At 47.1% G+C, this 55,000-nt stretch overlaps 3 protein-coding genes across 8 annotated transcripts in view; 1 reads left to right on the plus strand and 2 right to left on the minus strand.

Moving 5' to 3' along the window:
• st18 (ST18 C2H2C-type zinc finger transcription factor) overlaps positions 1 to 2,166 on the minus strand; it is a 23,669-nt gene extending 21,503 nt beyond the window's left edge. Inside the window, exons 1-2 of the mRNA XM_056596204.1 lie at positions 2,128 to 2,166; positions 882 to 1,050 (exon numbers count right to left, since the gene is read on the minus strand). Of these exons, the coding sequence (XP_056452179.1) occupies positions 882 to 1,050; positions 2,128 to 2,166 (208 nt within the window). The remainder of the gene's footprint in view (positions 1 to 881; positions 1,051 to 2,127) is intronic.
• A 7,916-nt stretch (positions 2,167 to 10,082) lies between these two features.
• On the minus strand, positions 10,083 to 27,722 carry rb1cc1 (RB1-inducible coiled-coil 1). 6 transcript variants are annotated; one of them, XM_056596485.1, is made up of 23 exons: positions 27,225 to 27,722; positions 26,033 to 26,165; positions 25,802 to 25,928; positions 25,442 to 25,612; positions 25,069 to 25,271; positions 23,380 to 23,797; positions 23,098 to 23,268; positions 22,758 to 22,942; positions 21,975 to 22,161; positions 20,456 to 20,537; positions 20,286 to 20,350; positions 20,097 to 20,200; positions 19,357 to 19,483; positions 16,795 to 18,743; positions 16,065 to 16,263; positions 14,702 to 14,810; positions 13,760 to 14,066; positions 13,203 to 13,281; positions 13,040 to 13,087; positions 12,620 to 12,678; positions 12,158 to 12,285; positions 11,545 to 11,615; positions 10,083 to 11,405 (listed from the first exon to the last, which is right to left on the minus strand). In XM_056596485.1, exons 2-23 carry the CDS (start codon positions 26,101 to 26,103, stop codon positions 11,328 to 11,330), a joined length of 4,938 nt encoding a protein of 1,645 aa, XP_056452460.1. In that variant the 5' UTR covers positions 26,104 to 26,165; positions 27,225 to 27,722; the 3' UTR covers positions 10,083 to 11,327. The 6 variants fall into 6 exon arrangements, with proteins under 6 accessions (XP_056452460.1, XP_056452466.1, XP_056452463.1 ...); XM_056596491.1 differs by having other exon boundaries at positions 13,203 to 13,254; positions 27,225 to 27,721; XM_056596488.1 differs by lacking the exon at positions 27,225 to 27,722 and adding an exon at positions 27,099 to 27,217.
• Positions 27,723 to 32,646: 4,924 nt separating this feature from the next.
• On the plus strand, positions 32,647 to 53,478 carry LOC130387197 (uncharacterized). Its single transcript, XM_056596205.1, has 3 exons — positions 32,647 to 33,454; positions 48,387 to 48,496; positions 53,308 to 53,478. Exons 1-3 carry the CDS (start codon positions 33,076 to 33,078, stop codon positions 53,476 to 53,478), a joined length of 660 nt encoding a protein of 219 aa, XP_056452180.1. The 5' UTR covers positions 32,647 to 33,075.
• Positions 53,479 to 55,000: the final 1,522 nt, after the last annotated feature.

Consider the following 55,000-nt stretch of genomic DNA (forward strand, 5'->3'; position numbering starts at 1 on the left):
CAAGCAAGAGCACCACACAATTGCACCAAAGGGTTTGTGAACTGGAAAACACCAAAAAACAGTATATCCATTTTGACTTTGATTTAGAAAAAGAAAATACTCTAATACTCTAATCTATCCAAGTCCTCAACACAAATCCCCAACTTCCCCCTGTGAACCCTACAGCCCATTGTCAGAAAGCAGCAGGTAGTGGAACAACAGCCACCACCACCACAGCCCCCACCCTCACCCCCAACACCACAACAACAACAACAACCAGAAAAAAAATAACGTTAAATTAAAAATACAACTTTTTTGCCGCATTGAAGTCGCTCAGGAGCCACACATTAGCATGTGAAAAGAATAAACAGGGGCATTCTCAGTTACACACTCCACCTGGCTGCGAACCAATGTCCCTGTCAGAAGTCCACCCACCAACACTGGCTTACACTGAAAGACCTCCCGGGGACCCGTGGTGACCATTCACTCTCTCGCCCGCCCGCTCCCATTCCCCCGTGCACCTGTGACTGTTTTTGTGTTTGCTATTTTTTGCTTTGTCTTTTTTCCTGGCAGAGCTGTATCATCGGAGACACACTTCATACCTCAAAAGGAATTCTCCTGCCCGACAATGTGGTCGGGTTTTGTTTTTGTTTTTTTTGCGGGCGCACGGATGTGTGGCGGACGGCGAGAGTCAAATGGAGGAGGAGAATTAACAAAAACAAAAGTCACAATAGTGATAATTAAAATTTGTACCAAAGAAAAAAAATACACAAAAACAAAAAAGACTAATAAACAAGAATGGGTGGGTGGGTGGGTGGGGATGCTGGGTGGTACCGGGAGCCAAAGGTTTGAAGCTTAGGAAAGTGGAAAGAAAACAAGGTAGTTTAGCCCGGGTTCCTTGCCTTGTTGTTGCGGGGGTCCACAGGTGCGGCGCTTGGAAAGGATCTCCTGCTCTGCGCTCTCCTCGGACAGCTCATCCGGCTTCGCCATGGCCCTGCCCCTCAGAGAGCCGCTTCCCCATTCTCCAAAGGACTTTGCCACAATCGCTTTGTGCGCTCCTTTCATTGTTTTCTGTAAAACACATTTACAGCATGACTTCCCAGGTTTATCCCTCTTGTGAGCCATCTGCCCCCCTTTTCTCCTGGCTCTCGGTAAACCTGGGCTCATCTTTCCCAAAGCCCAAAGTAAGGGAGAATTAGGGCATTGTCTGCATATGCATTCTCTTAAGCATTCCAGAAAATGTCCTGATTGCCCTGGCTCGTTTTTTGCAAGGGGGGGGGGGGGGGGGGGGGGGGGCTTGGACATTGGTTTTCTGTTTTTTTCCCCTCTCCTGACATTTGGCAGTAGAGGCTATGCTGTGTGAAACAGTCGAACAGTGCTACTTTGCAAAAGTGGCCTGTGTAAACAATAAACCGCCAATGAGAATTTAGCATTTAAAAAACGGCAAAAACAAACATGTTTCGGTGTATAATCCAACTTAAAGGAAATAAAAATAGCACATTATGCCCTAATTGAGCGCGGTGCCGTCCACAAATACTATTACAAGGCCGATGAGGATTAGCATACCTAGTTATCTATTTCTGAGTGCCAAGACTGCTAGCAGTGGGCAACTAAATTTCAAAAGCTGGCAAATCCAGTTGTCTCCTAAATACAGAAAGTACTTAAATCCCGCGCTAACAGAAGAAAACGCGGGATAAAGGCTGCTGTGCGTATCGCGGGGAAAGCTTGTGCACTTTTCAGAATCACTGGCTAGGTTAAACAAATATGCTAAGTAGAGATCAAAACAATCCTTTGATCTGCCGCCTAGTTTCCAGAGGAACGGCTTGGCTGTTGTTGTAAATAACTTGTATAAATCTATACCATTTGCCTTCAGGTAATATCAAAAGTGCCAGGGATTCACAGACAAATACCTAGTGGAGAGGAAATAGATCAGATAAAAGCGTATAAATATTTCAGCAGTGGTTGCACCGCTGTATCCTTGTCGTGCATTCGGCTTCTGGTTGATTTTGTTTCATTTTTACACAGTTCCCTTCGTACATTCGGATGTTAATGGTAATGAGTAATACTGGACAGCCGGCTAGCCCCCATTCTACCTGTTTCTAAGCATGGGGGGGGGGGGGGGGGGGGGGGGAAATAAAGCGGGCCTACCTCCAGCATCCCATTCAGGTCAAACACAGTGTAAAACATTGTGTCCAACTCGGTACAAAAGCAGCTTGAAGAGTCAGAAGTCAGAAGCCATGCAACTTGCTGACTAACTTTGGCCCCTGTTTTGATCGCTCGCACAAAGAAAATGCTGTCCGTTCAAAACAGACAGCATAACTCTTTTCATAGAGCACGGGAGGAGGGGCTGGGGATGGGGGGGGGGGGGGGGGGGGGGGGTGAACAAACAAGGCCATGTCCTGAGCTGCGGTCGGTTCGCCGTTAGCGGCACAGAGCACGGTGAGATGCAGGGATGGGATCCGGCTGACACCGGACTCACCAGCAGCAAGTTCAACAGAACTACTTTTGTGCAGAACTATCATGCTCCGACGACACCGAAGTTGTGTGGATAAATGTTGTACTAGCAGCCCTCGTTTGGGGATTTTTATTTTTATTTGGGTGTGTTTATTATTAATTTGTTTGTATTTTATGAATGTCACACATTGGGGATTTTTTCCAGACCTAAATAGTTTCTTCTTTGACGGAGGGAATGAGAAGCATAAGCACTTTCAGCATGCAGAATAATGTATGATTGGCCTATCTGGTACATTTTCCAAACATGTTCCCGGTTTATGAAATATACAATACAGTTTAAAATATACAACATATTTATGGTAAGATAATATGGCCTACATCATAGGCTACATTTCAAAGAATATGTATATAAAAACATTTTTATCGCCAGAAATCTAGGGGTTATCATGGATTCAGATGTACATTTCGACAGTCACATCAAATCAGTTACAAAATCTGCATATTATCACCTTAAATATGTAGCAAGACTCATGAGGGCTCATGTCCGTCGAAGACTTACAAAAACTTGTACATGCCTTTATCACTAGTAAGCTTGATTACTGCAATGGTCTCCTTACAGGTCTCCCAAAACAAACTCTAAGGAAGCTTCAGCTTGTTCAGAATGCTGCTTTTAGAGTTCTCACAAAGACCAAAAAATTTGTAGGTCAGAGAATTGATTTTAAAATCATGTTGCTAACCTATAAATCCCTACATGGTTTAGGCCCAAAATATTTAACTGATATGCTTCCACTATAGCCTTCTAGACCACTAAGATCTTCTGAGACCAATCTGTTAATTATCCCCAGAGTAAACACGAAATATGGGAAAGCAGGATTTAGTTACTATGCAACAAATAGCTGGAATAAACTCCCTGAGGATTTAAGACTTGCCCCAACTCTGAGCACCTTTAAAACAAGACTTTTATGCTTGCTTTAGCTTTCTGCTAAATCTTAAATACATTGCACTTTCTAAAAACCTTCTTTCACTTTGGCTTTATTTTCGATTTTATTACTAAAATGCCTTTTAAACTTTCTATTTTACTAATTTCTTTGCATGTTTTCTTTTACTTATCTATTATTTTATTTTATTGTATGACAATGTTTATATGTGAAGCACTTTGAGTCTGCCTTGTGTATGAAAAGTGCTATATAAATAAAGTTGCCTTGCCTTGCCTATATATATATATACACACACAAACACACACACACACACACACACGCACGCACGCACGCACACACACACACACACACACACACACACACACACACACACACACACACACACACACACACACACACACACACACACACACACACACACACACACACACACACACACACACACACACACACAAACACACTAATTAGCATGCACTTACAGCCAGTTCTTCAATGTCAAGTGCATGAAAATGATTACCTTAGCTCAAAACTCTTAGATTCCCCGATGAAAACAGTGGACGACATTTCACGCACCATTACGTTGACAATCTGAAATAGAACAGCATAGAGGGACAACAACAGTGAGAGTCAGACGGGTGTGGGGATGGAGAGGTCACGGGGTCGACTCAACCACATATTCCTTCTTTTTTTTCCATGAAATCTTCATGAATGAAAGAAAACAGACATCATCAACTAAAGTTAAAACGTACAGAAGTACACCGTGAGACAGTGTGTGTTGAGACTCCCTGTAGTTAATATTGTTGTAATTGTTTCCTTCGGAGAGGAGAACAGCATGTACCATATTCTTGACCCGTCTGCGGTGACGCTCGCCGCGTGCGGGGAAGCGAGGGCTGGATGGGGGGATCGTGTCGCTGTGCGCCGCACCAACTTGTTACATGGAAGCTGCCGCGGTGGATGGGTGAGAGCGGCACATATGTATATTACGGGAGAGGATTGTGAAATGACAGATATGGCGGGTGTGATACTGAGGGAATGACTAACTAATACGAGGAGTGCTCCAGGCTGTTATCTTTTGAAAAGCAGTTTTGCACATTACTTTATCTTGTCAATCAGATTCCTGGAAGGAACGAGGTGACTGATAACTTGCATTAATTATTTTCTTATTGCATGCATGTGCTAATTCATGTTAATTTATGTCCCATAAAAGCCTCCGCCAGGATTTCCTCGCTATAGCGCCACCTCTGGCTTCAAGATGTTCCATGTTTTTTTTTAAACTAGATAAAGTATTTTATTGCTAGAGCTTTTTTGATTATTTCTTATTTTTTATGCAATCAGAGGATGCTACGATGTTAAATAGCTGAATAGTTAACAGCTACATTTTTTTTCTTTTACAGTATTTTCGGTGCGCTTATAATCACGCAATTGCCCGATTGTAAGTGAACCAGTGGCTCTACATGGTGAAAAGAAGCTGTATCATCCATTGGATAGTGCACCAACCATCTTATCATGTGTATCATTAGAGATAAGAAATGTAAACGGACCAGAAAACCATAGATGTGTCGTTTGTGGGTCTGCCACTCAATCACAGCAAACAAGCCACGCACGGATCCTAACTCCCATAATCGCATTTCAAGAACATTCTTAAACATTTTGACAAATCCAAGTTCCCCCGAGACACAGACGAGGAGAGCGAGCGAGCGACAGAGACAGAAACACGTAGAGAGAGAGAGAGGGAGCGAGAGAGAGGGAGAGAGAAAAAACAACATTTCTCTGACAAGAACAGAAACAGCAAGAAGTTCTAACAAGGAAGAGGCTGCCAGGTGGCGAACTGGCTGCACCAACAGAACGCACAATCTGTCTGCTTCTCCTTCCAAACCACTGACAGCTGCCATCGCCAGCCTCGCACACTCTCTCCCTCCCCGGCTCCTCTCGGCTCCCGCGCCCATCCCTCTTTAGTGTTCCCTGCTAACCTCGGAGACAGGGTCACCTGGCCTCCGAAGATGCCCGTCTGTGGGGTCCTGCTGGTCCCCTGGAGACCTGCCTGCGTTGGGGCGGAGAGGGGTGTGGTGTTACTGGTGTGGGTGGGTGGTGGTGGTGGTGGTGGTGGTGGTGTGGCGGGGGGGGGGTTGGTGGGGGGGGGGGGGGGGGTGTCTGTGATAGCGATCTCACTTGAATGTGTAAACTCAAGGAGAGGCCTTTGCGTGTACCAATGCCTCTGACCCTGTAAGCACGGATTTTTTTAATATGCAAGATAAAAAATAAAGATTTTTCAAAATGTTGTTTGGGGGCTTCTGAGGGTTATAAGTGGGTGGTTTCCACCTCGACTTTTTTTTCTTAATAGACCGTTTTTTTTTAATATATATATATATATATATATATATATATATATATATATATATATATATATATATATATATATATATATAGGCCTACATACCAATTGCGATATCGTTTGTTTTTTATTTACAAAAAAACACATTGCTGCTTTGGCCATTTCATTTCAGTGTAAAGATTAACCTTATTCACTATGTGAGCAGCAACGCGGAGCCGAGGCAGATGCAAACAGGCCAAAATGGAGAACGCTGCACAAAGCCAAAGCGACGCACATCGCACTAAAAATAAAACCTGGCTGCAAGTTATTCTGATCCCTATTGGGTCCCATAGTTTGATTTCACATTTAGCATTTGCATTCCCCCCCCCGCGTAAACATTTCATTCTTCCCCTCCTGCGGTACAATGTGACTTGAGTGACTTTGGCAGCAGATTTTGGATCGGCGCACCCGAATCCACCAGTGTATGTTATCAGCAGGTAAACAAGCTTCCCAACAAAGCCATAATGGAACTGCAAGCGGCATAAAGAGGCTCATCTCAAAAGCCATACAACCCATCAAAGCTGGTGTCATTTCCCCAACACTGCTGTGCAGCTGCAGAAACGCATGGCGGTTAGTTACAGTTGAAATTGCCTGCTCTATTTTCAGCCACTTCAAAACTATTTGTATTGATTACTTTCTTGTCGCTTAGGCAGGCAGATTACCCCAATAAAACAACAGCTTTTAATGTTTACTGGGTTTTATGTTGACACTGTTTGTTTTTCCAGGGAAAAATCAAAAAAAGGGTGTCATGCACTGCAATCAATGGGATTTGCAGTATAGGGTATTTGAATAATTATTTCCCCTCCCCACCACCACCCTGAAAATGAAATAGTTATATTCTATATCGGGAAGGATTATGCATGGCGCAGAACTTAATGTGAGAATAATTCGCCCTTTAAATACATAGTGGAGCTATATCCTCCATGCACTTTCTCCTCACCAGATGCAATCTTGTTAACCGCACCGACGCTTGAATGGCTGTCACCAAAACTTTCCGCACGCATTTGCCTTTTGGGTGAAAGCTGAGCCGCATCGCTGCAGTGAACCTACGCACTGCTTCTTCTGGAGTGGTGGAGCCTCCGAGCCTCTCATTCATATGCTGCATTATCTCTAGGATGCTAATTATCCATACAACTACGCCATCAGATGGCAACTCATTTCCCAATATGATCCCAATAAATGTGTTTTTACATTTATTTTTTTCGGGAAAATTAACATATTTACATGAATGATGTGTTACTAATAGTGATTAGGTTCGACACGTGGGCAAGTAAATCAACCGTTTGGGGCTTGATGGTGTTGAGTATATGCGCACATATTTCGGAGAAATTTCATCACTCACATAATCTGTCTAAGGTTTATTTTTTCCACTGAGAGAGTGTGTCGTCGAGGCAAAGGGAGAGAGAGAGAGAGAGAGAGAGAGAGAGAGAGAGAGAGAGAGAGAGAGAGAGAGAGAGAGAGAGAGAGAGAGAGAGAGAGAGGGGGGGGGGACAATGAGACGATGAGATTATGAAAGCATGTCTCTTAAAGCATGTCTGTTTGATCATCATTCTGTTTAGGTGAAGTTCTCCACTCTGGTCTCCTCGGTGGCTGACAGCCGATATGTAACCTAATCTCTTTCCCTAACCCCTTTTCTTGGGAAATGAATAGAGAGGAAATGTGTTGATGGCATTAAGTCGCTTTAGTCCTGAGGTTTGCAGGCTCCATCCCTTAATGCCTCTTGGCTGTTCCTCAACACAGTCGCTTCCATCTTTGATTCTTTTTTTCGGTTGGTTTTGTTTTTTTCCAACCAGAAATATAAATGTTACAAGGCGTCCCTATTTATTTTTATTTATGCATCATTTCAAGTTTATGCATATATCAACTCCCCGGATAATGGTTGTTTATTTGTGTGCGCCCCGTCTTGGGTGGGGGGGGGGGGGGGGGGGGGGGGGGGGTATATTGGCAAATCAAAAGCAACTTGTGTATTATCGGGAAATACAGGAGATAGCCGTGACAAAAGGCCAAGATATCTGAGAGACGCGAGGAGACATGTATGACACTCTTTGTGGCGCCTCTCTTTTCTTATTTACCCTCATCTAAACATGCATTGATTGCCTCCGCTGTGTGTTGACATGCAGAGAAAGGCCACGATAATGATTTAGATTTTGTATTTCAATTGATGCTGTTTCCAAGCGGCAGGGATATTGTGGTGCCGGCGGAGTTCACGGAATGGGTTAGATTGCCAATTTCCCCCTCCGCTAAGATATAAGTCTAAAAGGTGGAGGTTTATTGAACTTGTTGTATGATGTTTATGATAAAATGAAATAGAGGCTTTGCATGTGGATGATTCCTCTTTGTAGATCAGGTTATTTGAGGGATTTACATTTTAAATTCTAGACATGGAGTCGTTAGGGAAATCACAACGCAATCTCTACCCTCTTAAGGGTTTGACAGTTATAAAATCAATTCAACACTTTCGGGGAACATAACTATCGAGTGTCAACCTAGGGCTACCCCCCCCCCCCCCCTTAAAGATCAAACAACACGTGTGCATATTTTCCAAAAGAAACAAAATGTAAAAGGCTTTGCTAATTGATCCACACAAATTCAAGTGCCAAAGCGGGGACCGGAAGTGGCGGAGAAGTTTGACAACAAGTCAAAGGCAGGCAGCCCTGGTTACAGCAGCCATGATGAAACCTCAATACAGTGGGAGAGAGGGCGAGAGAGGAGGGAGAGAGAGAGAGAGAGAGAGAGAGAGAGAGAGGGAGGGAGGGAGAGAGGGAGGGAGAGAGAGCGAGAGAGAGAGAGAGAGAGGGGGGGGGGGGGGGTGGTGGAGAGAGCGACAGAGAGAGAGGAGAGAGAGAGGAGAGAGAGAGAGAGAGAGAGAGAGAGAGAGAGAGAGAGGGAGGGAGAGAGAGAGAGAGGGGGGGGGGAGAGAGAGAGAGCGACAGAGATAGAGAGAGAGGAGTGAGAAAGAGAGAGACTGAGAGAGAGAGAGAGAGAGAGAGAGAGAGAGAGAGAGAGAGAGAGAGAGGGGGAGCGAGAGAGGAGAGAGAGAGAGGGGGAGTGGGAAAGAGCGACAGAGATAGAGAGAGAGAGAGAGAGAGAGAGAGAGAGAGAGAGAGGGAGGGAGAGAGAGAGAGAGGGGGGGGGGAGAGAGAGAGAGCGACAGAGATAGAGAGAGAGGAGTGAGAAAGAGAGAGACTGAGAGAGAGAGAGAGAGAGAGAGAGAGAGAGAGACAGAGAGAGGGCAAGAGGGATAGAGAAAGAGAGAGGGCAAGAGGGATAGAGAAAGAGAGAGAGAGAGAGAAAGAAAGAGAGCCACACACACACAGACTGACAGAGAGAGTGAGAGAGAGAGAGAGTGAGAGAGAGCAAGAGGGAGCCACACACACACACACACACACACACACACAGAGAGAGAGAGAGAGAGAGAGAGACAGAGAGAGGGAGAGAGAGAGCACACATGGTCCTCTTCCATCCCATTCAGCCGGAGGAGAATCCCAGCAGCCCCGCTCTCAGCAGGGGGCTGTAAACATTTACACTAAGAGTCTGTCCAGTGCACATGGCGGGTGCCTGCCAGCCACCTCGGTACTCACTGTTGTGTGTGTGTGTGTGTGTGTGTGTGCGTGCGTGTGTGTGTGTGTTGCATATTTTGTCATTCAGGCCTGTCCGGAAATTTGCTCGGGGGGGGGAAGAAAGAAAGAAAAAAAAAAAAAATCACACCACCAATTTATGAAGAAGCCGTCCAAATGTGACAACAGGCTTATGCTAAACGGAGAAAATAGAGCTAAACATTGTTAAAACACCCCTAGACCCACATGGTAGAGAGCACTCCACTGCGAGGGAGCTGCCATGCTCCCCACTGTGCGCTGGGAAAGTGGTGCGGGTTTGCTCGCGCTTCCTTCCCCCTTCCTCCACGGAGGGGCCCTCGCGCTCGGGGGGCCCCCCCCGACTTGATTGTGTTTGAAGTGTGTTTCCCCGCGACGCCGGCCAAGGTTTCACTACAATGGCTTTGTCTTTTATTAGAGCATATTCCACACGGGTTTTCGAATCATACCCGACCCCACCCCCCCCCCCCCCCCCCCCTCACGCCTACCGTCCTCTGAAGCAGGTTGAGGAGGGATTGATGTCAAAGACCCCTTTTAAGTGGGTGATTGTTTGTTTGGTCAAGATCCACCGTACTTTAAAAGTTATTTTACCTAATGCTATACAAACGTTTTTGTTCCAGAATGGACTCAAGATCCAGAATGTAAATTGTATCAAAATTGATTGATACAAAACTCAACACTCAACGTTTATGATCTGGACTTGAGTCCAGAATGAAGCATTGAGTATAGAGAATTGATTCGGTTTGATAATTTAGTTTGATGCAATACAAACTTTTGCTCAAACGGCCAAGATCCAGAATGGACTTAAGTACATTCTGGATCAAAAGGCTTGAGTATTGCTATTGATCCGATTTTTCATCAAAACGTTTTGAGTAATGTATTCTGTAAAAATAACTTTTATTAAATTATTGATGATAGGGACGGACTTAAGATGGACTCATGTCCACTCTGGAACAAGACGTTTACTGTGTATTGTTTTGTGACAATTTTTGTGAGTGGACGTACAGGAAGGCATACCTCAACACAATGTCGTTCACAAACACAGCACCTGCTTTTGTAAGTTTGGGATCAAACCTTTATTGTTTCAAAACTCTAATATCTTTTACAATACAGTCATTATTGTTACATTTGTGATCTGATGGATAATGTACAATGTCCTCCGATGATGATGAAACACAAGTCACATGGTTATTCCTTTCTACATATCAATATGTTTATGACGCGAGAAGTGTGTGCTGTTGTGTTTTATATATATATACACCTTATTTCTGACAGCTCAATGACTTCCCTTTTGAAAATCAACAGAAAAGCATGGGCAAGGGTGAGTGGGGGTAGGCGGGGTTTATTTGAAAGTGCATTTCAAGGATTGCGATGACGACGGGCCGTGGCCGGTCGCTCATAACATACGTCTCGGGACTACCGGGAGCGCCATACTGCATTGTGGGTAACAAACAGCCTTTACTACATATTTCAAACTACAACATTTATCTGGATAAGTAAATCAAATAAAAATATCAGTATGCATGCCATGAACATTCCTCCATTAACATTTATAATAAATGGATCTTTTTCATTTTTGAATTATGCAGATTATGATACAGTATTTACCACAATAAAGGACAATTCGCTGATAAATGGAAACTAATATCGACATCCAAATACTTTCTTTTTTTTTTGTTTGTTTCGTTCATCCTAACACACACACACACACACACACACACACACACACAGGCCTGTACACCAGTGAACAGGGCGACCGCCTCATAAAGCAAAAGTTTGGTCCACATGAACGCGAGTAAAAAAGAAAAGAAAAAGATTACGGAATAAAAGTGAGGGCAGATGGGATCCTTTTGAAAAGATAAAATAACCAAATAGTATGACACGCTTCATTCAATTTTCACCGCCTTTCAATTATGAAGTAGAGATTCGCTTCAAAACTCAGAGAACGTATGCAATATCCATACGTCACATACATCGCACGCAGACGGCCGATCAGACCTTCCGGTTCCACGGCACCGCCTTTACCCGGTAGAACTTGGTTCCCAGGGGGACTTTGAAGCGGTTCTGGGCCTGGAGTGAGAGAGGGAGGGACACACCTGGGTCACATCAACGAGCTGGTAGCTGAGTCAGCCGAGTGCCGACGTACGACACACAGAGGAAGCAGCGGATCACACGGCAGGGGGGCTCGAGGGCTACGTCCGTTCTCTACCTTTTTAGCTTGGCAATACTCCTTCTCCATCACCTTCCCGAGCACCCATGGCCTTCTGGACGTGCCCGACGCTGGAGGTAAGGAGAGAGACGAGGCATTGATGACGGCCGCGCACAACGACCTCGTATTATAACGAACACGACCGATTACAAGCTCACGAACGCAGGGGAGTGTTGAGCTTCAAGATGCACAACCAAATAAATGCATACAATAAATATGCATAGATAGAATAATTATGCAAACACACAATATATATAAGTAAATATATACATAGAATAATTGTGTAAATACCCAATATGTAACCCATAAATACATACATAGAATAATTGTGTAAACACACAATATGTCAACCAATAAATACACATATACATAGAATAATCGTGTAAATACATAATATATAACCCATAAATACATACATACATGGAATAATTGTATAAACACCCAATATGTAAACCAAAAAATACATATAGGATCATTTTGTATTTTTTTTTACGTTTTTCTAAGTGAAAAATGTCCCTTTTAGCAGCCACAAATCCCGGCCCGTTCCAGCCTGATTAAAGTGTCACACGACAGCAGTAGCGCGTGACGCAGCGAGCGAGCGAGCGAGGCAGACCTGGCTTTAGGTCCAGCGCGGAGAGGGACTCCGAGTGGAGGAAGTAGAGGGTGGGACCCACGGTGAACAGCACGTAGTTGTCGTGCCTCTCGTCCAGGATGATGAGCACCAGGTCGCCCACCTGGAAGCTTCAGGATGGGGGGGGGGGGGGGGGGGAGACAGGAAGTGAGCATGACCGGGGTCATCGTGTTCCCTCCGTACCGACGACCCCACGTAGACACAACGGGTTTCAGTGTGTGTGTGTGTGTGTGTGTGTGTGTGTGTGTGTGTGTGTGTGTGTGTGTGTGTGTGTGTGTGTGTGTGTGTGTGTGTGTGTGTGTGTGTGTGTGTGTGTGTTTCCTCCGAAAGCGACTTGGTGGTGTTTGAGATGCAGGTCAGTATGTGGGAATCAAACCCAGAACCATTGGTTCTGGGAGTCCGGCACCCTAGCCATCCGCCGCGGTGTTGAGTGGGTCCACTTACTCTCTGATGGCGATCTTCTCCGAGTGACGAGAGGAGACGGATGACATGCTCTGGGACATCTAGGTGCGAGGGAGAAAAAAAAAACAGGAATTTTAGATACATCAGGGCCCTAGGTTTGAACTGGTAATCACTCTTGGTGTGTATTATTTTGTTAAACTCAGGTTTATACAAAGCCATTTGAATAGATATGCTGGATTGACAAATCACAGGATTTTACCCGTGATAAAATCAACCCAGGAAACCCAAACAAAGTGGCTTCTAAATTACATTGATTTACTCTCATGATGCGTTTTTCCACTCCGGGCTGGTTTATGCCTTTGGCTTTCAATGTTTCTTTGATGCTACTGCCACCCAGTGGCGGTGGCGCCACACAGCACCCCGGTACAAAGCACCAATTAAAGACGCGGTAACGAGACCTACCAGTCGCTGGCTGAGGCGCTTGTTTTCTTCTTCCTTCATGTGCAACGTCTGCGGGAAACACAGGGAAACGTGGATTTAGACGTGGCCATGGGAACAGACAGCCGTTTGCGCCGTACAGAGCCAAAGTGTAAAGCAGGCCGTTTAGAAGTGGTCGTGAATTCACCCTTTCAAGAAGGATTATCCTCTGCTTCTCCTCAGTCATCAGAATGGTGTCACTAGGGAGAGAAAACAAATATTTCTCTCTGAGAAATATCAAGAATTCTTATCAGTGTATTGTCATTAAGGTTCGCATTCAATATCACAACAACAAGGGTTTAAGGGGCAGACTGAAACAGATTAATTGTACTCATTAAAACAGACTCTCTCTGTCTAACCCTAAACTGCCCTGTACTGTCCTTAATGGATCGGTTCCGGGCTGACAGAAGCCGGGCTAAGCATAAGCCGGGCTAAACATAAGCCGGGCTAAACAGAGGCCGGGCTAAACAGAGGCCGGGCTAAACAGAGGCCGGGCTAAACAGAGGCCGGGCTAAACAGAGGCCGGGCTAAACAGAGGCCGGGCTAACAGAGGCCGGGCTAAACAGAGGCCGGGCTAAACAGAGGCCGGGCTAACAGAGACCGGGCTAACAGAGGCCAGGCTAACAGAGGCCGGGCTAACAGAGGCCGGGCTAACAGAGGCCGGGCTGACGGCGTTCATTCCTCAGTGAGGGCGGAGTCTCTTACTGCATGGCCACCATGCTGGCCTCCACGGCCGATTCCACGCGGTCATGCTCCTCCTCCCCCACCGGCATCACCGAGGCCAGGCGGTCGGGGTCGCCCGGGAACTCGGGGGCCCCGTACCCGGCCGCCGTGGCCCCGCCCTCGCAGGGCTCCTGGGGGGCCGGGTGGTGGGCGGGCGGCGGGTGATGCTGCGAGGTCATGAAGGTGGAGGAGATGAGGGCGGAGCTACGCATGCGGTTCAGCTCCTCCTCCAGGTGCTTCTTCTCCTGCATGACGCTGGCGCGGTCCTCCGACAGCATCTCGATCAGGGCTGGGAGGGGGACGGGGGGGAGAGACCAAGGGGAGACAGGGGGAGAGGCAGAGGGAGACAGTGGGAGAGACAGAGGGAGACAGTGGGAGAGATTGAGGGAGACAGAGGCAGACAGTGGGAGAGACCGAGGGAGAGATCGAGGGAGACAGGGGGAGAGACCGAGGGAGACAGGGGGAGAGACAGAGGGAGACAGGGGGAGAGACAATGGGAGACAGTGGGAGAGACAGAGGGAGACCGTGGGAGAGAAAGAGGGAGACCGTGGGAGAGACAGAGGGAGACAGTTGGAGAGACAGAGGGGAGAGACATGGGGAGAGGGGGAAGAGACATAGGGGAGGGACAGAGGGAGAGGGGGGGAGAGGGGGGAGTAACAGGAGGGGGAGACCGGGGGGGAGAGAGGGGTAGACAGAGGGGAGAGACGGGTCAGCATGGGGTTCACCAGGGATGTTCAGCAGTGGAGCTAGAACGTACTATTGCATCCTTAATGCACAAACTTACTCCCCCTCCCTTTGGGGAGGGTGGAGGAGACCTCATACGAATCTACCCCCAACAGGGGCCACTCCACCCTCCCTCCCTCTTGGGGAGGGTGGAGTGGCCCTCACACAGGCTCCAGACGGGGTCGGCGGGGGCGGACCTACCTTTGTCCGTCTCCTGCTGCTGGCTGACCTTCCTCAGGCTCTCCGTGAGCTCCTTGATGACCTGCTCCTTCTTCATCTTCTCCCGGGTCAGCACCGTGTTGAAGTTAGTCTGTGGAGGGCGCAGCTGACCAATCAATTTCTGACTGTCTTTCTACGATAAGAATTGGTTGTTTTCCTTCCAAGCCGCTAAACATAGTATATTTACAGTTATACAGGCAGTGTGTCTCGCTCAATTACAACCGCTAGTGCTTAATTACCCTGCACGCAACTATCATGTTTACGCAAGGTTACCACCGCATTCCACCACAGCATTCCATGTTGTATGAACGCATCTATAATTACAACCAAAACACACACACGCACTAAAACACGCTTACACAAACAAGGCTAGAAATAACTTGACATTTTAGGGCGTGTGTCAACACGTGAAGCAATGTTTACTAAATGTCTGGAGCAGTGTTTCCGCTAGAAGAAATTGGTACCGGTCATGTGACCGGGAAGGTTTGATTTTACCGGTCAAATTGGAAAAAAAAATCGGTCGGATATTATCCGTGTTTATTGCACTTAAAAAAATGTATAGGCAGGCTATATAAATAAGAAGAAGTGTGTGATCATATTTTGATACGCCATGGTTGTTAAATACCGGTACTCCGCAAAGCTTGCCGCCGACTTTCCCTAGCTTGCCGTCGTTTAGTTCATAAACCTACGGTAGTCTATAGCGATCAATTTGAGCGAGTGCACGAAATGTAACAACTTATTTATTTTATCACACAGGCTACGCTACAATCAAAACCCTCACTGTTTTACATGAATTGGCTAAACAAATTACCACTGCAGCATATTTAAACACAATTCAAATTAACACATTCAAAAATATTTGTGCTAAATTTAAAAGGTTGAATCTTCTCATGACTGAATGTTTGTATACAGCGCGCATGCTGTATGCGCGCAGGGTTGATGCGCTCCACTTTTTTCTGTGGAGAACCAGCGCCTTGAATGTTCCGCATAAAACGAAACCGGGTCGTTTTCGCCCGTCTCGGCTCCGTGTGGACGGGGACTTATTTCCAATCGGTCATTCTGACCGGAGACATTTTGAATTTTCGGTCCTCCTCATTTTTTTTTACGGTCAAAGACCGGTAATTACCGGACAACGGGAACTCTGGTCTGGAGGGCTGTATAATAAATTATAACGAAGCTTAAAATAACAAATGCCGTTTAAATTCCATCATCAGATTGAAACGCAACTAATCCACCTTTATTCAACGCTTCAGTGCCGACGCGCCTTTCACTCGACAGGTGCGTCACTCCCCGTCCAGACCAGACAGCTCTTCAGACCCGTCACTCTCACTCTCTCTCTCTGTACCTGCTGCTCGGCGATGAGTGACGTCTTGAGGTTCTGCATCTCCTGGTCCTTCCTCCTCTCCAGCAGCTCCATCTGGCTCTGCAGGGAGGCGCGCTCCTGCTGCAGCCTCTCCTGCAGCGCCGAGTCCAGGGACAGCGGGGAGGCCGAGGCCGGGGCGCCACCGACACCCTCCGCCAGCAGGGCCTGGCCCTCCTCCCCCCTGGACGACACCGCGGAGCAGGAGGGGAGGGTTAGGTGGTACGCATCAGGAGGGGAGGGTTAGATGGTACGGAGGGGAGGGTTAGATGGTACAGAGGGGAGGGTTAGATGGTACAGAGGGGAGGGTTGGATGGTACAGAGGGGAGGGATAGATGGTACAGAGGGGAGGGTTGGATGGTACAGAGGGGAGGGTTGGATGGTACAGAGGGGAGGGTTGGATGGTACAGACGGCATGGCCCAGCCACAGGCGGTGAATGATAACAGGGAGCACATTGAACCATCAACAGCATCGTTTGTTTTTGGTTTTCATACGATCGGAAAATTTGATCCCCGTCTTAGTTCCTCCTCTCTTGGGGGATATTTGACTCGCGTACTAGCTCAGAAACTAACACAATGGTGATTTTAGGGAGCAGAACATAGACTCGGAGTAACTACTGCAGTAGTTAATCCGTTTTACTGAAAGAGAAACCAATAAAATAAATCGTTAATGTTCTGGAATAAATGTTACGAGATTCCCTTCCCGAACACGTACCTGCTCGACGACTTGCTCTCGTGAAGTTCAGTTTCAAGTTTCTGAATTCTGTCCAACAGCCTCGCCTCCAGCTCCTTCTTCTGCGCCTCCAGTTCCTGAACCTTGGAGGCCTCCTCCTCCTCCCTCTCACTGCCCCGCCGGGCCTCTGCCTGCCGCTGCCGCTCCGCCTCCTCCTGCAGTTTCTGGGACAGCAGGTCGTTCTCCGCCTGCGTGTCTGCGCTGGCGCTCCTGAGCTCCGCCTCCTGCTCCTGGGACCGCCGTAGCTGCTCCTCCTTCTCCTGCTGCAGGGCGGCGACCCTCTGGCCCAGCTCCTTCTCCCTCTCCTGCCGCTCGACGTCGGCCCCCTCCGCCTCGGCCGCCCGCCGCTGCAGGGCGGCGACATCGGCGCGCAGGCCGCCGCTCTCCACCTCGTGGCGCTCCACCAGCTCCGAGATGCAGTGGTCCTTCTCCCGCCGCATCAGGGCCCGGAGCTCCGAGAGGCCCACCTCGTGCTCCTCGCCGCGCCGCCGCAGCTCCTGCCCTAGCGCCGCCAGCTCGGTGCGCAGGCCGCCAGTCGCCGCCGCCGCCACCCGGAGCTCCGCCACCTCCGCCTGCTGCGCCCGCGCCTCCTCCAGCGACCGCGTCACCTCCTCCGCCTCAGACTCCTTGAGGGCCAGCTCCACCTCCAGCTTGCAGCGCAGGTCGGCGAGCTCGGAGGCGCGGTCCTCCAGCTCGCCGATCCGCCCGTCCTTCTCGGCCAGGGCGGCGGCCAGCATGGCGGCCGCCTCGCTCAGCTCGCCGCAGTGCGCCTCGCTCAGCTGCTCCTGCGCCTCCCGGTGCCGCCCGGAGAGCAGCCCCAGCTGGGCCCCGTGCTCCCGCCTCATCTCGTCCTCCCGCTCCTTCAGGTGCGAGCGCTCCGCCCCCTCCAGCTCCTCGCGGAGCTCCCGCTGGCCCCGCTCCGTCGCCGAGCGCAGGCTCTCCAGCTGCCCCTCCAGCGAGCCCCGGGCGGCGGCGAGGCCCTGGATCTCCTCCGCCTGCTCCCGGACCGTCTGCTCCAGGGCTCGCGCCCGCTCCGCGTGGTCCGCCTCCGCCCGCGCCCGCCGCTCCCCCTCGCCCTCCAGCCGGGCCAGCTCCGCCTGCTTGTGGTCCAGCAGAGCCTCCAGCTCCAGCATGGCCCTCTGCACCTCCTTCACGCCGGCCTCGTGGCCCTCGTTCTCCCGGGTCAGCGCCTGGACGCGCGCCTCCAGCTCCTGCCGCAGGAGGAGCAGCTCCCGCCGGTGGCGCTCGCCGGCCTCCTGCTCCTGGGCCGGCCGCATGCCGTCGACGGCGCCGCACACCTCGAGGCACATGGCCCGGAGGCCGAGGCCGAAGTCGCGCTGCTCCTTCAGCACCAGGCCGCGGAGGTGGCGCAGGTCGTCCTTGACGCTGCGCAGGTCGCCCTGGGACTCCTCCGCCGCGACGCGGTACCGCTCCGCCGCCCGCTCCAGCGCCGCCGCCCGGGTGTTCTCCATCTCCAGCGTGGTGCAGTCCAGGATGCGCTTGTTGTCGATGGCGTTGATGACCGACGAGTAGAGGGACTCCACCATCATCTCGGGGCTGGTGGGGTCGCTGAGGGCGGCGGGCGAGCACAGGGCGGCGCCCTCCATCACAAACTCGTTGACGGCCGACATGAAGTCCGACTCGGGGCTCTCGGCCAGGGAGTCCAGGTCCAGGGAGCCCTGCTGCAGGACCAGGTCCATGTTGGGGTGGCCGATGGTCTCGAAGTCGAAGGTCTGGGCGTCGATGCTGTCCGGGGACAGGTCCTCCGCCGGCGCCGGGGCCGCCGGAGGGGGGGGCTGGCCCGGGACGGAGGGGCTCTTGAGGTTGAGGGAGGGCGTCTTGGAAGAGGAGGTGGGGGTGGTGGAGCCGGGAGTGCCATCGGACTGCGGGGTCATCGCGGCCGATCGCTGGCCGCTCTGGCTGCAGGAGGCCTGGAAGGAGAAGGTCCCAACGAGTAGATTATTTTAACGTGTCAATATGTGAAACACAGCTTGAACACATTTCGGAATTTGTGTTTGGATTGAGCAAGATGTTGCAATTCAGAGCAATTGATCAATAGGTTGCGCTTCGGGATTTGAAGAAGATTACAAGGATTATGACCGAGACTCCATCTCAATTCAATTCATGCATTCAGATAACTAGAGGAAATATATTTGAGATAACTCCTCCACCCATAAGGTACACTATATCACTATTTAAACATAAAATATGAAACGCATCTTGAACACATTTTGGAATTTTTGTTTGAGTCAAGCACGATATTCTTTGAATGGAATTCACAGAATGGGAGCACGCAAACAGAGCAGCATATGGCCATACGTCGATTCCCCCAACGGCTACTTCCCCTTTATCTGTACATCGTTAATAATTGAACCGTCAGCCACTGAGAGAGTGACATAGATAAGGGGGAGGGGGGGTTCTGCGAGTCGAGAGGTGGTCCAGAGACATAGATAAGGGGGAGGGGGTTCTGCGAGCCGAGAGGAGATGCAGAGACATAGATAAGGGGGAGGGGGTTCTGCGAGCCGGGAGGTGGTTCCGTAGTACCCTCTGTTCGTTCAGCAGGTCGGTGATGGTGCGCGACATCTCGTCCATGCTCTGGGCAGCCTGGACCAGTTGGTGTAGCACGGCCACGTGACGGTTCAGAGGCTCGAAGTCACACAGTGTGGGAACCCTGAGGGAACATCCAGAGCTACGTTTATAGAAAGGTCACGTAAAATATTAAACTGGTGAAATCATCGAAATGATCAATTATCAATTACGATTTTTACATCATAAAGCTAGGGGTAGGCAACTTTAGTCAAGCCAGCCGGAGCAAGCTTGATTTTGAAAGTACAAACAAAAATAAAAAACCCTCTTCAGGCCTCCCTCCAATTAATACAATTATAAAATAGATTAGAGAATGTTGATTTTTTTCTTTATCATTATTTCCCCATCAACTGGTTGCAGAGATGGTCGAATTTCCGACAACCAGGATTTATTGTGTTTACTACAGCCCTCCTCACTGGGAGGTAGACCAACATGAGGGCTGATTACAGGCCAGTGACAGCCACAAAAACAAGATTGGTTGCTATTTTGGGTCAGAGCCTCTGATAAATAGATTGCTGTTGGGATTTGAGGAGAATTTCAAGAATTATCATCAAGAATCCTTCTCAATACATCCATAAAGTAATAAGTTGCCTAAGAGAAAAGACAGCCAAGACAACTCCCCCGGCCATATGGTGTAAACTATATCACAGTCACATCTACGTCTGTTATCATGGGCGTGATTCAAGACCGTTACTCACATGAGGAAGGGTTGCACCTCGGTGGGACAGCAGGACTTCAGGTAGTGCAGATCTTCCAGGGAGATGTCAGGAAGCTCGTAGTCAAACCTTCTGGGCTTTCGTGTCTGAGAACAACAGCGGTTACATTAAAATTGCAAAAAAGTTCCCGTGGACGTTATGGACTTTTTCTGTGTGGAAATGCAGACTTACACAAAACGATGTCGGAGGCCAGGAATCTAGTCCTCTGAACAGACGATTTCTGAGGAACGACCTCCCTGAAAGGCAAGAAATTAAGATTTAGAAAGGGAAATACAATTTTGGGCGCATTTTACACCAGACATACAATTTTAACCACCTGGGACTAGTGAACGCATACTTACTAAAGAGCTTCCCAAACGTTTCTCTTTTGAACTTCTCTGCCTCGTAAAGCTGCTTCCCGTCTTTGACAAGAGCACAAGCCCACTGAAAAGAGCGAGAGAACATAACGGTTTGAATTCTTGGCAATTCAACTCCTATTACAGTACGTTCTAGTCAAGATAAAAACCCAACATGATTTAATGAAAACATGTGGAGACAGCTTTCCCTCAGCTCATGTCTGAAGATTGAAGCTGCCAAAATGTGACAACTTTTTCCTTCTATGAATTCACAAAGTCAGTATTAATTGAATGAACAAGATTGTCGATTCACCCATCTGTGTGGTGAGGAACTGCAACACTATAAAATATGCCGAGTGAACAATCAGCTCCATTGGCTGAAAATCAATAAGATCTCATTTGAAAATAAACAACGTTACTGCCAATTCCGAAGTTGTAATTCAGTTGGCCAGAGGCAACTCTGGTGTACTTTTCCACCTAGATTAGGACGGTGTAACCCCCAGAGAGAGTGCTGTCCTGTCCTACCCCTGCCCCCCCACTGTTGACCCTGCCTGAAGGGTTTCTACACCGCATTGCAGCGGTTCGCTAGTATAGTTGTTCAGAGTTCACCTACACTCTGCATAGCCCCCCCCCCACCCCCCCCCCCCCCCCCACACCACACTTAGTGTACGCACTTATTATATGTTGTACATTCTGGCACTTCATGTACGCACTTATTGCATGTTGTACATTCTGGCACTTAATGTGCGCACTTATTGCATGTTGTACGTCACTTAATGTACGCACTTATTGCATGTTGTACGTCAATTAATGTACGCACTTATTGTATGTTGTACGTTCTGGCACTTAATGTACGGAGGTATTGTATGTACATTCTGGCACTAAATGTGCGCACTTATTGCATGTTGTACGTCACTTAATGTACGCACTTATTGCATTTTGTACGTCAATTAATGTATGCACTTATTGTATGTTGTACGTTCTGGCACTTAATGTACGCACTTATTGCATGTTGTACGTCACTTAATGTACGCACTTATTGTATGTTGTACGTTCTGGCACTTAATGTATGCACTTATTGCATGTTGTACGTCACTTAATGTACGCACTTATTGTATGTTGTACGTTCTGGCACTTAATGTATGCACTTATTGCATGTTGTACGTCACTTAATGTACGCACTTATTGTATGTTCTACGTTCTGGGACTTAATGTATGCACTTATTGTATGTTGTACGTCCTTGCACTGAAAAAAAATTCTTAACATTGTGTAGCATCTTATCCTAGCTAGTTTTGTTGCATACGGTGAATGTGTTACCCTAGCGATTGTTAGCGCTGGGCACTTGGTTCAATGAACATCCTTACTGAACCGACAGAGACAACACGACTGCCAACTCCGAGGTTGTAATTCAATTGGCCGACAGGGACATATTGTCGTTTCTCTTCTTCTGACAAATGTACTTATTGTAAGGCTCTTTGGACAAAAGCGTCTGCTAAATGCCCTAAAAAGGTAAATGTACAGTACCTCTCGGTAGTGGCGTATGAACATCTTCCTGCGCACCACCTCCACCACGGCCAGACAGTACATCTGGGGCACGGTGCTGAGGGCCTCCACCACCCTGACTCGCTCCAACAGCTCCACCAGCAGCCGGAACAAGGCCTGCAGCTTCTCGCCGTCCTGGTCGGCGTGGAGCATCACGTAGCAGCACCATCTGAGGTGGACGTCATAGCACACGCACACACACACACACAAAAGAGAAACAATGTTCATGACTTGTTATCACAGAGGCTGTGATCGAGTTACCGACGGATTAAGGGAAAGGGAACAGGAATACGTTTTTTTACATCCAATAATGTTATTAAGGATTATCAAGGTGTAACAATCATCAGAAAACGATGCTCCGTCTAATCCAACACTTCAAATTATGTTCCGTGAAATATCAAGGGATTTCAGTTTGTCGGTTTGTTTCAAGCTAATTTCATGGGTTGATCTATTTCCCCTTTTGGCTACGTTGCCAAGGGTACAGTCATTCGGTCCGAGGCAGTGACCAATCACCATGCAGGCGCATTAACGGCAGCTGAATGAAGCTTTAGTTGTCCCAAAAGTATTTCGGAGACAGAGTTTATCAGCTGACGATGAGATGCATATTAATATAATATTTGACATATTCCCTAAAATGTGATATTCATTAAGGATGCAGTAGAAACATTTCTCTTATATGACATTGTTATTTTACTATTTTTAATCCATGCCCATCACATTTAACCATGGAAATAAAATAAGAAAAACAAAGACTTGATGCTTTACTTGAGTCGGACTTGGAGATTGTTCGCTAGTTCTTGTTTGGCAGTGGTGCATTTTTGTTTGATGTCCAGCAGCTTCCTGTGGTTGGTCAACATGATCATCAGCTGGTTGGCGTGACTCAGACACAAGTCTGGCAGAACAGATGTATCCTTCAGGTTCTCTGCACGCTTCTGGTTGGCCAGGAATCCCTGTGAGATTCCAAAGCAAAAAGAACATGCACACGCATTACGTACCAACTGTGCAGAACTAGATAAACAGGAAGGAAAAAAAACAAGCTTCTTTTGAGTTTCCACCCTTTGATAAGGGGCATTTGAAAACACGCCCGCTTCCTTGTTCCGCTTACCTGAGCAAGTTCTTTCTGTTCGTTGACCAGCTTCTTGCAGCTCGCAATCATTTGGTCTAGCGCGTACAACCGGTCTTCAAGCCCTTTGATGGCTTTCATGTTTTGATTATCCAATTTGGCAATGGTGTCTTTGCAATCTGCCAAGAAGGGCTGGATGATCCGCGGGTCAAGCTGCAAGACATATCATATCAATAGGGACTCCCTGCTTTCTTTAAAGAAAAGCTGGGAATAAATCCGGCCGTTTCAACAGCGGCCGAGCGCATTCACCAAAGAGCCACGTACCCGGTTGATGGAATCCAAACACTTCCTCACGACGGACTCCACGTCGTTGGGCCTGTCTTGTACATTGATCCAGTCCAGTAGTGTTACATTAAAGTTGGGAGGAAGTGCCATCTCCGGGCTGTCGTCGTCCTCCTCTTCCTGCAGAGCCGCTCGGAGCCCGCCGCTGTCAGTCATTTCGTTGGTTCCCTGGTCGCTAGGAGACCCGGATGCGGTTGCCGCGGGGGCTGAGAAGGACGCGGGTAACTTGGTGGGTCTCTGAGGGCCGCGGAGGATGGAGTCGGTGGACTTCTCCCCCTCCGTCTCGTCGGAGTCCTTGTCCGGGGTGGAGGTGGACTTCTCGACGATCTCCCTGTAACTGTGTCTGGTCAGACATTCCAGCAAAGGTATCTTTGCCATGACGGAGACCGCAGTACCGAGCCTGCAAGCAAAACAAAGAACATTGTTGGCAATCGAATAAGTACTATCAGAAATAGACAAAATATGGTCGCCATATTGTCGCCCTTCCTCGTGCAATACGATTATTTTAAGAATTGCTTTTGCATTTTAATGCTTTATTCCTGAAGAGTCGGACAGGAAATATGGCCCCAAATGTCGATATATTAATAATAAAATAATAATTTCCCTGCTCCTCGAGGTGAAGCTCCACAAGGGTTGGGGAATAATTCGATTACGATTATTAATCGAGATAAAACTCACGTCGATAAGCATTAGACATAAATGAAAAATATATATATGATATGGATTTACCTAACAGCCAATCACACAGCAGAAATAAACCTCTACAAACATTTGAGATTGTTGCCTCCATGCCAAAGGAGTTTGATGTGATAGTCACTCACAGATCTTTTAGTTTTAAACACATTATTTTATGTAGAATAATATCTGGTTTTACAATGTTTTCATTTTGCACTTACGTAAGCACTACATGGTTCATATTTTATATATTAAAGTTCAGTTCATGTGCCAGGGCCTTTGTTCATCCACTTTTTTACTTTTTATGTATTGGTTGTGCCTCTACAAAATGTAAGATGTTTTCTGAAGCCCTGTTAAAGGAGTTTAATGTGAAAGAAGTCAGAGCTTTTATTTTTATTTACATTATTTTCAATAGGTTACAAGGCAAGCTACCTTATATTGTTCTTTTGGGGGGAGATAAAAGATGTTTGTGAAGTTAAATGTTTATATTTAAATGTGATTAAATATTATCTTATCACAAATATGGTAATAAACACAAGTGTATGGTTTAACTAATGAACACTCTGCTTTCTTCAGGCTTAAGCAGTATCAAATTATATATCGTGATTAATATCAAAAAATAAACTGATAATATTTTTTGCAATATCCCCAGCACTAAGCTCCACACATGAATGAAGGAAACTTGAAAGGAAGTTAACCAACCAAAGATGAGTAACTGAAAAACGGGTCCTATTATGGCTCTATTTTGCGAAATAATCGTAGTATGTATTCTATGTACAACAATATATGCAATCTGATCGGGAATGTCATTAATTTTAACAAGCAGAAACTAACATAACATCATTAAATCTCCACCAAATGAATGCTTTTGAAGCATAAAAAATAAAATAATAATAATCTGTCGGTTGCCCGCTGGGTGGTGTGGCTAGACATCCTTACACCCGTTCGTCTGGAACACATCCACATCATTCCACCGCAGTGCAGCTCCATACTTACTTTGTGAGTTTGTATTTGATTTCCTCAAAGTCCTGTTGATAATTGGTGTAGGCGCTTTCGTATTTCCAGAGCAGTTTTTGATAGGAGAGGGTGCAGTCGTCCAGGTTGGCCATGATGGCCGCCCAACCTTGGTGCTGGAGATGCTCGTCGTGAACCAGCCGCTCACAGAAAGAACAGAGCTTCTTGGCCACCTCAAACATTTCCTGCAGGGGGGCAGAGAAGACTCATGAGCTTCAGCATCATCTCTCGGCAAAAACTGCATGTTCAGATCTTAATTTGAATCATTCTTTAACTGAGGACGATTCAGTCGGTGTGTGTGAATGTGTATATGAACCGCTAAAGGCCTAAATGTAAACGTAAGGGGGATCGTTACCACTGCGAGTTGTGTTCGCGAGGCCACGGTGTGAAAGACGGCCGGCATCATGAGAGACTCCTCCACCTTGAGCTCCATCTCATTCTCGATGGAGAAGGTGGTCTTGGGGATCGTCGGGGCCCGGTCGCACAAGATCATCTCTTTGTTGAACAGGAATATGGGGTTTGTGTCCTAAGCATTAAAATAAAAATAAAATAAAACAGATTTATATTATTTTTTGTCTTGTTTCAGTGCGCCAACCAATATAGTAATTTTGAAGTATATATACTGTTTACAACAAAGAATAACCCAATACGTCGATTTGAATGTAGATAATGGTAGCAATTCTAATATAACTTTAAAAAAGGATGGACAACTCACTGTTCCAGCGCTGTAACTGCAGACGCGGCGCTCTGCAGCCATGCACTCCCCTCCATTGACAACCAGCACTTGATGCTGTGTTGCAATCTTATATTTGACCTGGATGGCATGTTTGAGGTCCAGCACACTAGCAACAGCAAAAAGACAAGAGTCTTATATACAACACTAGGTGGATTAAACATATTGAATTACAACTTTGGTTGTTATTTTAAGATTGTATACAAATCTTACGTTTGCACAGCAAGCTCTGTGTCAAATGTCAGTGTGCTGCCATTGTTAACCTGGAACACATACAGCTTCATGTTGAATCTTCCAGAGCTCTGCTAGCTTGCCTATCGTCACCATTTAGCCATTCAAAGGCAACCTAGAAACAGAAAGACAAGCAATTTGCATTTAAATTCTGAAAAAAACTACTTGCTAAGGAGTAGGACAAGTGTAAAAAAAAAATGACTCGTGGGGAGGCATTGGCACGTTGCAGGAATACTTTACAACTCAAGCGACAATCAAAAGAAAACTTTCAGTTCTATTTCTACAGAGACATGGCGTACCTTATCTGCGTTGCTTTTCAACATGTCATTTTCTACCATGTCATTAGTGAGAGCAGCTGAGTCACTGTGTTGACAAGTTGACCCGCTTTATGTCATGACCTAAAGTAAGCGACAACGTAGTAAGGTGGTTCACGATCGGCTGAGTGAGAAGCTTCTGTAACAACGATGTTATAATTCTTAACCACACCATAAATACAGTACATTCATACATTCTATAAGAAAGACCCATACACATGATCAATGACTGTCAGTGTCTTTGCAGCCAACGCAACGGTCGGGCCCGGAAAAAAAACACTACGTTTGAGAAGCACCCAGCCGAGATTCATTAGACAGATAAATGGATCAAATAAGTGTTGATGTCCATTGAAATACATACGTGTATCGATCAGCCGTACTAAGTAGTTCCCCTGTAGGGCTTCTCTCAGGCACAACCTTACTTGCGTTAACAGATGTCGGCTAAAATAAGGCTATTACCTGAGCCACTTCACACCTTAGGATGGTTACATCTCTTCCATCTATCGGTCCCTGGATTAAAACCTGTGAATACCCACTAACCACGTACAGCTAGCTGGTTACGTATGTGGTTATACACGGACCGTAAGGAAGCAGGGGGGGGGGGGGTAGCAGCTGTTAGCACGTAGCATAAGTCAATGACACCGCCTGGATGCGCTGGCGACCGACTATCAACTAGCAGCTAGCGTTAGCCCCCAGGAGCTACACCCAGCTACGGCTGTGTAATACAGATATACCGAGTTATCCTGATAAACCAGCCGGGGACAGGGACCAGGTCAGGTTAGACAGGCCCCGGGTTGGACGGTGACATGTGAAGCCACGGCCGCACACGACGTGTACGTCGCTGGTTTCGGTGCTCTTACCTTTGTTTACTCGCATCCCCGATGTGTACAGCACCTCTAGAGGTGGCTAGCTGTGACGCTAGCTAACCTGGTTTATATTGGCTGGCATTGGACTAGCTTGGCAGGCTAGGACAGAGCTAGCTGTATGTGGCTATCGTCCGTGGACAGCTGCGTTGAATAACAACGCGTTCATGTCGCCCGGTGACTAACGTACGTCGGTTAGGATGGAGAGCTTGTGTTTGGCGGTGCAGAAGCCGCGATGTGCGGTGTATATTTCGCGGTAGAAGCTAGGCTAACACCCTTTTCTGTAACTGTCTATTTTGTTGTTTTCGTCCCGTGATGGGCGACGCGGAGCCGAGCTGGTAGGATGGGTGCTGTCGGTCGAGCCGACCATGGCGTTGACTGAGTAATTTAATTAATTTGACCGACTGTATGCATGATGATTTTCACACCTTATTGGCTTTTCCAAATCGCATTTTATTTCGGAATACTCTGATTTATATGGACTTAAAATCGACATTTAGACCAAAAATAAAAAATAATAATATATCTTATTGACTGAGAGACATATCGGTCGAATACATATAAGGAAGAGCGGTGTGGGTAAATTGTGATTGCCTAGTTTCCTACGACTATTCAGCATAATCGTCTTTGAAAGCGTGCTGTTCCGAAGGGTCGGTTCCCGTTCTGGAGCGACTCCCCATCACGCGCTGGTGTCGTCACTTTATAAGCTTGGGGAATTCTGGGAAAATACATTACAGAAATGTCCAGTGTTTTGCTGCAACATGAGGAGGGGTGTGGTTACCGAGGCTGCAGTAGGTTACTGACTGCTGATTTGCCAAAGAGTTATTTGATTATTCTTTACTTTCGTGCGATTGTTTTTCCCACCTGAGCTGCATTTACAGCTTATGCTTCCACCGAGTATAATGCAAGAAATGACGGCATCTTACCTCGTCTTATTTTTGAGCAATCATACTATAATATCCTATATAAATTGTATTATCATATTTGAGTTTTTTTACTTGTTTATTAGTTAATGTATTTGCTCATTTATTTGTTGTATTTATTTACTATTTACATAATATAATATTTACAATCGTATACCATCATAGCCAATCTATTTATAGCATCAAGAGCTGGCAGCCTAGATAAATAAAGAATTGCATTTTATTATCTTTAATAAAGTTAAACACCCATGAATTTCCACTGTCATAGACTTTATTAAAACATCTTTCTATTGCAACTTCCTTTGTATTATAGCTGAAACATTTTTTGGTTAAGGTTTCTATGTGCCAGGGATATTGAGATGCCAAGACAAATACGACGAACCCCGCTACCATCAAGTGATTAAAAAAACTGCTTTTTGGAGGGGAGTGCATGGCTGCAGAGCGCCAGGTCTGCAGTTACAGCACTGGAACAGAGAGTTGTCCATCCTTTTTTAAAGTTATATTAGAATTGCTACCATTATCTACATTCAAATCGATGTATTGGGTTATTCTTTGTTGTAAACAGTATATGTACTTCAAAATTACTAGGGCAGGTGGGGCGTGCATCTGGAGCACAAGAAATAACGGCGAACCATCACGTTGTAAACAGATAGAAAAGTTAGTGGTCTAAGACAGACGCAGATAACAACGTTAAAGAGCATGTTTTAATAAACATCAGCGCCGTTATTGGCTGATTCATCCCTTGTGAGCTGTGGGCTAATGTCCCTTTGGCACTTTGCAGTGTGCCTGAAAGCAGCAGTTAAAGAATAGGATTTAAACATCCCAATAGCCAACACGGCAGTGGTGAAGTACCACTTCATTGACAGCACCCAGTAGCAGAAGTCCTCAACGTAATTCAGTTTAACTGTTGTTCCGTTCGGATAAAATGGACACATTACAAGTAAGTTAACAACAGCATTGATGAACAGCAATTTGAACAGGGGATGTAGAGAGATTTTCTTTGCCTGCTTTCATTTGTATGTGATGCTTGACATGCGTTAAATTATTTAGTTATGGCTACCAAATATACAGCAGTGCAGAGGCAAATCTGAACCTCCACAACAAAGCCATAGCATTATTTCTGTGTCATTAAAATGCATCCTTGTTATTATTCCTAACAACTTTTCCTTGTTTGCCACTATCAATGTAGGATCTTCCCATTTTCCCAGTAAGTCTTTGATAAGGATTTCCGATGACAATGCAGAATTTAGAAAGTCTTTTATGATTTAACATTTTTGATAGGGTACATTAAATATTGATACAGCCTTTTGGGCCCCAAAGAAGTTATTCGGCAGAGGATAAAGTTCGATGGAAGACTGAAATTGGGTCCTCTGTTAAAATAAATGATCAATAATTTACAGAGGCCCCTGGACTTGACTTGAGTGAACTTCTAACCTGGTTTTAATATTCATAGCTGCTCCGAATATCCAGGAGCAGAACCTTTATGGAGGCTCCTCTTCCTTCCCTTGACAGGGAGGGTCAGTTATATAAGTAATGCAAACGTTATGATGTAAAGGAGCTCCTATCTTTTACTTTTACTGACGATACTATGTTATTCTACCAGGCCTGTACTCTCCTTCTCTCAACGGTTAAAGTCACATTAATAACATTTGAAACTAAACAACATTCGTATTGGAAATCATATAAAATATACAAATTCTGTGTCCCAGAAGAAGTGAATATTACATGATAAAGGATTTTACATCCCTGTCAAATCGTGGATTTCAACGTGTGTCTTAAGCAGAAATAACATTTGATTCAAGATTGAATGCCTTTATTTTTCAGATAGACATAGACATTCTGGATGTACAGTGTAATGAGAGTGGCAAAGCTAACAGTATTGCAGAAAAACATTATTTGCAAAAGAAAATATAACAATATTTACAGTAAAAAAAAAAGCATCAGGGGTATAGGCCTCAATATTAATAAGGGATCTGTAAAGAAACAATGAGAAAGATAAGAATTTATATTTTTGTGTGTGTCTGTATGAGTGTGTCTGTGTGTGCGTGTATATGCATGTGTGTGTGTGTGTGTGTGTGTGTGTGTGTGTGTGTGTGTGTGTGTGTGTGTGTGTGTGTGTGTGTGTTTGTATGCGTGTGTGTGTGTGTGTATTTGTGTGAGTGTGTTTGTGTGTGTATATGCACGTGTGTGCGTGTGTGTGTGTGTGTGTGTGTGTGTGTGTGTGTGTGTGTGTGTCAATGTGTGTGTGTGTGCTTGCACGCTCTTAAGAAGGGGGGCTGTGAGGAACTCGGTGGAGTCCCTGGTGCGATCAGTCCTTAAGGCCTGGGGGAAAGAAACCCAGTGTTTCTGTGGCTGCGGAGGTACCTGCCAGACCGCGGGTCACCACAGAGTTTGTTGGGGTGGTGGGCGTCCTTCGTGATCACACAGGCCCTGGTTATGCACCTCATGGTGTAAAGACCTCCAGGGAGGGGGGTGTGCGTAGTGTAGGGTCAATACTGCTTTCAGCCAGACGCACTCCCCTCTGCAGCGTCCCCCAGCCCCGCGCGGGGATGTTGCCACACAAGTAAGCGATGCCTCCCGGCACGATGGTCCCTGCATCTCCAGAGGAGAAGGACTGAAGGATCTTCAAGGGGGCAGCCTGGGGTGGTAAAGGCGCTGCCTAGCCCAAGTGTCTATGTGTGTTGACCGTGTCAGATCCTCTGTGATGTGGACTTCATGACAGTGCCTGTTAAGACACAGTGGCGTGTGTGTGCCCTTTGTGGTTGTGCTCTCCTCAAGTCCACGACCAGCTTCTTGGTTTGGGTGACGTTTATAAGAAGGCTGTTGTCTTGGCACCAGAGGAACAAGTCACCCCCTTCATCAAATTTGTTGGAGATGAGGCCTTATGCTTTGTTAACAAAGCATTGATGAGGATGATGATGATGATGATGATGATGTTGAAATTATTATGTTGGATAAATAATGGCCTAAACGTCGGTGCCAACACTGCCATCTGTCAATGCAGAAAAATGGGCAAGAAAATGATCTGCATAATTCATATCACAGGATATGGCGTATCATGGTGGCTGCTGAATTAAGAAGTATACGGTACCCGTTTTAAAATCAGGTCATCAATACAGAATACGTTTAAGAAAGAACAGCAACCTTAATTCAATTGCAAACACAGATGAACACAAAGCCTACAAGGCTACAGGTGCATGCTCTCAATAGTTATCCACTTTATTGGTTTAGCTTAAGTCAATCTTTGAAAATGAATCGAAACACATACCGTAGCCTACACACGGAAGCGGATTGTTGATCTGGTTGTTTGTCAGGGACTGTAACTAGTCCTGGAGAGCGCAGTGTTGATGTTCCTAATTTGGTCAACAGATGGTAGCAGACGGCTGGAGATAAACCAGGCCCGTGGCTCCCTACATACCCCTCTAATAACTGCCTACTTCTCTCGAAAATGAACGTTATCTGTTGGAATATTTGTTAATAAAGAAAAGATCGTTTGATCTTTATCTCTATCTATCTATCTATCTATCTGTCTATCTGTCTATCTATCTATCTATCTATCTATCTATCTATCTATCTATCTATCTATCTATCTATCTATCTATCTATCTATCTATCTATCTATCTATCTATCTATCTATCTATCTATCTATCTATCTATCTATCTATCTATCTATCTATCTATCTATCTATCTATCTACCATCTGTCTATCTGTCTATCTATCTATCTATCTATCTATCTATCTATCTATCTATCTATCTATCTATCTATCTATCTATCTATCTATCTATCTATCTATCTATCTATCTATCTATCTATCTATCTATCTATCTATCTATCTATCTATCTATCTATCTATCTATCTATCTTTATATCGGATATTTACAGGCTATAGGATTTATATTATAAATAATATAATAATAATAATAATAATAATTATTATTATTATATATATATTCATAATAGCCTACCTGTTGTTTATGTAACACGCATAGACTGCAGTCAATCGAAGCAATGGGTGCAAACACACACGTGAAAGAAAAATATGTATTATTTATTTCCCTCTGTGTGTCAGTCATTCATTCGTCTTATGCAAGCACCACGTTCCCCCAAATCACTCTGCGTTTGTTTGTGTCCACAGCCTTGAAGTGCCAGACAAGGCGTTTGTAAAATAACGCATCATGATTGACACATAGCCCAGCACAGCAGACAAAGACACACATGCGCACCACGGAGGCTGCTATTTACATGCAGCCCAGCATATCATTATCTTTATAATTATTTTCATGTCATATCCATGTTTTTGGGGTTGTTTGGCTTACATAATCGCCAGTTAAGGTTATTATGATTGTGTGCACGTTGTGTTATCCACTTCCCTCGCCCAATCGAATTACGCCCTCCCCCCTTCAGAAGGACAATTACGCGCTCGGTGACGTTTCACCATGCGGAGGAGGAGGAGGAGGAGGAGGAGGAGGGCGCTGGGCAGGGACCACTTGGACCAACGAGGGCTGACTGCTGTTTCGTTTCAGTGCAGAAAGAAGGCTAGCAAGGCACTGGAGCAGGGCGCCGTTGCGTTGAATCCCAGTATCCCCATTGTCTTCTTCTCCACTGAGCTGCTCGGGTAAAACGGCGTGATCCTAAAGAGGAGTGTCTAGTGTCTAGCGGTATAGGCATTGCGGTTTTTCCTAAGCCACAGAAAGAAGGGGCCCTGAACAGGTCTAGCCAATAACGGAAAATGATCCAAAGTCAAGTTTTGATAATATGAACCAGAGCCGCGTTTTGTTGCAACTGGCGACCGAGTATTGACGCCTCTGAGCCGATCGCTCCTCAGAACCAGACTCGTTTTACGCGCACTTTCGTTCGGATCGCTGGGATTCCACAGTCCCGCACTGTGTTTGAAAAGAGCGTTTTAGGCGTTGTGAAAACAATGAATTTCCAGTCGGGCGTCCCAGTGTCCGTGTCCGGACTCTCGCAGCAGTCCCAGCCGGCCATGCCCACTCCGGGCACCGTACCATCGCCAGTCCCGGTCCAGGTACCCCAGTCCATTCCTTCCCAGTTCGGATCTGGATCCTCCGCCAGCTCCGGGGCTGGTCAGTTCGGTTCAGGAGGGACAGTATCCGGCCAGACTTCCCAGCCCGGCCAGGGTGGCTCTCAGTTTGTTTTGTCCAACTCGGCGGCCATCAGAGCAGAGATCCATCGATTTGAATCCGTGCACCCGAACATTTATGCGATCTACGACCTGATCGAACGAATCGATGACCTAGCCCTCCAGAACCAGATCCGGGAACACGTCATCTCCATTGAAGGTGAGTAGGAACACAACATTGGTGTAACAATAGTGCTTGTCTTTCATTCATTGCAGCTTGTAGTGGTGTGTTTGGGGTGTGTGTGTGTGTGTGTGTGTGTGTGTGTGTGTGTGTGTGTGTGTGTGTGTGTGTGTGTGTGTGTGTGTGTGTGTGTGTGTGTGTGTGTGTGTGTGTGTGTGAGAGGGGGGGGGGGGGGGTCTTAGCCGTCAGGGGGGCACAAGAGTGTCAACAATCACACTTTAGTGGGATGTTCACGGGGGGATTACCCTCTTACAATGCAGTGTTACTCATTATTGCACTCACTTGTGAGACGTTGTCTCGGTATACGCTTATTAGCTTCTCCATTGTTCTGTGGCTTAGTGAGCATCTGCCCAACTATAATACTTCCTGTTGACATCCCCAGAACCGCCAGTTGACTACAAAAGCATCCAAATGAGACACAGGCCTGCCCACCAAAATACCCAATGATAAATCAATCGGCAGGGAATTGAATGCGAGATTATATAATACCTCCATGTCCACCACCAACACCAATGTGATCCTATACGTGTGCAGGGCTATACGTTGAACCTGGGAGTGTTTGAGCACCACTTGTCTATACAAGCAAATGTTTATACAAATGTTTGCTTCAACAATGGCATGCAACACCTCCCCCTTGCAGCAGACTGCAGCTCAGAGGTCCATGGGAGGATGCCCTTCTATGCCTATAAGATAGTGACTCACATGCAGTCATCCTGTGCTAATTATCCATTTGTTCTATAATCAGAACACCACTTTGGATAGATACTCTCGAAAGCACACCTGTAGGGACTCGGAGGTAAGTACGACACCTCTCCAAATCCCGCAACCAGTTGTTCTGCTTTGAAATTGAGTTCAAGAGCCAGTTGTGTACGCATGCACGCCTGGTCTTGACTGTAGGGCCTGGTGGCAAATAAATAGATTAAATATGTTGGTCACAGCCTCCACATGAGAAAGAGGAATGAATCATAATCAACATTTCAGACATTAGGCCACGTTTGCTTTTGGAGCTCAACCCGGTGGAAGCCATGCATGATGGAAAGAGTATCTCTGTGTTGCATGGATCTTCATTTCTTAGACACGTGTCATCATGTTGTTTATAAACCTTATCGTTTCTGTGATAGTTTATTATGGATAACGTGATGTGGGATTTGGTTACCGGTCCAGTCGAATTGATTTGTGTCCTTACTGTGAAAACATTCATAAAATGTAAAACCAAGGGATTTACATATTCTGCTGTAGCCTACAATTAACCACCATGGCATGCATGCACACAAGCCACAGTGTGTTATGAGGTCTGACCCAAACTGCTCCTCGGTCAGAAACAACAGTGGAGTAAAGTCCGGCTACAACCCTGTGATCCTGTGAGAAAAAGAACCAATTTGTTTGGGATTCCCTGTTTTGTTTTTTGGAAGGAATGTAGATCATTCAGAGAGTAGTTTTTAGTCCACGCAGGCCTCTCTTCCTGCGACGCTTTTGATGACGTTAATGCTCTCTTCTGTTTAAGTGGCTTTCATATAGTGCGATGGTCTCTATATAAGTCTCTCTTCTGCAAGTCTTTCACACGCGTGTCTATTTTGAAATAGGGTAGCGACTATACGCATTGAAAAAAGTTCTGGAGTTATTTTAAATAGCTTATAAAGTAAGAACAAGAGCTCTGTCTAAACGGGTCAGCAGCTCTGTGTGTGTGTGTGTGTGTGTGTGTGTGTGTGTGTGTGTGTGTGTGTGTGTGTGTGTGTGTGTGTGTGTGTGTGTGTGTGTGTGCCCGCAATCATTCTGAGCCATCCTCTGTTTGAATGCTAAGCTAATTTAGTCTATATCTCTGCGATGAGCAACCATTGGTTGGAAGGTAAAGGGAATTTCCTACTTCCAAATAGGAAGGAATGTGTGCGGTGTGCTTAAAATCTGTGTCCCGCTTTTGGAGCAAAGAGATATTTCCATAATTCTATGATGAAGACTGCTGACAAGTAATAGATACGCAGGACAGATAACCACCCCTATTCTCACAACCCTTTTCTGTTTAAACATCTAGCTTCATTTGGTGGTCAAAGTGTCCGCTAAATCCACATCCCGGGCCAGCACAGGAAGCCTGGTGTGGCATACTCCATCGCAGCTTACTGAATATAAACACATTGGGTCTCGTGGTACATTCATTATATTGATATCATGGCCAGATACAACGTACAGTATGTTCTTGTCAGAGGGATGACACCTTGACCTGAGGGCAGTGTGTTATTTCCTTATTAAAGGAGACGTGTTCCACACATTCCCTTCAACCGACTCGTTCACATTTCCATCCGACCAGTGTGGGGAAAAGCTGTGAAAAAGTTGGTTGACTTGTATTCACTGAACTAAGCTGCAGGGCTGCAAATCTCTGCCTCTTCAGTCTTGAATCAGTGCTGATTCTGTTGCTACGGAAACCACAGGGTTAGCCGAGAATGCGGGAGAATAACATGGACAGAAATGTTAGCACTTAGTAAACGTAGCGCCCATCACCACCAAGATATATATCTCTTGTCGGCTGCTAGATTAATATGACCTTTTATACGATGTAAGGCTATTTTGCAAGATAATTTGTCCATATGAAACACCATAAGGGAAAGATTTAGCTGTGAGGATATTGTTTTGTTCGCAGTACTCCCTAAACACTCCTTGGCATTCAGGCTAGCACCCATTGGTTTCAGCAAACCGGTTAATATGCCATCATAAATAATAAACACAGTAAAAGAGGTTCTTGCCCTGCCGTTTCTTGGTTATTATCCGACAAGTTATCACAGTGCTACAAAGGTTGACAAATCCTTCTGTCAGGAGGCGGGAGTCAATGTGGAGATCGCTCAGGTTGGCTTCAAGTGAGTTTGCGTTTCATTTGTCCCTCGGCGTAAAGTCTATTAACAGACTATAACTAAGTCGTGGCCCTGTGGGATACTTTCTATTGGGTGCCCAAGTTCTCTCAGATTGGAGAGTCCTGAATGATCTTACCCTAATTTGCACTAATTATTAGAGTGATGGCGATAAAGCTGAGGATGATGAAGATGATGAAGAGGATGATGATAAAGATGAGGATGATGAGGATGATGCAGAGGATGATGATGATGATGATGATGATAAAGATGAGGATGATGAGGATGATGAAGAGGATGATGAGGATGATGATGATGATGATGATGATGGGGAAGGTGATTGTGAATGTTTATGGAATTAAGAAGTGATCTCGAAGATTTTCATTGAAATAAATATTTGCTAAATCTATCCTTTGCCTAATGAGTTAACTCAATGGTGTTTGAGTCCCACTGATGAAACACCATGCATCTGCAGTATAATTAACGTTACAAAAATGGGCTCGGCAAAAATAACGAAAAGGAGATCTTCGAAGTTTCCACTTTAACTACAATGTTTCCACTGAATTGGCTCCAATAAACGCATAATCCCAAATACATATTCCCTCGATCCATCCATCATGTTAGCGTGTCTTTTGATGATTATACAACATAAACCTCTTTTTAGACAACGCACATTTGAAATGCTGATTCCTGTTTTGTGTGTCGCATGGCCCTCCCAAAGCACTAGCGCACACGCACACGCACACGCACACACGCGCACGTATCAGCGGACCAATGTCACAGCGAGGGCAGTGGTCGGAGCACCTAAACCAACAGCTTTTTCCCAGGCGCGGCTTAGGGATCCCAAGCTAGCACTCTGTCTGCACACAAAGAACATTGTGTACAGAAATGCCAATATCAGCGACAGACAGATACACAATGCACACAGGCGAAGGCCTCTGCTCTTTCCCCTGCCATAGTGGTACCTAAGCAATTTCCTGCTACCGGGAATTGCGCCTTCCCTCCGGTCAATAACCAACAGAAGTGTACGACCTCTCAGCAGGATGAATGATGAGGCTTTCTTGCATTCAGCTATGAATGGATTTTTGTAATTATGGGAATACATTACACAGAGACATGATAGTAATAGTGATGGTAATAGTTGCTATGTTTTGATGGACGTGTGTTACATGTTAAATGGAGTGCGTTTATAGAGCGCTTTTCTAACCAGTGGGCACTCAAAGTGCTTTACAATATTGCCCAACATTCACCCATTCATGCACACATTCACACAATTAAACACTGACTGCGGTGGAAAAACACGCAAGGCGACGGCTAGCTAATTTGGAGCAGCTAGTCTGAGGCGTCTGGCTCGGGGAGAGAACTAGCAAAAATGAAGCAGGAAAAAGCAGAAGAAACAAAGGAAACTTGCCACCCGTCTGCGTTGTGTTGCGCTGCAAGTCGCCTCGTGGATCCCTTTGTAAACAAAGTTTGATCATAATAAAGGATGATTGCCAACGCAGGCTGGGATTACTTTGTTTGGGGTTCCGATCATCGAGCCATATCAACGCTATTGATGCCAAGGTGCGTGTTTGTGTGTGTTGCTGAGATTAGATTTGTCAGGGCATTAGAGTGTGATTAAGATGGTGAATGCTGTGAGCCATCTGTAACCATACACTTTGCTGTGGTTACTGCTGGATTTAATTGCAGAAATTTAATCGTAAATATGAAATGAAAGTATTGGACAAGTCATTTACTGCCACAGCGGGCCTGTGTCCCGGTGTGTCTGATGTCAGACTTTATTATGGTATGTTAGTGTTTATAGAGCAGCCCAGCTAGTATTTACTGGCCGCAGTGTAACAGTGGATAACGTAGACTCTGCATAAACACATCTGTGAAGGCTGGGATATACACGACTCTGCTTGCGTTTCTTATGTTTCACTTAAGACAGCTTTTTAAGTGTGTGAAATGTTAATATCTTTGAGCTATAGATTATCTCGCATATCTCGTTGGCACGGCAAATACACACAACTTTTTTCGGCCAACCGATCATTTTATAATTTCTTTCTCAGTGGCTTCAGATTATTGGGTACTGTGCAGTTTTATGACTGCTACAACAAGCATGACACGCAGCACACATTTCAGGCACCAAAGGCTTGTTGCATCGGCCCTCTATCTAGATTTTATTTAAATCCCGACAAGAAAACCGAGCGCTTTCTGTTTGGAGTTGCATGCAAATGCTCTGTTGATTTTGCATCTGTGTCCTCTCTCTGCCACAATCCACTTTCATACTCTAATCTCTATCGTCTGAGCGCGGCTCCCTAAGAGAAACTGCAAACATTTCACAGCCAGTTCACACCAAACAACAGGTTCATCCTCAGGGGGGGCAATCGAAGAACGTGGTGGGTGGGTGGGGTTGGGGGGGGGGGGGGGGGGGGGGGCTTCCCCTGGCAGATACGGGGCAGATACCAGCGCCTCTGCCCGCGACCCACCCTCCCTCAAAGAGCTTCTTGTTGTGTCATGAGGCACGCAGAGCTCCTCTGATCCATCTTTCTCTGTCCTTTGCACAAATCGCCGTTCAAAATGCGCGCTCATACGTGCGGGGTCGTGCGTGTCTGACCCCCCGACGGCCGGGATGAGCCGAGACAGCCATCCCTGACACAGAGCACGGGTCTGTGGGGCGTGTGGCCATCCCTGGGGGGGTGGTGGTGCTGGTGGTGGGGCTCAGATAGTGGACCCCTGCGCCACCCCTGCTCCCGAAGCGCCTGCCTCCACTCCGCAGTGGTGCAAAGGGCGCGGGGAACGTGACGCGATCCCCGCCGCAGCAGAATGCGCTCCATTGTCCCGGTGAAACAAAGGCGCTCTCTACCATTGATAGGCTGCAAAACAGAAATCTGGCGTTGCCTCCGAGAAGCAGCAGGGGTGTCATGGTGGCTTGGTTTTTTTTAATGTGCAGAGGGGTGCGTGCAGTTAACTCAATCCTCGTCGTTCGGAACTACAGGCAGATATCAATGTTCTGATGTAAAATAGTCGCGACTGAATTTACTGGTTCTTTCCTGAAGGCTGTTTTTTTTTTTTTATGTTCTTACTGAGCACTTACTGTGTTTTGCAGTAAGGCATTACCCTAATCAGTGTTTCTCACACGTTGCCGAGCCAAAACAATAAACCGCACTTCAAAAATATAGGAACAGGGTAGTGGAATTGCTTCCTACTTTTAGAAGATGTGATACCACAAGATGATTTATGTGAAGTGTGCATGTGGGGCGAAAGAGATTATTTTGCTGGCTTTAGTTCGATGGCAGCTTCATTTGTCTTTGATTATTGTTTTTGTAATAACAAAAATAACTTCTCCTACACTCTACTATTTTGAATGCATAAACACGGTTGTATGAAGAAGATGGATAGCAGAGGCAGAGGTAGTGTGCAACTCTTTTAGAGCAGAGAGCAAGATGGATAGTCAGCACAAGAGTCATAATTCACGTTTTGGTGAATATTTCCAATTTCTCGTTCCTAATTCACGTTCGGGGGCGGTGGCGAGTTCCATTCGTCCTTGTTTGTCTTTTATTCTCTCTCTCTCTCTCTCTCTCTCTCTCTCTCTCTCTCTCTCTCTCTCTCTCTCTCTCTCTCTCTCTCTCTCTCTCTCTCTCTCTCTCTCTCTCTCTCTCTCTCTCTCTCTCTCTCTCTCTCTCTCTCTCTCCATATCCCATCATGGAAGTAGTGCTCCTATTTCCTGCCAGTGGGGCAGGGCTTGGAGCAGATGGCTTCTGACGAAAGGGAAGGGCTTTGGAAGGCAGAGAGTGAGCAACAGATGGAAAGGCACATATGCCTCCCAGCGCCTGCAGCTTGCCAGCAGTCCCGTGACTAACTGTGGGAAGATTGGGGCACCATCCCGGCTTTGGGAGGAAGGTAGTAGCGGTTCATCCGCGGTTGAAAAATAAAAAAATACCCCCCCGAAACCCACCTGAAATCAGACCATCTGAACATGTTGTGTATTTGAAACAGAGCAGGGTACAAATGAAGCATTATTTGGATTTAGTGTGCTTATGCCCATGTGACTCTGAGCGGGCGTGCTGAATCAATACCGCACTCATTACTCTTTCTAGAAGCCAGAGAAACGGGAGGCTGGGGGAATGTGTGGCAGTCTATTACCTGAAAACCGGAGATATCCCCCTTCAACCTCTTTCTCGGGGGACCAGTGACAAGGAGAGGACAAACGGTACGACTGAGGCGGCAGGGAGGCCATAAAGTTGTCAAGTATTACAACGTATGCGTACACGCTGGCCCTGCTTTTGGAGGCAGGGCTCCACGACGAGAACTAATTGAGAACACGCACGTCTATTTAAAGGTTTCCACAGCTGCGGAAATTAAAATTGAAACTTCTCTAATAGCTCGGGGGCTCATGCCACAGTTCTTTTACACCATCATTCCCACCCCAAAGGACGTACCTTCCTTCGGCTCGCTGGAACCCGGGTCAGAAAACGAGACTGAGGGAGACCTGGTTTAATCGTGTGAGACACAAATATGTGTATAGCCGTGTGTGTGTGTTTTCTGCGATGACGGTATTACTACCATATGGTGTGTCAGAAATCGTATCAACCCCCACAAAACCAAAAGAAGATATGTTCACTCGGCGACATGTGTGCTCAGGAGGTAGAACGGGTTGGCTGGTAACCGGAAGTTGCTAGTTTGATCCCCGATCGAACTAGAAAGGAGCAAGGACCGCTGAGGTCTCCCTGAGCAAGAAACCTCACCCCAACTGCTCCTGATGAGCTGGCTGTCGCCTTGCTGGGTTGACTACACCGTTGAGGTGTGAATGTGGTCATGAATGGGTGAATGTTAGGCAATATTGTAAAGCGCTTCTGTTTAGAAAAAGCATGGTATAAATGCAGTCCATTTACCATTTTTCTTCATATTTGTTGTGTTTTTTTAAATGTTCCCTGTCAAAAAATGCCTTGATGCATGGCCATTTACGTCAGCACCATAGGTGTGCGTGGACGCGGTTCTATAACAAACGTCACCAGCCTTAACCGACACAGAGAGAGAGCGATGTCACGGTTTTGTCTCAAGCTAAACCTAAGGCGAGACGGGGTGAACACACGGTGTGTACAGCATTAGCGCCGCCGCGAGCCCGGGCGCACAAATGGTGTATTGTAGCTATATATACACCTCGGTTGATAACAACTACTCCTCGCTCTCTCCTTCTCTGGAGATAGATATAGATCTGGATGTGACAGTAATAGCCTGAACACACTTTGATGTTTACATGTGTTTTTCCTCCGGGGGGACGACAGGGAGAGTCGTGTCTGCGCGGCATGTCGAACATGTGTCTGTGAAGAATTATCACCCAGCTCCCACATTCCATGGGTGGATGTCACCCTCTTGGCCCTATGACAGCCTGTCCTCTGGCATTGTCTCCGCTACCTTCAAAGGACAAACTCAGGCACCACGCCAGCCTCTTGGATCCCAAGTTGAAGTTTTGTTCTGTGTGTGTGAACTGTGAAGGGTGTGTGTGTGTGTGTGTGTGTGTGTGTGTGTGTGTGTGTGTGTGTGTGTGTGACGTGTGTGTGAACTGTGAAGGGTGTGTTTGTGAAGTGTGTGTGTGTGTTGGAAGAAAGCCCATCAAAAGTATGGTATCGATCGAGAAACTGTGCTTTTCTGTACCGCATATGCCGCTTTCTGAGAGCAGATATAGAAGTGTGATTTATTTGTTTGTTTCCCCACGCCCCCCTCCCCTCTCTCTCGCTGCTGGTTCTTGACGTAATTCGGCGTCTCGTGGGTGGTGGATTCTCCGGTCCGTCGAGGACGGTTTAGTAACGACGCCATGCTTTTATTCTCAGGGAATCACGGCAGAGGAAGTGTAACGTGACCCCTATTAATGTTTATACCCCCGTTTCCTGCATTCCCTGACGGGAATAACCCAAAGTTGTCCCACTGCTGCGCCCCCCCCGCCCCCCCGCCCCCCGCCCTGACCCAAGACTCGCATCATCTGGTCATGAGTGTGTGAACCTGGTGCTCTACAGGCCTCTTTAGAGACACACACACACACACACACACACACACACACACACACACACACACACACACACACACACACACACACACACTCAAACACACGTATATACATGCACACATATACATACACATACACATACAAAGAGGCATACACATAAACATACACATACAAAAACACGTACGCACGCATACACATACATACACACATACACACACACACACACACACACACACACACACACACACACACACACACACACACACACACACACAGTCACATTCTGCTGGACTCTTATTTGAGGAGCGTGTCCTGGCAGGCCCTTTATCTGTTCGTAGAACCGGCCCACACGAGGCCCCAGATCCAAGCTCTCTCTCTCTCTCTCTCTCTGTCTCTCTCTCTCTCTCTCTCTCTCTCTCTCTCTCTCTCTCTCTCTCTCTGTCTCTCTCTGTCTCTGTCTCTGTCTCTGTCTCTGTCTCTGTCTCTGTCTCTGTCTCTGTCTCTGTCTCTGGCTCTGGCTCTGGCTCTGGCTCTGGCTCTGTCTCTCTGTCTCTCTGTCTCTCTCTCTGTCTCTCTGTCTCTCTGTCTCTCCCTCTATCACTCTCTCTCTCTCTGTCACTCTCCCTATCACACTCTCCCTCTCTCTGGCTCTCTCTCTGTCTCTCTCTCTCTCTCTCTCTGGGTCCATTTTGCTGATTCTATTGGTTCCTCACTTGGGCCCGACTTTCCTTTCCTCCCTCCCCTCTGACTTCAGCAGTTTGTTTGATCAACCGCGTCGTTATGTAGTAATACTCGCGGCCAAGTGCTTTGCGGTCCGTTATATGGGCCTGTATTGGTCAGCAAGAAGAAGGGGACAGAGGGTATCTGGCTAACTGTATGAACGCACTGCATTGCCAATAACGGTGCTTTACACAACACCCTTCTCATTCCGTACACAGATGCATTATAGAGGCAGGCTGTGTTATTTGATCATTTTTTTGCCAGTCGCATGGAGACGAGGAGCCCGCGGAGCACATTACCATAGTACATTAGGCATGAATACTATAAGCAAGGCCTCGGTTTATCATCTCCCTCTGAGCCTCCGAGAGAGAGAGGGAGGGAGGAAGAGAGAGAGAGAGAGAGAGAGGGAGGGAGAGTGAGAGATTGGGGGTAGATTGAGAGAGAGAATGTGGGGAGATTGAGAGAGAGTCTGAGAGAGAGAAAGAATGGGGGAGATTGAACGAGAGAGTGAGCGAAGGGAGAGAGAGAGGCTAATGACTGCAGTGCTGCAGCATTTTGTAGACAGGTACATGCATCACTGTAAAAAGAGGATTCAAATATATGCACTGCTTGCTTTCTTTGAAAGACATGAAGCATCTTAGCAACCAAACAAGGACAGCCAAAGGCTTAGTAAACGAAATGCGGCACAGGTGAATACGAATAATGGTTGTTTATCTTTTGGAGGCTATTTTCAAATGCATACTTCTAAATTAAAAGTCACCCGACGCAGGAAAGCACAGGCTGCTGTTCACCGCCATCCAATGGACTTTATGGCCCTTGGTATTAGAGCGACTGGAATGTGCCGCTGTGTACATTAGCAAACCCGGCGTTGATGACTTCCTCAAGGCAACGTCTCAATACATTCTCTGATACTTTTTTCTTTTTCTTATGCGATTTTCTTTTCGCCTGGCAGGGGAGAAATGTTTTGTTCGGAAGCCAAAGACTTGCTTCGGGTGGGTGAGCTGTCCTCGATTTATCATCTTCTTTTTCTGTTCTTGTTTTTTTCCATTGCAGGGAACTGCTGGTCTCAGATAAAATACTGTGGTACTGTTAAGTGAATGGGAGGATTAGGACACCTCCTATTGGCTGTCAGCTCATCTCAGGACTCTGCTATGCGTATAGAAAAGGGAAAAAAAAACACACTAGGGGGATAATCAGACCAACTGTTGTGTAGCCATGTTCCCAGTGGTTATGGAAAGACACGGGCACACTATTTATATCATCGTAAGATGCTTTTAGCTACTAATGAGCTGCTTGAACATCGTATAGCGAGAAATAACTTACATCATAGAGCTTGTGCAGAAAATGGAATCCAATATGTTTGAATGTTAAATAGTCTGCATTTATACAGCGCTTTTATCTCTAGCGCTTTACAATATTACCTGACATTCACCCATTCATGCACACATTCACACGCCGACGGCGGGGTCAACCGCGCAGGGCGACAGCCAGCACGTCGGATTTCCGAGTTCAACGACTGAAAGGCCCGTGTTCGATATCATGCAAACCTACGGCTCTTTTCACGGCCGTGAACTAACCCACGGAGGGGCGTGTTCTGTGCGTCTGTTTACCCAGGCACTCATGGAAAACCATCCGTTTTGATGCTGCGTGGACGCAGCAAGGCACTCCAGCTGGGGGCAGGATGAGACACTATGCCTCACACCTTACCTTCAAAAGACGAGAAAAAAAAAATACGAACACAACGGCAACAACAGTGGATGCTCTGAAAGCCTCAACTGAGGCCTCCACTGAGGCTTTCAGACGCAATCCCGCTGGTCGCTGGTCTGGAAGGACGGCCCGGGTCAGTGGAGCGAGGGAGCCCGGGCCGCGAGGCTGAGCCCGGCTGAGGGTGCCTGCCTGGCTGGTCTGTGGTACTGGTGCTGGTGGTTGTGGTGGTGCTGGTGGAGTTGGTTGAGGTGGTGGAGGTGGTGGTGGAGGTGGAGGTGGTACTGCTATTGCATCTGTATGGTGGTGGTTGCTGTTATTGGAGGTGGTACTGCTATTGCATCTCAATGGTGGCGGTGGTGGTGGTGGTTAGTTGTCGTTGTTAGTGGTGGTAGTATTTGTATTGCATCTCTATGGTGGAGGTGGTGGTGGTGGTGGTGGTGATGGTTGTAGTCGTTGTTAGTGGTGGTGGTATTTCTAATCCATCTCTATGGTGATGATGGTGGTGGTGGTGGTGGTGGTGGTGGTTAGTGGTGGTGGTATTTGTATTGCATCTCAATGGTGGAGGTGGTGGTGGTGGTGGTGATGGTGGTGGTGGTGATGGTTGTAGTCGTTGTTAGTGGTGGTGGTATTTCTATTCCATCTCTATGGTGATGATGGTGGTGGTGGTGGTGGTGGTGGTGTTGGTATTGCTATTGCATCTCTACCGGTGCAGCCAGCCCACTGGTTCCACCGGTAGGCGTAGCAACGAGTTACATAACCAGCGAGGAGGAGTTGGCGAGAGGAGTTGTCTGTGTGCGCGTGGGGTACTCCACACACAAGCGGGATTCTTATTCATTTCATTCTGGTTGTGCCCACCCCTCCTGTTGCGCGCGCACACACACACACACACACACACACACACACACACACACACACACACACACACACACAAAGACACACACACACACACACACACACACACACACACACACACACAAAGATACACACACACACAAAGACACACACACACACACACACAAAGACACACACAAAGACACACACAAACATACACACACACCCTTGTGTGGTTGGTTGGCTGTTGAGTGAAATGGCTTGAGGCGGGCAGTGTGTGTGTGTGTGTGTGTGTGTGTGTGTGTGTGTGTGTGTGTGTGTGTGTGTGTGTGTGTGTGTGTGTGTGTGTGTGTGTGTGTGTGTGTGTGTGTGTGTGTGTGTGTGTGTGTGTGTGGGGGGGGGTCGTGTTGGGAAAGCGTGGCTTCACTGGGAGCAGGCGGTGTGTGGAGGTGGTGGGACCGCGGAAGACAACGCCTCTCCACGGGGGTAGCACACGAAGGGTGACGCAATCCCGCGCGTTAACTCCCGCTCTCCTACTTGGCAGGGATCAACTGCTGCACTGTCGTTATTGCGTGCTTCGGCTGTGTGTTAGTGTGTGTGTTTGTGTGTGTGTGTTTGTGTGTGTGTTGGTGTGTGTGCGGCTGTGCGCTTGGGATGAGTCAATGTTTTTTTTGTGTGTTGATGGCGGCGAGATGAGATTGGTTGAGATGCCTGCCGAGATGGGTCAGTGTGGCCCCGGTGACTGCGTCGTTCGGGGTTATCTGGTCCTGAGCGATGACTAACCCGACCGACGCAGTGTGGATGAATGGATGTATTGATGGGAATAGGGCACCCTGTCAAATGTAAGCCTGCGGCCCCTGTTCCTCACCGGGGGGTCGGTATTTCTTTGGAGTGGCCCTTTTATATGTGATGCTCATTTTCTTCTTAAAAGGGTAGACTGTCCACCGTTTGAGCAAACCCTGCCTTCTCTTTAATCGATAACGGTGTGAGGGGAGGGAGTATCTCCTATGGCTGCGTTTGACCTTTTCCCACTAATGCAGCGCCTCCGTCTGACCTTCTTCAAGGGCCAGGCCGGCTATTGTCGGGCGAAGCCAAACATGAAGCCGTTCTGCGAGACTTGCGACCCAGGGCACTTTTGAACGGCCAAAGCACATAACTGATTTAAATTCGATTTAGTGTGTTTTGTTTGGTTACCATGGTGTCTCTTTTGGATGTCCTGCGTAGGTATTTTGGAATTCTTCCGAGCCAAGTTGAATAGGATTTGGACACGCGTATTCAGAAAGCATAGAAATTGATCTATAAAATCTATAAAGTCACTTGTGTTGTGGACGGAGAGCCTCTGATAAGCTAGGCAGCTGTTGTCGGGGAACTGTGCATTCTGCGTGGGACTTTAAGCAGTCGACCATTCTCAGAGTAATTAAGACACTTGTTTTCATCATGGATGGAATAACATTTTCTTTTTCACTGACTTTACTCCCAACAGCGATCTATTTGTAATTGAAAGAACCAAACTAATATCATAAGAAAAAAATATTGCTTATAGTTCAAAAGTTCAATAGTTCAACTATTTAAGTGTGTGTTTTGAGGAATAGTGAGTGAAAGTGATTTAGCTCGTTTTATAAGCACATGGATTTAGTTTGGATTGTCGGTTTTGGGAGGACTTCGAGTATTGGAATCCTAGCTGAACTTCTGTTCATGTCAGTCAAACTTTGGCACAGTGAAGCAGTCATGGTTTGATACCACAGCCTCATACCTTTTTGATACCATCTTCATTTCACAACAGCGCAATTACCATGTCGGTTCCAGACAAAGTGGGTGTATCTGAGTGTAGACGGAGAGATAAAGGAGCTAGCTAGACGGAGTGCTCCGTTCCAAACAGATCAAGGCTAACTATGGAAGAGTTTAACGTAGATCCGACAAACCAAGTCGATGGTTTCCATGTTAGGCCTGGACCGGGGACCATCGTTTGGTTCATAGTTTTGAGTGTGCATTTCCCCAATAGATTTGTTCAGAAAGAGAATCTGGAAAGTTAATTTTTTTCAATAATAATAAACTTACGACGAAAACGGAAACCGACAATAAAAGTAAAAAAACGAGTCAGACGGGAACCCCTCCCCCCACTCCTATTGCCTTGCGTCTTGGAGAAGTGTTAGCGATATCTGAAGTTTCCAGCACTGGGGGCTCATACAGGAAGAAACACACCCTGACAGCTCTGATTCCCTTTGTAATGACTTCATAAATTATTCATCTTTTATTCATTAGATCGTAAATGATTGAGAAGGCCTTATGAATTTGTGGTAAACCATAGGCATCATAATATGGGAATCAAAGTCAAGTATAAATAAATTAAGTTGACGTGTAACCAAAGCAGCGCCACCGGGGAGAATCTTAAAACAACAATAACTGCAGAGAAATGTGTTGGAAGTCGTTCATGCTTTCTGCGGTAAAGTCCATTGTGAAGTAGTTAAAGGAAAATTTATCTCATGTTCTCCATTCTATGGTTTTCCCTTTTTTAATTCGGTGGAAGTGATCCTAATGTTAAATTAACGGGCTGGGGCGGTGAATAGATTGAAGGTGGCGAATGCGATATGTCCTTGCTGTTCAGTTTTACATATCGCCTCGATTGTTGGATGTGCACCGAAAATCAATGAAGACAATATCGTGCAACAACCATTTAAAACTCTGTCCACCAAACTGCAATTCACTGTGACTTAAAAATGTGTCTTGTTTTTCTCTCTCTCTCTCTTCTCTCTCTGTTGTCCGCCCTCGTGTTGCCTCACCCAATCCCCCGTCTGGACGGATTCCCATCTCCCCATCCAATGTGCAGGTAAGCATATAAAACACACCACAGCAGAGCACACAACTGAACAGTCAGGGGCGGCACGGCGTGCAGTTCTTTCACCGCATCCGACAGCAACCGGGGCTGTTGACTCACCGGTGTGTGTGTGTGTGTGTGTGTGTGTGTGTGTGTGTGTGTGTGTGTTTTTTAAGATGGACGTGGATTTGCAAGCAACACATTTCATTTGCAGTAAGTGGGTTCTTCTCAGCAGCTAACCCAGCCCCATTAGCAGCAAGCGTTCTCCCGTCACATTAGCCTAACGCTGTTATGCTCTGACCTTAACTCCGAGCCACGGACACCTGAGAGCCGACGCCGCTACTTTCGCTGCTTCGGCTCCCCGGCTTGTTGTTGTTGTGCGACACGGACGGAGGTCCATGTATGTGTTTCGTCGTTGCTCGGAAATGGGGAGAGGGATTGGAGGCTGCGTTTGGAAAGAAGGACGGAAGGAAGGCCCGACATCACGGCCAATGCTGTACTCAAGCTCAACGATGTTGAGGGGATAAGGACATAATCCATATAAGCCATGCACTCTGTGATGAGTTGGGTGATTGGGTTGAGGGCAGAGGGTTTGGGAGATCTCTATACTCTGAGAGAGAGAGAGAGAGAGAGAGAGAGAGAGAGAGAGAGAGAGAGAGAGAGAGAGAGAGAGAGAGAGAGAGAGAGAGAGAGGAGAGAGAGAGAGAGAGAGAGAGAGAGAGAGAAACAGGAGATGGGGGTAGAGAGAGAGAGAGAGAGAGAGAGAGAGAGAGAGAGAGAGAGAGAGAGAGAGAGAGAGAGAGAGAGAGAGAGAGAGAGAGAGAGAGAGAAACAGGAGATGGGGGTAGGGAGAAAGAGAGAGAAAGATGGAGAGAGAAAGAGAGAAACAGGGAGAGGGTGAGAGTAGAGAACGAGAGAGAGAGAGAGAGAGGAACTTGGGGAATGTTCTGGATTACGGGCCTTCTTGCTCTCGTCAGCGGCCTCTAGGGGGGTTCCCAGATGTTTGTGCCATCCTCCTGACTCTGGCCTACTTCTGGGCCACTCCCAGAAGCATACCAAGTTGTCCAATTGGTACACACACACACATACACTTATTCAAACACACAAACCCCCCTTCACACTCTCAGCCACACGGGGAACATTACATTTTGGCCTGATTACAGATGCTTCGTAGACACTGCTCATCCACCGTCGTGTGTGAGCACCCGTCTCCAATATGAACACAACAATTACATGATGATGCATTTATTGCAATAACCTACGTGTTTGAAATTATTTTATTTTTTGTGATGTACCGGGAACGCGCCACAATGCATTACCCGGTAATTATCCCCCCTGTTAAATTACAGTAAAATCTGGCGTTGCATTGTCTGTAGCATGCCATGTGCCGCAGACCAATTCTCTAGGTATTATGGGCTGTTTTTGATTATAGCAGACAACAAAGACAGTTGCAACCCCAGAGACAGCACCACACCACTCTCTTATCTCCACTATTTATTTCCCTTTGTCCCGCTGTTATTGAGCTCCGAACGCTAATGCTAATCAGACAGGAACGCCGCTCAATCTAGACCGAGGCGGTGATAATAGCCTGATTGTGCGTAGACGAGTGGAAGCGCTTCGAATTTTCTGCCTTGCTCGCCTGTGCGTGAGGATTATGGAGGGAAAACTCGGCAAGTTGCAGTATGTTTTGCACTTCTTGGCGTGCGTGGGATTGTGTTATGACTTTATTACTAGTATGGCAATTTTCACAATTTTCCATGGTGTCTGATGGCGAAACAGGTAAACCGGTCGTCTGGTTTTAAATACCTCCAGGATGCGATGTTTCTCATCGTCTTGCTACGGTTGCTAGGTTCGTCAACGGCCATTTTGATTTGGTGAGAGACTGAACTAATCGATTCAATTGCTGTGAAATCAGAAAAAGACCCATCGAGAAATACTTATGAGGAAGACTGAATATTATTCTGTGCTTGTGTTACTTGTTTCGTACTCTTGCAGAGGTGCGACTGCACCAATCAAAACGGACGACCAGGACTGACTGAGAGAATTATAATTTGATTTAACAACGGAGTAATTGGGACCTGGGGGTAAAAACAGCATTAAGCTCTTCTAATCACCACCAATCATAGGCTGGCCAAATAGAATGATGTAGATTAACAAAGAGCACTTATAAAGGCGCCCTCATCAAAACAAGGCTAATATGATCATTAAAGCCTGTATTATATTTGTTATTAATCATCAAAAAACAAACTTGCATTCACCGGCTGAATTAGCCTTAGGTAGTGGCAGGGATTTGTTCGCTTGCTTCTTGTTCGAGGTGGATTGGATGCCTGAGCACTTAGCACTCTGTCAGATTTGTTCACAAATGCTAACTTGCCTTGATGAAAGACATTGATTTGTTCCAGTACTGTTCTTTCCCGTTGCTAACAGTCTCCACTGAAATGTCTCTAACAAAATGTGTTTTAAAAAACTGACCAGACTAGACGTTTTGTTTGGAAGTAAAAGAAAGCAAATTCAACGACTCCCTTTAAAAATCTGTCACTTGATAAAGTACAGTATGTGCTGTTTTTGCTTTCGGGAACCCAAAAGGCTCAATCCTATTGGACAGTGGATGGTCAGTCAGTGGATGCTTCAGTTGAGTGAAGTTATGTAAGGACTGCAGTATCACTCATAACCAGGACCCACACACGCACACGCACACGCACAAGCGCACGCACACACACACACACACACACATTCGTGCGCGCACACACACACACACACACACACACACACACACACACACACACACACACACACACACACACACACACACACACACACACACACACACACACACACACACACACACACACACACTGCGTGGTCCAGATCCTATATATATATTCTACATTCCCAGCCTCTATTTTTTTATAGGAATGGCAAAAAAAAGTAATAAATATATATAATAATTTAACCTGGGCTCATTATTATGACTGACACGTCGTGTAACACTCACGCAGACCCTCTCCTGCGAGGAGGCTGAGCCGACTCTCAGTGAGACAGATCACCTATTTCAATAACACACCCATTCCCTGTGTGTGTGTGTGAGCGCGGCTCGGGGTAGGCAGAGTTTTAATGAGGACCTCTCCTGAGTCCTGCGTCTCCCTCCTGTATCCTCCGTTGACTCCTATGTGGGCTACGCAGTGGGCTGTTCAGGCCCCGTTTGTGGTCTTTAATATTTTGCAAGGGCAGCCGCATTCTCATGTCTCTCTTCTACTTTTCCCCCCACAGAAGTGTGTGTGTGTGTGTGTGTGTGTGTGTGTGTGTGTGTGTGTGTGTGTGTGTGTGTGTGTGTGTGTGTGTGTGTGGGGGGGGGGGGGCTTTTGTTTCCTACCATTTTTTTTAGCATTTCTCCCGCCACCGCAGAGCAGATTATTGGCGGGAACATCCCCTTGATAGTGGTCCAGGGGGGAGGGGGAGGGAGGGAGGGGGGAACGCAAGTCTTTCCACACCAGTTAAGTTTGGCATTTGTGGCAGGTTTTTGCCAGGCTGCTGAGTGAGAAATGCACCGTGGCGTATGCTCTTTCTCTCTCTCTCTTTCTCTTTCTCTCTGTCTCTCTGTCTGTCTCTCTCTCTCTCTCTCTCTCTCTCTCTCTCTCGCTCTCTCTCTCTCTCGCTCTCTCTCTCTCTCTCTCTCTCGCTCTCTCTTGCTCTCTCTCTGTGTTTATCACTCTATCTTTCGTGCCATTTCTGCCCTTTTCTGTGTATTCCTATTCGCTCATTTTTCTTCCCTCACTTCTCGCTCATCGACCGCTCAGCCTCTTGATAGATTGAAAGGCCCCGAGAATATTTTTTGGTGGAAAGGCGAGGACTGTAGACACACCATGGTAAATAAATCAGTACTTCATGTTCCAAACAAATAATTTAATTTAAGAAAACAAAACGCAAAACCTGAACCCTATTAACTTAGATCAATTGCCTTATTTCTGGCGGTGATCGTATCATTTGTTTCTCGCTAAAGCTGTTTCGCTACAGTCTGTGTTTGTTGCATTCGCACACGTCCCGAAACTGGAGGATTATGGGGAACAGAAAAAAAACCAAAACAGCAGACGTGACGAGCTGCACTCTGCCGGTCGTCCCTCACGGCTGTGTTACCCGTGCTCTCCTTGTGGCGGGGGTTCTCTCCTCCTGTCGGGGAGGGGGAGGGGGAGGGGGGGGGGCACGGACAGCGCTGTGCTGGTGTTACATCACCGTGACTAATGAGCCGCTCACACACCTCGCCAGTGTCCGGCTCCTCTTATGTGTTCTCGCTTGCCATCCAGTTCAAACGACGAGGAGGAAGAGGAGGAGGAGGAGGAGGAGGAGGAGCAGGTGGAGGAGGAGGTGGTGGGGGAGGAGGAGGAGGAGGAGGAGGAGGATGATAAAGGGCAGCCAACGTCCAGCTGGTGTTATTGTAGTGGTTGTCGTTGTCATAGTGATGATAGTTGCAATAGTAAAAGGAAACTGCAGTCAACGCGTCCTCTTCCTGTACTTCCTCTTGGCTCCGTGTCTGCCGACCGCCAACTGTTGAGAGGCGGGGGGGGGGGGGGGGGGGGGTTTCGGTCGCTCTGTGGTCGCATTTACTCTCAGATATAGTGTGTGGAGGGGGGAAGCTGTATAGTTGGGGGGGGGAAAAGGAGCATTTTGCGTTTCCGATTCGCGTGTCTCCTAGCCCCGGTGTCGGCCTTTCACATCTCCCTGGATGCTGCTGCTGTCAACCTCTCCGGACTCACGACAACAAGGGTTTATTTCGAAGGGGATGAAGAAGTGGAGGAGGAGGAGGAGGAGGAGGGAGGGCGAGGAGGGTGGGTCACCCTCTCGCAACAAGGGTTCGACACGGGGTCGGCCTCGGAACATCCAAAATAGAAACCGTGTAGATTGCTGCAAAATCCCCCCCGGAGTCGTGTCGGCTTAGGACCGCCTGAGCCGAGATGGTGTCCTGCCAGGACGCATCACGTGGCTCCAGTGGCCGGCCCGTGTTGTCCGGGCAGCGAATCGCCACGCTGGGCAGAGCAACGACCTCGTCGGGTGTGTTATCGCTCAAAGAGATCCCCCCAGCCCTCCCGGGGGGATGGGAGCTGTGTAGGGACACGCACACGCGCGCGCACACACACACACACACACACACACACACACACACACACACACACACACACACACACACACACACACACACACACACACACACACACACACACACACACACACACACACACACCTTCCTCCTCCTGCTGTGAACGGTTCGTTCGAAGCATCCAGGGTCAGGTTTAAAATGGAGGGGAGCTTGTGCGTGTTTCCGGGCACGTCGCTCCCTGGAGCTCCCCGGACAGCGAGGTTTTTGGTGTTTAATTAAGACATGGGATGAACCCGCAGACTGCCAATGCAACCAGCCTTAAGACACACGCTCAATACTAGTGAGTGTGTATGTGAGTGAGTGTGCGCGTGTGTTTCGTCATGTTCCGTCTCCGCTGGACATGTATTTCATCACTTCCTGAAATAAAACCAGTCCCTCTGTCTTAGGGCGAGGGCAGCTGGTGCTCACAGCCCTGAATTGCAAATTGACTGCATTTATAGAGCACATTTCCAACCAGCGGCCATTCAAAGCGCTTTTACAATATTGCCTCACATCCTCCCATTCATTCACAAATTCACACACCGACGGCAGTGTCGACCATGCAATGCGACAGCCAGCTCGTCGGGAGCAGTCAGGGTGAGGCGTCTTGCTCAGGGTCACCTCGACACTCAGCTAGGAGGAGCCGGGGATCGAACTAGCGACCTTCCGGTTACCAGCCAACCCGCTCTAACTCCTAAAACACATGCCGCCCTCGCCCTGTGTGCTCTGCCTTGGCTCCGGGCTGAAGGAGCAGCAGGGTGGGGTGAGAAAACACATAACCATCTTCCATACCCTGTGTTCAACTGGATCTGTTTGTACGCAGCAAGCCCCCCCCCCCCCCCCCCCTAAAGAAAACACTCCAACACTTGGGAGGGGGGGGGGTAATGAAGCCAGGTGAAGCCCAAGCGGTAGGTAGGTATGGAAAAAATGATATTAGTCTCGCCGACCCCAAACACAAACCTATCTACGCACACACAACATGGCTCCCTGAAATAATAAAGAAACACACCGTTGTGATTGGAGCCAGGCGATGCTGTATCGGTCTCCACAGAAAGCAGCAGATCTCTGACCACTGCGGTCGTAGGTCAGTGATCAGGAGGGACCAGCAGACAAGGACAGGAAGTGGTGGTGCTCCAGCCGGTTTGAAGGGGGGGCCTGGTTACTGGTCTCAAGCCAGTTTAAGACCACTAACTTGTTGTGAGGTGGGGTGTTGGCGGTGGGAGGCGATCTTCCTCTGTTTGTTTGTCTTCACACGTGACTGGCCTTGAATGGGAGCCAGGAGGGTCCTGATTCCCCCCCCCCCCCCCCGAGGGACGAGATGATCTCCAGCGATGATCTGCCCTCTGATGGAGCTGTGATGGCGCTGTACTCTCACCCCCTCCCCCTTCCCTCACCCCCTCCCCCGCCGCCCCCGCGTGTTGTAAGCGGTGGGCTCGTGTCATGGGGACAAACCGTGGCGATGGAATCAGAGATTCCCTGGCGGGTTAAACGTTTA

Source organism: Gadus chalcogrammus, chromosome 8, assembly GCF_026213295.1.
Source record: "Gadus chalcogrammus isolate NIFS_2021 chromosome 8, NIFS_Gcha_1.0, whole genome shotgun sequence".
NCBI lineage: Eukaryota > Metazoa > Chordata > Actinopteri > Gadiformes > Gadidae > Gadus > Gadus chalcogrammus.

Coding starts and splice junctions, on each gene's coding strand:
- rb1cc1 (XM_056596485.1), bottom strand. CDS start 26,103: ATGAAGCTGTATGTGTTCCAGGTTAACAATGGCAGCACACTGACATTT. Junction 20,538..21,974: donor TCATACGCCACTACCGAGAG/GTACTGTACATT, acceptor CGCTCTTTTCAG/TGGGCTTGTGCTCTTGTCAA. Junction 14,067..14,701: donor GCAGCAGGAGACGGACAAAG/GTAGGTCCGCCC, acceptor TCCCCCTCCCAG/CCCTGATCGAGATGCTGTCG.
- LOC130387197 (XM_056596205.1), top strand. CDS start 33,076: ATGAATTTCCAGTCGGGCGTCCCAGTGTCCGTGTCCGGACTCTCGCAG. Junction 33,455..48,386: donor ACACGTCATCTCCATTGAAG/GTGAGTAGGAAC, acceptor TCCAATGTGCAG/GTAAGCATATAAAACACACC. Junction 48,497..53,307: donor CCGGGGCTGTTGACTCACCG/GTGTGTGTGTGT, acceptor GTGTCGGCTTAG/GACCGCCTGAGCCGAGATGG.